Here is a 69,114-nt window from a genome sequence, read left to right on the forward strand (position 1 = left end):
CACTTTGGAGAACAAGGGGCCTTGGAATGTAACTGTACGTTGTTTCTGTAGGTATCTGAAGTGCCTCGTGGGAGTGCATGATCGCTCAAGATGCTTCATAATTTACTCCTTCTCATGTTTTTCAGCTGCGCAATGAAACATTTCTGAATATCCAGGAATGAGGGTCCCTACAGATGGCATTGACATGCTCCAGGCTCACATGAAAACCCTCGCATCACCTGCAGGAAGGAGAAAAGGAAGGTAGGAATGAGGCTCAGAATTTCCTGAACCTATGTGGCAGGTTTGAAGCTCCTGAAAAGGTTTTAAACACGGTAATTTTGCTTCTTGAATCCTCTTCCTGGGATGCCCCACTCTGACTCTCAGTAGTGTTGTTTCTGTTGAAGTACCTGATGGGCTGGTTGATGTTGAGCTGGTAGCTTCAGGTCCTAAAGGATTCCAAAAGCAGCTGTCCCAAAGTGTGAAGTTTCACTTGTAACTTGGAGAAGACCTCAATGACCAAATGTATGCAAGGGATTACAAGCCTCACTTGCCTCTTGCTGGTGAGAGCAGGCTTATGTCATCCCAGATATTTTTTGAGAGTAAGTAAATGGCTTTGTTTTACATTATTTGAGAGAAGCCCAACAGGAAATTTGCTCTGTTGACTTCAGTGACCTCGAAAACACGCGTAGCCATTTAATCTGGCTCATTCGAGTTCTGTGTGGATTTGTCATGGGGATGTAAACGCTGGTTGAAATCTTACGAAGATAAGTTTTTCTTGAGTGGGAAGGCCAAGAGACTGCAGTTCGTTGAGTAAACATAGAGAAATAGTCTTTATTTCTGGCTCCATGTTGGGATTTCTAGCTCACTGCTCCTCCAGGCTGAATGCCAGCGAATCCTTGAAGGTAAGGCAGGGGGAAGTGATCCTTTGACAAAACAAGTCTTGAGGGGTTGAGATACCATCAGCATATCCCTGTCTGCTTAAATTAGCTGATGCAGAACTAATGGTGGGCGTATGAGTCAGGGTATAAATACCAGTCCCTGCTGAATGCTGATCTCTGGAGCACAGGAATTGTTCATGGCGTGTTGACCTGCCCTGAACTCCTGGGCAGTCCCAGGAGTTATTGATAGTTGCAGCCCAAACGCAGTGAGCAGCACCTTTTGCTCTGTGCAAACACACTGTGAAGACCAATTCTGAGTCCCAGAACCGCCCTCCATCCATCCTTGGTTTGCTCTGACTTCCCAGCATGTCCAAGGCACAAGGAGTTGTTCTGGAGCGACCGGTCATGGGCACCAGATGTTGGCCCTACCATGGCTGGCCATCCCTGCTACCCAAACACCTGTCTGTGTTAATCAGTGCTTCATGCCCAAATCCTGAAGGATGAGCCAAAATGTCTTTATGGACTGGGAAAGCCCCGAAAGTGTGTGTAATGTCTGTTTTGCAAGACCAATCATCATGTGTGGGCCTCTTGCTCAACAGTGAACTGCTTGGTGAAGGTCTTGCAGAGAGACTGGAAGTGCCTTTTGCCCTCTCCTTCATCCATCTGGCCATTCATAGCTTGCTGGGGGATCCAGAGGATGTAGAGGGACTGGCAGAAGTGGCAGCTGGCCTGGTGGCAATCCTGCTGTCTCCTGGTTCCCTGTAATAATCCATAAATTACCCTCCCTCGCTTCTGGAGCCAGCGGTGGGCGTGTGCTGATTACAGCGCTGTGCTTGACTCATCACTGCAGCTTGGCTTCAAAACCAAATGTATCCTTTTCTTTTTCGTGTCAAGAACATGATTAAGTCCTCCTGTTTCTGTGCAAGAGCCTGGAGCAGCTGCCTCCGTTCTCCTCTAGCTGGACTGTGTTTCTCAGGATACAGGAGGGATGCCAAGGAAGCAATGTCTCTCCTGGGAGAGGGTTGGATGAATCATGTTAAGGGAGCTCCAGCAGAAAGTTTCACCCCCAAAGGGTGGGGAACAGCAGCTGATCTAGACCAAATGATGACTTAACCTTGAAAATTAAGATGTCGTTCTTTCAATTTTTGTCCTGCTGGAAAACTGAAAATATTTCCATGACAATATTTCCATGAAACCCAACTTTTTTTTTCAGCAGACAACTTTTCTTCTGCCCAAAGCCTGCCTGTTGGAATACTCCCCACCAGCTCTACTGGTGGGCTGGGAATTTTCCAGGACTAGCCTGAAGTTTCAATCAAGGCGTTGTTTGGGGTTTTTTGGTTTGTTTATTTGTTTGCTTTTAAGGCAGCCAAGCAAAACAGCTGCTGGCAAGAACTTTGGTACCTGATTCATCCTTATAAAATTCTCTGTAAAGTGAGAAGGCATGTGCTGTTTAAACTGCATTTCCACTGCTACTCCCAAGGAAGAGTTAATAAAGGACTTAGAGGTGTTTGTTTCATTTTGGGTGCCTAATCGGTTCTCAATTTGTTTCAGATGAGCCATGTTAAATTTATCCCATGACCCTGTAATTACAATCTGTCTTTCAATCCCTTAAATTGCCACTCTTGTCTTTTCAAGCATTATTTTGGTTCACCTTCCTGGCGTCCAGTTTTAAGTAAATATTTTAAGCTCCGAGGAGCTTAAAGTTCTCTGCTTTCTGCTCTCCTGGCTTCCTTGAGGACAGCAAGGGCTTCACTGATTTCTGCTGATGGACTTCAGATCAGTTCCACATTTCTTTCTGGCCTTTCATTCTGGTGGAGAGCAACTTTTTGGTTGTTTAGAGAGTGGAAAGGAGCCTCAGGGACTCTCCTTTTTCTCTTTGACAGTGGAAAGCAGGCATTTTCTTTATCTTTTGTGCCTTGGTGCAGCTGAAAGGTGCTGGAGCAGACCCTGGAAAGGGAAGGTCCTGCAGAAGGAGGAGAGGATGGGCCCATCCTTCCTGGAAAGGGTGGAGCAGGGTGGCCTCTGGCTCTTCAGGACGTCATGGAACACCACCCAGCCGATCCTGGGGATGACTTCAGACTGGCTTGAGGATGGAACACCACCAAGGAATGACATTTTAACTTGGGTTTTTAAAGTTCTAGGCAGAGTGTCTGCTCCGGGTCTGGTTGGTAACAAGTTCCTAACTTTGGCTTTCACTGCTTGGCCACGGGTTTCTTTGTGTGTTTTGAAATGTGACTATCCATGAGGGAGTACTGGAGTTTTTCCCACCTCCTTCTCCTTAGTGACCTCTCTTTCCTGCATTTCTTGTGCTCCTTCAGGCTTTATTGCACTGGTGAGGAAAGATGGAGTTAAAATAGTCACAGCTTTTCATTGAAGACTTTGCTGCATTAAAAAGAGCTGATTAACTCTCTCTCCATCAAGCTTTTGATATTAAAATCAACATATCTCCCTCTTTTCCAACGGGTTTTATTGGTGTGAGCTGCGCAGAAAGGACTGTGACTGCAGTGCACTTGGCCCCATGAGCAGAGAAGGGGCAGGTCATGGATAAAGACTGGGCAGAGTCTTCTCCTCACTGGGACCTCTCCTGAGGCTGGAAAATCTCCAGGGTTGGTTTTGCTCATGTTTTTGCTGTTCTAAGTGGAACTGACTTTTAAAAAGGAGTGTTAAGATGGTCCTGCAAACATGGAGGGGTTGAGAAGTTCAGCTACGGTGATGATGGGTATTTTTTGGGAAGGAAAGAGGTGTCCATTAAAAAATACTTGGGTTTCCACGTGTATAATCCCTAGACCTGCTTCAGCAGAGCAAATTCTCACAGGCTAGGTGAGAAGTGATTTTACAAGGACATGTAGGACAGGACAAGGGGGAATAGCTTCCCACTGCCAGAGGGCAAGGTTAGATGGGATATTGGGAAGAAATTTCTCCCTGTGAGGGTGGGCAGGCCCTGGCACAGGGTGCCCAGAGAAGCTGTGGCTGCCCCATCCCTGGGAGTGCTCCAGGCCAGCTTGGACAGGGCTTGGAGCAGCCTGGGCTAGTGTGAGGTGTCCCTGCCCATGGCAGGGGGTGGAACTGGATGGGTTTTAACCATTCCATGATTGTCCCAGAGCTCTCCAAGATCAGCAGTGGCAACTACCTGCAAAGCCCCTGTGGAGAGACTGATCTGTGCCTTTCTTCTGTCTGGAGGAGAGACACGCAAAGCCCTTCCCAGCACTGGTTTCTGTGAGATGGCATTGCCTGGCTGTGAATATTCATGTGCAGCTTGTTTCTGCAGCAAAAGTGTGAGCAGGGCTGTGGTGCTGCTAATTGCAAGTGAAAGTGTTAATTTTCACACGGTTGTAAAAGAAATCCCAATTCGTGAAGATTTCGCTTGAGTCAGGGGTGAAGTTCCTGTCACTTTTAAAGGGCGCAGATGGGAAATGCTGAGTTGGAATATTCAGCCCCTCTTAAAATACTTTATTCCATCAGAAAGATTCGCAGGCTCTCTCAGCATGTTACTTTGTCAAACTCACCTTTTTTTTTTCCTGAGAGAGTTTGGAGTCTCGACTTATTATTCGTCTTTCTATTGCAGCTTTGTTTAGTGGAGTTTATACATTCTTAGATCAAACATTATACAATCTGACCAGGAATCCTGCAATCACAGTGGGAGATGGGAAGAAACAGCATAATTTATTCTATAAACAAAGGCATCATCCACATTAAAGTACAAGTTGGTTAATAAAATGGGTTTTAATGCAATAAAAAAAATAAATATGCAGCTTTCCCTGAGCTGTGTTTAGAAATAGTTGCACTCAAAAGAGGAATGTGGCACTCATGTCTTCCCACAGAGGCTGCCTTCACCTCCTGGAAGCAGCTACCCTGCCTGGTTTTGTCTGGGAAGACTGGAGGGATTTGAGCAGCTCCTTATTGTAAAATGGAGTGGATAATGAATGCTAGCAGAAGGACTGAACTCCATTTAATATTTATCCTGAGGTGAACCAGCTGCTCTAGGTTGGAAATGTGCACAAGCTTGTGCTGAGGAGAACTCTGAGGAGGCTTAGCAGGGGCAGAAAAAGGTGATGTCCAAGCATCACTGGGTGTTGGCATTACCCACAGCGTGTTCTGGAGGATGCAGCTGTTAGATCCTTGTGGGACAGCTTTGCTGTTAAAGTTGGAACTTTGGCCAAATGGCCAAATTACTGTGCTTTGGGCTGCTGGGTGGGCAAAGGATCCTCCTGAGTGCCTGCTGGACAACCAGCCTCGTTGAGGAGCTGGAAAATTTAGTGAGTGGGGTTTGTGCTGTGGGCAAAGAGCTGGTGGATCAAGCTGCTGCTTCTGCATCTGAGCTCTGGGAACGAGCAGAGTTGCGGGGGATGTCCACTTTTTTCTGAGGATGTGTTGGAATGTGGGCAGGGAGCAGCTCTCGGGCTCCCTGCAGCACCGATCTGGGAATTACCAGCTGGATCAAAACTTGCTTTATCCACCAAACATTATAAAAGCACCTGGAAGGGGGAGAAAGGCTAACTTCAGTGAAGGTAGTGGTACAGTGAGCCAGGAGAAGATTTCATCCTGGAGCTGCAGTGAGTACCACCTGGACTGCAAACCAAAAGCTCCTGAGAGTTATTACACACATGTGCACACAATAGAGCTCAGAGCCCAGCCACTGAGACCTTTCCTTGGGGATCCATATAAAATACCTCTCACAAAAGCTGCCCTGTGTGCAAGCAGAGGAACTCCTGCTAGTGACGTTAAAAATGGTGAAAAAAACCCTCACAACCCCTTTTCCACACACATCCAAGTGGTGTAACTCTTATCTTGCTGCCAGTCTGTTGGAGATAGCAGCACAGCTAAACAGCACACACCATATGGGGCACTAAAAATGCTGCCTGGGAAGTGCTTTTCAGTGGCTGCTCTGAATTGTGCCAATGTAAAAAATGTCCCCTTTGTCGTGGTGGTGAATGAATCTTCTTGTTCCCCTTTCTCCCTGGATTTATGTTAACCCTGGCTTTCAGCCGAGTTTGATCTGCTCACTTTATTGTATTGCAAACAGTAGTCAATGGCTCTTCAGCTCGAGATCGCCTGGATTTATTTTCAGGTCAAGTCAACTCTCCTTGACCCAAGTCTGAACCAAAATACATTCCCAGAAGATTCCCCCACAGGATATGGGATCCAAAGACAGAGTGACATTGTAATGAGTTCAAGGTTTTGGCTCAGTACAACGGAGCCCCTGTTGGTGCAGGGAAAGCACTGAGCAATCCTTATTTCAGCAGATTTTGTCACCCATCACTCACTTCACTGAGCAGTGTCCCACCACGGAATCCCAGGATGGTTTGGAGTGGAAGGGACCTTAAAGCTCACCTTGTTCCACGCCCCCACCATAAGCAGAGACATCTTCTACTAGGCCAGGTTGCTCCAAGCCCCAACACACTGCTGGTGTTTGTGGTGTGCAGGGAAGCCAGTCCTTATGGATGTGTTTGCGTGGCTCTAACAGTGTGGGATTTGCTGTGCAGGCTTTAAACGACTGACGAGATGGTCTGCATTCTTTTATTATTTTTTACAAGGAAAATGGGATGTCTTTTGGGGACTGCCTGGCACAGAGGCAGAACCAAGTGATACTGTGACATGAAGTGTAAAACACTGCTTTGAAAATTTGGGGCAAAACCGGAATGAACTCATGGATTTAGCCTGGGTGATAAATCTTCCTTCAAAATAAGGCAGCCTTATGTTTGGTACAAAAGAGTGTTTATTTCTTCTATGGAAAAAAAAAAGAAAAGAAATGGTGTAATCAGCTAGGATTAACTTTCCAGGGGCCCTGGACAGAAGCTAAAGCCCAGACTGCCTCCTTCTTGTGCTCACATTGGATAATTTGAGTAGTCTAAAACCTCTCTGGCTTCCTATGGTTTTAGGCTATGAGCTGCTGCCAGTGTGCCTTGAACCTAAAGCCATTGCTAAGGACCTCAGCAACAGAAATTAAATGTCCAAGTGTTTGGCTGGTATCAACTGCCTGTTTCAACTGGGAGCCTGGCCCAGGTGTGGAAAAAAATAGGGCCTTATTCCTGTTTCTCATCTTGAGGAGGTATTGAATCCACATGGCAAATACACAAGTAAGGTCCAGCTGACTTAACATTGCATTAAGAGTCTTTGTGGTTCGGGTGTGCTGCCTTTGTTGTTCTGCCTGCTCGTGGTTAATGTTTCATCAGCCCCTTTTTTATTCTATCTGCTCATGTAATTACCTGGGAACAGCCCCGTGTGCAGTTTGGTGATGCTTCAAATTTCACACCTCATCGGGATGGATGCTGGGGAAGCTGTCAGGGAGATAGCTGGGCAAAGGGAAGGAGGAGAGCGGGAAGTCCAGCAGGAGCTTGTACGTGTGAGCTCTCTTGGGCAGAGTGCTCTGTGCTGTCTGAGTGATAAGCAAATCCCATCTTTGCTGATGGGTCAGGTTGGGTTATCTGTGCCTGAGCTGGCTGAGAGTGTGACAGGGTCAAACAGGCATCGATTGTTTCATGGTGCAAGAGCTGCTCAGCGGTCCCTGTTCTCTTGTGAGGTGAGCTCAAGCTGTGCTCTCCCCTTGTTCCTCTGGAATAAACTCCTTTGGATGGTGAGTTAGCACAGGGGAAGGCCATGGGCACGAGCGGTTACTGTACGCTGAGTTGTGTGTCTGCTGAAAACCATCCCGCAGCTATTCTGTGAGGGTTTTTCCTGCAATCCACAGGTCTCTCCTGAGGAAAGATTCACTCCAGGAGACAGGGAGGAAAAAAGGGAGCAGGGATGCTCGTCTTTCAAAGTAACACAAGATCTGTGTGGTCAGGAGACAGGTGGGTAGCCAAAGGTGGAGTGTGACCACACCTGTGGAAGGGGGCCTGAGGCCAGTCCCACCCCACGCCGTGGAAGCTGCCTTTGTGAGGAGGGAGACCTTGCTGTGTGCAAGGTGTCTGCTAGGAAGGGTCTCTCAAGGGAGGCAGCGGTTTATCTGCCTCCACAAGATGCAATTTAGGTAGGAGATGGGGCTGGATCTGCTGCAGGAGCATCTGGCACGTGCCACTGGAGCCTCCTGGAGAATGGAGACCAGGCATTTAGGGAGCCTAGGCTGGGAAGCAGCTGGAGCAGGGCTTTGGAGAGCCCATGTTTTGCACCTGGCTGTTGAGTTGTCCCCAAATCCTGAGTGTCTGGCTGGGCTGAGAGCCAGGAGGGCTCGGCCATTTCCACTGCTGAGCCAGAAGCAATCCAGAAGGACACGGCCAGACAGTTCCCAACCACCACGCATCAAATGGAAGCAGCTGTAATGTCTTTGTCTTCTCACCTGTTTGCTGGTGGGCAAACAGTGACTGTTCACAGTAAAAAATTACCCTCTGTGTTCCCTTACTTAACATTTTCAAGGAGTTGTGGCTAAACAGAGGTGACCTTCACTCTCAGCTCCCATGCATGGGCTTAGCTCCAAGAACTGCAGTCAAACTACGCTGACTTTCAGCAGCTGGGACTTGAGCCCTGCGTTTAACGTCCCTTCCTCGGTGCTCATGCACTCAGTTTTCCTAGCCAAGGTTATATTTGCTTTCCTTCCTCAAGGACTGCTCTAAATATCAGACTTTAAAACAATATGCCTTTTTTCCCCCTGCAGAGAACAATACGATATGCCACTGTTGAATTAATATGTCCATGAAAAGTGAATATAATCTCCCCAGCAGATCCCCTTTCCAAAAGATTTATGATTTGAATGAATTTTTTATTTCTTACCGGTCTGTAACATTTAGTTGTTTTACACCTAGCAGGACTCTTTCCCATGGAAGCAAGCGAAGGTGGGGGGATCCCATCATCCTAATTCCAGCTCCTTGCTTTCCTCTCTCTGTCCCCAGCCTGCCAGTTGCTGCTGATGCAGATTTCCACAGCATGGCTCCTGTCAAAACCCACCCTTGCCACGTTCATGTCTCTCTGCTAATCTGAAAGTGCGCTGTGAGGACAGGAGAAGTTTATGAATAATGTTTATGTGAAAATCAATGCCTCTGAAAAATCTTCTCTGCTCCAGGCAGGATTTCTGGCTCAGGGTTTGATTTTATCCTCCTCATGGTCACATTCTGGCACGCTCTCAAATAAATGGCAAGAATGCCTCTGCAGCAGATTATGAAGCAGCAAATAACAGTCATTGGTAACACCTTTATTTAGTGGAAAGGGTAAGATGGAAATGAACTGTGAAGGAGAGACTCATCTTCTACAGTTATTGCCTACACAGCTCATATTCCTAATTCCACCACCAACTGATTTCTCCTCAAAGCTCTCATCACACTGAAAATAGCAAATTGATTGCTCTGCCAGCCCTCCTCACTGGATCCTGCCGGGATGCACACCATATTATTGCTTGGCTTTGGGAAAGCTCACTGGGATTGACAGAAAATGCCCTGCCATGCAGGTGGACAAGACCTTAAAGCTTTCTCCTGCTGTGTCTCTCTCTCCCTCTCTCTCCTTCATCCCTGGGGGTATCCAAGGAACACCTGGACGTGGCACTCCATGCTCTGGGTTGGGTGACAAGGTGGGGATCGGCCACAGCTTGGACTCGATGATCTTGGAAGCCTTTTCCAGCCTAAACAATTCTGTGGTTCTGTCTTTGGGTGGACAAAGCCAGAGAATGGTTAAAACCCTGGGTGGCCCAGCTGAAGGAGGCCACGTGAAGCACTGTGTGCTTTGAGTTGTCTCTCTGAATCAGAGCTGTTCAGTGTCACTTGTCAGGAAGCGAGAGCTGACGGCAGCGTCCCTGGGCCGGACAGGGCCTGGAAAACACAGATCTCTCCCGGCAGCTTCTCACAAGGCTTTCAGCGTGTGCTGCCTCACAGATGCTGGAGGAGGCCTGTGACAGCCCAAGGAGCTCAGCTTTATGCTTGAAAATCTCCCTCTTCAATTTGGTCCTTCTTGTTGTGGTGCTGAAGCTCATAATGCAGCCTTTAGAGCTGCAGCAGAGATGGAAAGCGGCCCCCGAGGGGCTTTGTGCAATAAAAATATAATATCTCATGAACCTTTGAACTAACAGGTGGGTGGCGTGCAGGAGGAAGGGAAGTCCTGAGCTGTGATTTCTCTTTTATTGCTTGGGTTAGTGGTTTAGGCTCAGCTAGGGGAAGCAGGAGCCTTGCCCTAGGATGGGTTGTGGTTGCCCTGGCAGCTTCTCCGTGTACTTCTCTTCCTTTTTTCTCCACTTTTAAGAGGTCAACTTCCTTCTGCCACAGTTTCCCTAGCGTTGCTTTCCCACCCCCTGAACAGCTTCTTCAGCTTGGGGCACCTCTGGCTCACTCCATCCTTGTGCAGAGGAGGACTCTGGTTTCCTGGTGCTGCCTCTGAGCACAAGAACCTTTCCTGTCCTGCAGCGGGAGGATGCTTCTCCCTGCTCTCTTCCCCTCGCTTTCCTCATCGTGCGTCTGTTCCAGGCCGGACAGGACGGGGCTGGACAGGAGACCAGCCCTGGGGCTTCCCTGAGGCTGCTGACGCTGCTGGGGCACGGTCCGGCATTAAATGACCCGATTGTTCCCTGCTGCTCGGGCCAGTGCAGCTGGGCAGCGCCGCCGTCGCTGCCTGCTGGAAATGCGCCGCTCATTTCCTTTCTGCTGCCGTCTCAGAGGTGACTCCTGATGCAGTCATCTATTTATTCCTTTTGCTAGCGCAGGGCCTTGTTCCTCCATCCATCATCCCAGCGATGCAGTGAGGAACGTGACCAGGAGAGGACAGAGGACTGGTTGTCTTGGCACAGGGAGGAAGCGGGCGCTGCGTGTTCATCCCGCAGGAAGCTCGGCTTCACCTTCGGACACTTCATGGATCACAGCCTGGCTTCCTCCAGGGCTGTCCCAGGCTTTGTCGTGGCCGGGTGGGTGTTTGCACTCCTGGCACTGTTCTCTGTCTGTGCGTGAGGCTGCTCCCACCTCGCTCCTACTGCACGCAAATCCTCTCTTGTGCAACTGGAGAAATGTTTCCCTTTGTCCCGTTCTGATTCTATGCAATCAAAATGCTCCCCCACCCAATAAAATCTGCACTTTGCCTTCTTGGCCTTCCCTCTCACCCCCAAACGCATGTCTTTCTAGCACTCGAAGCTGCCAACTTGAGCTTTTTATTTTTTATTTTTAATTTCTCTGTTGATTTGAGTAGGCAGGGCTGGGTGTCAGCTTCCATCTGCCTCCCAGCTGGAAAGGGAAGCCTTGAGAGAAAGGGAGGGTGCTTTCAGCCTGTGTTCCCAAAGGCAATGGGAAAGGCTGTGAGAACTGGGAGAAATTCAGGATTTTTTTCTCTCCCCTACCCCCATTAGTAAAAACTTGTGCTTTTGGAGAAAAAAAAAAAAAAAAAAAAAAGAACATATTGCTGTAGTTCAGGCAGTTAAACAAAATATAAATGCACACCAAAGCAGTTAAATAACAATCTGGCTTTCAGTGCTGCATTTTGCCCAACTCTGACATGTTGCCACAGACTCCCCCATAACAGGGTGAAAGTTGCAGAGCTTTGCTTTCCTAAATCATAACATGGTTTGGATTGGAAGAGACCTTTCAGCCCATCCAGTGCCACCCCCTGCCATGGGCAGGGACACCTCTAGCCCAGGCTGCTCCAAGCCCCATCCAACCTGGCCTTGGGCACTCCCAGGGATGGGGCAGCCACAGCTTCTTTGGGCACTCCGTGCCAGGGCCTGCCCACCCTCACAGGGAAGGATTTCTTCCCAATATCCCATCTAACTCCACCCTCTGGAAGTGGGAAGCCATTCCCCCTTATCCAAAGTCCCTCTTCAGCTCTCTTGGAACCCCTTCAGGCACTGGAAGGTGCTTTACGGTCTCCCCAGAACATTCTGTTTTCCAGGCTGAACAATCTCAGTTCTCCCAGCCTGTCTCGTTTCTGTGAGTGATGGATCACCTGGACAGCTGCATCTCCAAGGGGTTGCTGGCCACAGCAACTGCAATCTGCAATCACATCTCTTGGATCACCTGCTTGCATTGGTGGCAGATACCAATTAATCATGGCAAGCAGGCAGCACCTGGACCTTCTGCCGATCCTGTCTGAGGTTCCTAGCTCTGCTTGCTCTGTTCTAGGGAGGTGGCTTTGTATCGTGCAGGTTTTTAATGCCTGAACACCAAGCAAAATCTAGTTTTTGCAACAAAAGGGGAACTGGCCCTGGCACTCCTGTGAGGAATGTGCTGCCTGTAAGAAGACACCTGAAGGGAGGAACCCGGAGAGAGCAGTGAGGTCTCTGCCCTTGCCAAAATGCAGGAGAGGGGAGGTTGCCCTCAACTCCTGGACACCCAGCAGCTCTGTGGTTCCAGGTGCTGGCTGGTATTTTTGGAGAGCTGTGGAAGACTTTGCATTTTTGGTGTTATTTTCTGGCACACCAAGTAAGGAAAAACCACTCCACTTGTTTGTTTGGCCAAGTGACCGGAGTGCTGCTAGAGTGCCTTTATTTTTGGTTTGTTGTTTTTTTTTTTCCTAGGATTTTCAGAGCCTGATTTAGCCAAGTGCTTCAGTCCATGCTTATTTTTAAACCTAATCCTGTCGCTGTCTGACACCACCGTGCTTCAATCCCACCAACACCCATGGACTTGGGCAAGCACTTGGAATTCAAGCGGATGCCGAAACACTTTGCTCACAGACTGCTGTGAAGTTGGGAGGACCTCATCCAGGGAGAGCAGGGGTCAGGAAGGGAGATGAGGCAACTTACATCCCACCCTTTCCATCCATGGGATGGTGGGAGACTCATCCCTCTGTTCTTCTTGTTCCCTGGCACCCAAATCAGAAAGGACCCTAAAGACAGTTCCACCCCCTGCCATGGGCAGGGATACCTTCTGCTATCCCAGGGTGCTCCAAGCCCTGTCCAGCCTGGTCTGGAACACTTCCAGGGATCCAGGGGCAGCCACAGATTCTCTGTGCCAGGGCCTCATCACCCTCACAGGGAAGATTTTTTTTCCTAATATCCCATCTAAATCTACTCCCTTTCAGTTTGAAGCCATCGCCCCTTGTCCTGTTAATTTCCCATGGAAACAGGATTAAACATTTTCTGGGAAACAAAATACACGCTTCCTGGGGGCAGGTCCAAGGGCTAAACTTTAGCCCTGTATCTTCCAAAAAGTCATGGTTCAAAGATGCCAGCTAAGCTGTATGTCCTGGCTGGGCTTCAGCAACGCTGAAGTGATTTAGGAACCAGAGGTTGATGTGGCCTCAGGGGGAGGGTTTGGGGGCCAAGCCCTGCTCTGGTGTTTTGGGAGCAGCCTGGTGGGTGTGCCTCAGATCCCTGGGAGCTGTCAGTGCCGCTGGCAGGGCGCAGCAGCTGGGCCGGTGGATCCCAGCAGCTTCCCTGGGACAGCCAGCCTGACCAACCCCCCTTTCCCTCGCCTTCCCTGGGCTCGGGAGCCGTGCAAGGAAGGGGATGTTCACTTCGAGTCAGTGACTCCCTGCCTTCTTGTCACTTTTCCTTGGTGTTTTTCTTGCCCTTGGGGAGGGAGCAGAGGTGAGGATCTGCTGCCTCCCCTTGCCTTGTCTTCTCCATACTTTATTGTGGCAGGGAAAAAACAAATCAAAATAGAAAACAGCTAGAGACACGCTGTTTAGTTTTTTCCCCCTCTTATGTCTGTTTTCTGCTTTTTCCCTTTTTAAAATCTTTTTTCTCTCCCCTTTTCCTCTATTTTCTCTTCCTCCCCTTCTCTTTCATAGTCTTTCCCCCTCCCCTTTTTTCTTCTGTATTTTTTCTCTTTTCCTCTCATTTTCTTTCTTCTCTTTCCCCTCTTTTTTCCACTTTTTCTCTTTTCCCTCTTTTTCTTTTTGCACTTTTTCTTTCTCCCTCTTTTTCTGCTTTCTCTTTTCTCTACTTCTTTTCCTTCTCTTTTTCTCTCCTTTTTTCCTTTCTTTCTCTCTTTTTCCACTTTTCTCTTTTTCTTTCCTCTCCTTTTTTCCTTTTTCTCTTCTTTTTCTCTCCTCTTTTCCCACTTTTCTTTTTCTTTCCTCTCCTTTTTTCCTTTTTCTTTCCTCTCCTCTTTTCCCACTTTTCTCTTTTTCTTTCCTCTCCTTTTCTCTTTTTCTTTCCTCTCCTTTTCTCTTCTTTTTCTCTCCTCTTTTTCCCCTTTTCTCTTTTTCTTTCCTCTCCTTTTCTCTTTTTCTTTCCTCTCCTTTTTTCCTTTTTCTCTTCTTTTTCTCTCCTCTTTTTCCCCTTTTCTCTTTTTCTTTCCTCTCCTTTTCTCTTTTTCTTTCCTCTCCTTTTTTCCTTTTTCTCTTCTTTTTCTCTCCTCTTTTTCCCCTTTTCTCTTTTTCTTTCCTCTCCTTTTCTCTTTTTCTTTCCTCTCCTTTTTTCCTTTTTCTCTTCTTTTTCTCTCCTCTTTTTCCCCTTTTCTCTTTTTCTTTCCTCTCCTTTTCTCTTTTTCTTTCCTCTCCTTTTTTCCTTTTTCTCTTCTTTTTCTCTCCTCTTTTTCCCCTTTTCTCTTTTTCTTTCCTCTCCTTTTCTCTTTTTCTTTCCTCTCCTTTTTTCCTTTTTCTCTTCTTTTTCTCTCCTCTTTTTCCACTTTTCTCTTTTTCTTTCCTCTCCTTTTCTCTTTTTCTTTCCTCTCCTTTTTTCCTTTTTCTCTTCTTTTTCTCTCCTCTTTTTCCACTTTTCTCTTTTTCTTTCCTCTCCTTTTTTCCTTTTTCTCTTCTTTTTCTCTCCTCTTTTTCCCCTTTTCTCTTTTTCTTTCCTCTCCTTTTTTCCTTTTTCTCTTCTTTTTCTCTCCTCTTTTCCTACTTTTCTTTCTTTCCTCTCCTTTTTTCCTTTTTCTCTTCTTTTTCTCTCCTCTTTTTCCACTTTTCTTTTTTTCTTTCCTCTCCTTTTTTCCTTTTTCTCTTCTTTTTCTCTCCTCTTTTTCCACTTTTCTCTTTTTCTTTCTTCTCCTTTTTTCCTTTTTCTCTTCTTTTTCTCTCCTCTTTTTCCACTTTTCTTTTTCTTTCCTCTCCTTTTCTCTTTTTCTTTCCTCTCCTTTTTTCCTTTTTCTCTTCTTTTTCTCTCCTCTTTTTCCACTTTTCTCTTTTTCTTTCCTCTCCTTTTCTCTTTTTCTTTCCTCTCCTTTTTTCCTTTTTCTCTTCTTTTTCTCTCCTCTTTTTCCCCTTTTCTCTTTTTCTTTCCTCTCCTTTTCTCTTTTTCTTTCCTCTCCTTTTTTCCTTTTTCTCTTCTTTTTCTCTCCTCTTTTTCCCCTTTTCTCTTTTTCTTTCCTCTCCTTTTCTCTTTTTCTTTCCTCTCCTTTTTTCCTTTTTCTCTTCTTTTTCTCTCCTCTTTTTCCCCTTTTCTCTTTTTCTTTCCTCTCCTTTTCTCTTTTTCTTTCCTCTCCTTTTTTCCTTTTTCTCTTCTTTTTCTCTCCTCTTTTTCCCCTTTTCTCTTTTTCTTTCCTCTCCTTTTTTCCTTTTTCTCTTCTTTTTCTCTCCTCTTTTCCTACTTTTCTTTCTTTCCTCTCCTTTTTTCCTTTTTCTCTTCTTTTTCTCTCCTCTTTTTCCACTTTTCTTTTTTTCTTTCCTCTCCTTTTTTCCTTTTTCTCTTCTTTTTCTCTCCTCTTTTTCCACTTTTCTTTTTTTCTTTCCTCTCCTTTTTTCCTTTTTCTCTTCTTTTTCTCTCCTCTTTTTCCACTTTTCTCTTTTTCTTTCTTCTCCTTTTTTCCTTTTTCTCTTCTTTTTCTCTCCTCTTTTTCCACTTTTCTTTTTCTTTCCTCTCCTTTTCTCTTTTTCTTTCCTCTCCTTTTTTCCTTTTTCTCTTCTTTTTCTCTCCTCTTTTTCCACTTTTCTCTTTTTCTTTCCTCTCCTTTTCTCTTTTTCTTTCCTCTCCTTTTTCCCTTTTTCTCTTCTTTTTCTCTCCTCTTTTTCCACTTTTCTCTTTTTCTTTCCTCTCCTTTTCTCTTTTTCTCCTTTTCTCTTTTTCCTCTTTTTTTCTGCTTTTTCTCTCCCTTTTCCTCTTCTTTCCTCTCCTTTTTTCCTCCACGTCTCTCTTTTTCTCCCCTTCTCTCCTTTCTCTCCTTTTATCCTCTCTTCTTCTCTATTTCTCTCTTTTTTTTCTCTCCTCTTTTTCTCTCTTTCCCCCGCTTTTCCCTCTCTCTTTCCCCTCCCTTCTCCCCTCCTTATCTCTCCTCCCGTCCCGGTATCACCCCCTCTCCTACCGCGGCTGCCCGCACCCCTCGCTGCCGTTCCCGGAGACCCGGCGGGGCCGGGGCTGGACCGATCCGAGCCGGGGCTGGGCTGAGCCGATCTCGGGCCGTACCGGGGCTGCGCTGAGCCGCTCTGGGGCCGTACCGGGGCTGGGCCGGTCCGAGCCGGGGCTGGGCTGAGCCGCTCTGGGGCCGCAGCGGGGCTGGGCCGGTCCGAGCCGGGGCCGCGGGAGCCGCCCCCGGGAGGCGGGCTCCCCTCACGGCCGATATAAGGCGGCGGCGGCGCGGGGCCGCGCTCAGTCGCTCGGGCAGCGCTGCCGCCAGGCCCTGAGGTAAGGGCGGCACCGGGGGAGCCCCTCGGGGCTGCGGGAGCCGCAGCGGGGGGGGTCACACCGCGGCCGGCCCGCTCCCCCTGAGCACTCGCAGCCTCCCCCGGCTCCGTCGCGTCCCTCTGGGCTCGCAGTGGGTGGGGGGAGCCTCTTCTTCTTGCCCCCACCTGGATTTCCCGTGGCGGGAGGGTCTGGGGGACTTCGGAGTGGCCACTGCACCGAGCTCCGCTCCCCTGTGGGTGCCCCTGCATGCCCAGGTGCCATCCCCGGCTCCGTTCCTTCCCCTGCGGTTGTTTGTTTCTTGGGCTCGGAGCTGAGGGAGAGTTTAAATGTGCCGGGCTCGGTCTCGCAAAGCCCCTTGTGGGCATGGCTGTCCTCTTGTGGTGGCCACCTCCTCATGCTGGAGAGCCAGGCTGGCCCTGGGACACGGGAAGGGTGAAGGTGTGCGGGTGACAACCCGCCCAGCAATCCTGACTTTTCCTGGCACGGCTCGTGCCCTTCCCCGCTCGGGACGGGCGAAGCCCAGCTTGCCTACAGCCCTGGGCAGTCGGCAGGTCTGAGTGCAGGCAGGAGCGGGCTGTGGGATGCTCTGGGAAGCTCCCCAAATCGTTGAGGACTTGGACGGTGCCATGCCGTGCTGGGCTGCCCTCCCAGGCGGGGATGCTGGTGCCTGTTCAATTTGTCACAGCCTGCGGCGGGTGCTGGGCAGGAGGTGGGATGGGGAAGCTGCAACCCTGAAGGCTGCATCAGCTCCAGGGACAGCTCTGGGTTTTGGGTGCGTCTCCTTTCCTTCATGTCCTAACTCGTATAAACTAGCAGCGACTGGGCACAGCACATGTGCCTGCCAGGTGAAGGGGTGATGGCCTGCAAGAGTTTTACAGTGTCGTGGCCAGAAATTACAGTCCCAGCTTCTTTCACGAGTGTTTGGGATGCTGTGCTGTCTGCAGAGAGCGCTGAAGGTGTTTTTTTAGGAGCAGAGTGGCTTTATTGAGTTTGTCTGGTGGGTTCCCCCCCCCGTACCTCCCAGCTAATCTGGGTGGGAGTCGGAGCTCAGGTTACAGCAGCTAATCCCAGACTACAGCCTGGTTTTTAGGGCTGTAATCTGTGAGTCCAGCCCTCCTCCCCGGCGGGACCTGGAGCCTGGGAGGCCGGCTCGGTTTCGGGTTTTTATTGCCGTGCTGGGGATGCGAAAGGCGCAGGCAGCTGGATGCACGTGTGTGCAGCAGCCCTGCTCTCGGAGTGCAGGCAGGCTGGGATCGGGCTGAGCATCCCTCGCGCTCCCTAACATCCCCAGGGTGGCTCTGAGCCAGCAGCTGTGACTGTGGTGGCCGCGGTGTCCCCAGCATTAGTGTGAGCGAGCCTCAGCTTCAAGGGCTCTCTGCTGCCCTGTTGCTGCCTCTCTGTTGGAATCTGACACCCCTCAGCCAGGTCTGAGTTTCTTCTCCATGAGGTATGTGCTGGAGGCTTGGTGGTGGTGGGTGGTCACAGTCCTGTCCTGAATTGGGGTCTTGGGATTTGGAGTGAGCCTGTTCTCCTTGTTTTAGACCATGTGCCTCTCCAGGAGAAGCCCAGGCCCACCCAAGCTACTTTTGTGGGGTGTCAGGGTGGTAGCTGGGTGTTCCTCCTTCTCTGCTCCCCTTGCTGCCCCTAAATACCAGCAGGAGCCGGTGGCCTGTGCCATGGGGCTGGAAGTTTTGTGGCTTTTAGGGAGTTTGCTTTAGTTGCTGTGGGGTTTTGAGGTACGGGGTCTTGGGGATGGTGCTGCTTCTCCCTGTGTGTGAGAGATTTGGGAAGTGTTTGTGCTGGGGACACAGTGGGACCCTGGGTGAGGTCTGGCAGTAGCCCCATCCCTCTGTCCCACTTGCAGCCCTGGGATGAAGTGAATATCCAGGGGATGTATCCATCCCTGCTACCTCCAGCACCTGGGTAGTACTGGCAGCTTGAGGGGAGCCTGTGCCTCTCAGGGGGAAGATCAGCCCTTCTGCTCTGCATAGTGTGGGTTAAATCATTCTCTGCTTTCCTGAGATGAAGACAGGATCAGCTGTCCCAGGACAGAGAGCTGCCACTGTCTCAGCTCCCTCTTTAGCCAGTGTTTTAGCAAAATCCGTGCTTAATTTGGTTTGAATCTCGGCTCTGTCTTTCATCAGGCCAGCAGGATGAAAGCCACAGGCCAGATCTCTTCACGGGGCCAATTTGGGCCTGTTTGTGGAGAGATTTGATCTCCCCTGAATGTGTGCACGGCCCCCCTCATTGTTAGTGCCACCAGCTTCCCCTCTGCTGGGACAATAGTGCCTTGAGTCCTCTCGGGTAATCTCCCCCCTTATCTCCCTTCTCTTCCGTAGCCTCTATCCCTGACAGGCAGGAGGAGGGTGGGAGGTTTGGGAAGAGCTAATTATGCAGGTGGAGAAGGAGAGGTGCTGTGTCGACTGATGTCCCTTTTTTGGGGGAGAGGGGGTGAGAAGAGGATATTCAACACGTCTGAGCTCTTCCCTGCTTGCCTCCCCTCTATGCTCCTGGGAACCCTGCCAAGAGATCCTGTGGTGGGGTCAAGGATATTCGGAGATCCCCTGTTGCTCTCTGGTCACTTGGCCACACTGGCATTGCCCCAGGCTGGTCACTCTCCTTCTGGGGCTGTGGTCATGGGGAGGAGCAAGGTGGCCATTGCTGGGGATGCTGGATGTGTCCATGTGTGGGCTGGCTGACCTGATGGTCCAGCTTAAGTGAAGCTATGAGGGAACAAGGATCCATCCCTTGGAAACCCACCTCACCAGCTTTATTTTGGCATGTCCCAAGCTGGATCCTGTGCTCCAAAAGGGGCCTGGCTAAAGTGTGGTGGTCACAGGCCTGTGGCTGTGGGTGCTACCCTGGGTCCTATGAGAGTCCAAGGGAGGGGAACAGCATTTTTATGTTCCCTCAAAAGTACGAGGGCAATTAGCATCACCACTTTAGGCTTTGTATGAACCACAAAGGTCTGATGGGCCTTTTCTTTCTGCTGGTGAGGAAGTTAACAAGTTGCTTTGTCCACTGCCTGCAGTTAGAAGAAAGCACCGAAGAGGCAGCAAAAGTAGATGTAGAAAAGCAAAAGGGTGGGAAGGAGGCAGCTGTGGAGCCAGCCATGATGGGGGGAGTGTTTTGAAATCAAAGCACTCTCCTAAAAAGAAAACTTAAGCCCAGCAGATCTACTCAGCAGTCAGGCTCTGAGTTTTCTTTCCTTTTCTCAAAGCTATGTAAAGATTGTTAAGTGCAGCGGATACTTTGTAAAACAGAATTTGAGGGAAGGGAGGACGGAGCAGAATTTCAATTTAAGTTTAGATAGGGGTACAAAGCCCCTTAGTTCCTCACTTCTACTTAATGCAGCTGTAGCTGGGCTTGACAAGATGCTGACCAGAGCCTGTGGTAAATGTTTTTTACGGTACCGTGTATCAGCCAGATCAATTCTACTGCACTTGAGGGAGTGCAGATAAAATGGCTCAAAGATTCCCGTGCTGAAAGCGATAGGACCATCATTTATGCCGGAGGAGACAGATTTAGTCGCCTGACATTTATTTGGCCACGGTGTACTTTGCAGATTTCACACCCGGGGACGATAGCCAACCTGATGATGTCACATGTGAGCTGGAAGAGAAAGAAAAATCACACAGCAAGCTGGTGCTGCTCCTCTTTTATCAAGCAGATGAGTTTTGCTGAGTGCCTTGGTTGTTTTGCTCCACGGAGCTCTTTAATGGAAGGTGCCGGGGAAGAGCAGGATGTTCCTAAAGCGGCGCGTCCTGGTATGACATGGCAGCAGAAATAGCTCTGTAATTTACGTCATTTCTTTCAATCCTGTTTTGCCTTTAGGTCACTTGAACTCCAGTCTGAGCGACCATGAGCGCGCTTGACTTGACTTCCATCCTGGATTTCCTGGAGACGGCCAACTTGACGGAGATCAACTGGACGTGCAACAACGGCGAGTGCATCACGGTGGACGCGACGACATGCTCCGGCACACTCAACAAGAGCGCCCTGCTCTACACCCTGTCCTTCTTCTACATCTTCATCTTCGTCATAGGCCTGGTGGCCAACTCGGTGGTGGTGTGGGTCAACCTCCAGGCCAAAATGACTGGCTATGAAACCCACCTGTACATCTTCAACCTGGCCATCGCCGACCTGTGTGTCGTGATCACCCTTCCCGTGTGGGTCGTCTCCCTGGTCCAGCACAATCAGTGGCACATGGGGGAGATCACGTGCAAGATAACTCACCTGATATTTTCCATCAACTTGTACAGCAGCATCTTCTTCCTGGCATGCATGAGCGTGGACCGCTACCTCTCGGTCGCCTATTTCACCAACTCCAGCAGCCGCAAGAAGAAGATCATCCGCCGCTGCATCTGCGTCCTGGTGTGGCTCCTGGCCTTCTGCGCCTCCCTCCCGGACACCTATTACCTCAAGACGGTCTCTTCCAACAACGAGACCTACTGCAGGCCCATTTACCCCGAAGAGAGCTTCAAGGAGTGGTTGATTGGCATGGAGCTCATCTCCGTGGTGCTGGGCTTCCTCATCCCCTTTCCTGTCATCGCTGTGTTTTATTTCCTCCTCGCCAAGAGCATCTCCTCCTCCAGCGACCAGGAGCGGAAGAGCAACGGGAAGATCATCTTCTCCTACGTCGTGGTGTTCCTGGTGTGCTGGCTGCCCTACCACGTGGCCGTCCTGCTGGACATCTTCTACAGCCTTCATTTCATCCCCTTCAGTTGCCAGATGGAGAACTTCCTCTACGCCACCCTGCACATCACTCAGTGTTTCTCCCTAGTCCACTGCTGCGTCAACCCCATCCTGTACAGCTTCATCAACCGCAACTACAGATACGAGCTCATGAAAGCCTTTATTTTCAAGTACTCTGCCAAAACTGGCCTCACTAAACTCATTGACGCCTCCAGAGTGTCAGAAGCAGAATACTCAGCTCTGGAGCAAAATGCCAAATGACTGCAACCCCAGAAAGAACCCCCCCCGACTCTCTGACCCGATGTGGTTTTTTTGTGTGTTACGGTTTGTTGTTTATTTTTTTGTTTTTACCCCTTCCTTTCAGTGTGCTTGTTGCGAACGGGGCGTGAATTGCAGCCTACAAAAGAGAGAGGACAAAGTGTAATTTAAGAGTAGGATCAGTTGGAAAGTGGAAGTGGTACCAAAATGAAAACCTTTTCTCCTCCTAGCCTAGTGTGGACTCCTCAACAACGCTATGCAAAAGGAAATGACTTCCTAGCAGACAAAGCCATTGTGTACCATAGATAACATGGATAAGCTTCTCCTTCCACGTCTTGATTCCCTCTTGTCTCCTTGTATATGTTTATATATATAGTGTGTTGTATTTAAAAGCTTGAGACTTTATTTTCTGCCTCTTGGTGTACCTTATATAAGTGTATTTGAAAGTTAAATATATTTTTATCACGTATTTGAAGCATATTGCTGATGAGTGTATCCAGAGTGCTGCAGTCTGAGTGTTAGGTCGTCGTTTGGTTCCAAGAGGATGCTGATAAATAGGATGGAAATTATCTCTTTGGAGCATCCTCCCTGGCTGGCACACTTTATGGACCATGGCTTTATGTGGTGTCACACCCACGTGCTGGAGCACGAAATGTATGTAGTGTAATATAGTTGCCAACATGTTAAAATTAACAGTATTGTCAGAGTTGTTAACTCCCACACCCCTGCTTCACCAGGCTGTATCCTCCTGCACAGAGTGAGTGATCTTACTGCTGAGAGTTGTCTCTATTTGTAAGTTATTTTTGTAAAATAAAGATCTGGGAAAAAATAATAAATATCTGTGCCTATCAGTGGTTTGACTTGCCAGCCTTCTCCTCAGGACAAAAAAAAAAAAGCCAAAAAGGAGCCTCAAGGCCACCCTCTGTCCTTTGGTGCGGGAGCAGACAGGTCAGTCAGAGTTTTCCTGGTGTTTGGTGGCCAGAAAGAACTGATGGAGGAATGGGAGGTGGCACTGGAGCGTGGTGAGCAGGGAAGGGGTGGGAGGAGTGGGTCTGTGCTGCTGGGGAAGGTAAAACTGATGGATTTATAAGGTAAAAGCTGTTAGGAACGATGAAAAGCTGTGTTTGTAACTTCGAAAGAAACACGGGGAAGGAAAATACGGAAGTGTGCAGATGGAGCAGATATTTGGACTAATCCAGGTTCAGCCCTCTGTAGTTTTTGCTGGCAGTGGAATTGGGGGGTTAGAGGTCCTGACAGCACTAAATCCCTTTTTATCTCTTCTTCTCTTTGTTATGGTTTGCAGTGGATTTGCAGTGCCATGGTGTCCGAGTGTGGGGCAGGATCCAGGTGTTGGGGGATGCACGAAGGGGAGCTTTAAGCCAGCAAAGGACTTGAATTGTGGTCGTCTTCACCTCAGGACAAGGTATTTAATATCAAGTCAGTGATGTCCCCCAGCTGTGTTTGCTGCTCCAGTGCAGCGCTGAACTTAAATTCCTGTTCAATCCAAGCGTGCCCTCATCCCTCTGCGATCCCAACAGCCAAACAATTTGGGAGTGACTGTATTTTGTTTCTTTCTACACATTCCTCTACTGCCTCCTCAGAGGTCATCCTGTAAAAACAGATGTTAAGTCTGCCATCCCCTCTTCATACTGGTGTTGCCAAAAAAGCACCAGTCCATTCCCAAATGGGGAGAAATCCCAAAAGAAAAGGGATTTCTGGTTGCACAGAAGCAGTCGGGATGGAATGCAGGCATAGCTTTTTGTGCTGATGCTTCTTGTACACAATGGATCTTTTGAGCTCCCTGTAAACCTCCAGGTGCTGCTGAACTGCATGGAAAGTGCTCCCTTGTGCTGATACTTGAAATTGGTTAATGGTGAGAAATTAATACCCTGCTTTAGCTGGGCATTGCTTCCCTTCCCTCAGCATCCCTGTGTGCATCCTGGTGTCCCCAAAGGTGCTGGCTACGGCTCTGGCATCCTACTCCTGTCCACCTCATTTTAGAGCAGCAGAACCGTTTCAGTTCAGGTTCCCTCTCAGGCAGTGGGTTGTTCTCACGTGGTGCTGTGGCTTTACACGGGCAGAAACTCACAGATATATTTTTGTTTTCTTTCCCTCTGCAGTTTGGTATTCACAGAGCGGCGTCAGCCCTGCATATGCCCCGGGTGGTGCTGAGTGCTGGGGAGATCCTGCAGACCTGCTGCTTAAACCACACTGATAAAGTCTCCAGGCCTCTTCCTTGGGGAGGTGAATTGTGGTGTGATGGTGCCTTTTCCAAAGGCAGGGTCAGACAGGGAGCAGGGAAAGGTCAGGACTGTGACCCTCGCTGTCAGTACTGTGAACACATGGATCCTTTCCAGCTCCTTGATGGGAAAACCTGGAGCTGAGCACCCACCTTGTCCCTTGAAAGGACAAGTGGAGCTGGGAGGCAGCATCCCCTTACACCAGCAGTTTGGGAAGTGGGAACGCTGTCCTCTCCAGGGGTCAGCACTGGTGGGTGGCCCTGAGGTGGCTATGACTCTGTGGGAAGAGTTCTGATGGGCAGAGGATGGGAAATGGGTGGAGGGCAGAACAATGCAGGGGGGACAGGAGGATGGAGTTTGTCATTGTTGCAGATTTCTCATTAGGACTTTGGTTTCATGATAAAAACTCCCAAAAACTCTGGCAGAGGTGTAATAGGAAAAAACTTGTCTGTGTTCTAGGAAGGTTTTCTCCTGTGGGACACAATACCCCAGCTGGTGTTTGCACTGAGACCAAGATGTGGATCTGGACCCCTTGGAGACTGATATGAGGGAATTTATCAGCAGATAGCAGGTGAGTGAAACTAGGTGTTTTCTGATAGATGTGACTGTGATTTAGAGTGATTGATGTGATGGCTGCTGTCAATTTGTTTGGCCAAATGTCCCAAGCCTGGAACTTGGGGCGTTCAGAAAGAATTTCTTCATGGAAAAGGTTGTTAAGCATTGGAAGGGGTTGTTAAGCATTGGATGGAGTCCCCATCCCTGGAGGTGTTCAAGGAAAAACTGGATGTGGCACTCGGTGCTCTGGGCGGGGTGACACGGTGGGGATTAATCACAAGTTGGACTGGGCTGGAAAAGACTTTCAAGATCATCAAAATGATTCAGTGATTCTGTTTTATGAAGGGTCCCTGCTTCTTCCTGCTGTGGCTTTGAGGCTTACTGTGCCTTGGGATCTCCCTTGTTCCTCTGACAGCTACAGGTGTCCGTGGGGATTCAGGTCTTGGCTTTTCCAGGAGGTCAAATTCACTGTGTTAAGGCTTGGCTGGAAAAATGAGTACAAATCAACTATAAGCCATAATCTGGAGCGAGTCCTCCTGCTTAACTCTTGGGCTTTCTGGTGAAAGCATCTCCACGTGCCTTGGAGGTAGGCACTGAGCAAATAAAAATACATCTGCTCTGTGAGAAAGGCTTTATTTCTCTTCTTCCATTGAAAGTGCAGTGCTGCTTTATTGTTCCTCAAACACAGCTTTCCTTTTATGAGCCATAAATGACGTTCAGGTGTAGCACAGTGACTTTAAATCAGCTCCTCTGGCATTATGAAGATAATGTACTGTAAGAAACACCCAACTGGCCCCTTTCTCCTTGTGCTAATTCATGGTTTCAGTGCTGCTGACTTTAGGTACTCTCCTTTCACGAGTTCACTGAGCATAAAAGCCAGTTAAAATTCCTAAGAAGCAAGAAATAACTCAGCTGTGAGCAATATTGAAGCCCGTGGGGGCAGGGGCAAGTGCTGCCAAAGCCCAGCTCTTAATTCTGTTTCTGAGAGTTTCTCCATGAGAAGAGTGGAGCTGGTACTTTAAAAAGTGAAGGGGTGTGGGGCTGAGCAGGGCATGATGTGATCAGGATGGGTTTTGGGGGGAATTGGTGTGTGCAGAGCCCAGGGTTTGCTTTTAGCCTCCCTGCTCCATTAGGATGTGTGGCTGAAGAGCATCTGAGCCAGACTCTGCTCTGACTTACGCCCCGGATTTACAGTAGGATAATGCTGCTGATTTAAAAGGAGCTCTCTGGGATTTATAGGGCTTTTTATAAGTAGGATCAGGAAATGCAGCCATAATCCTGTGCAGATGTAGGGGTGTGAGTGGCGACGTGTGCATCTGCATGGCCAATGCAGTAATACCCACGCCTGGCCAAAATGCAGAGATGAAATCGCGGCAGCACAGCGGAGAATGACCATGGCAGTTTGCTCCCAGAGAAGTACTTGTGTTACAGGGTTATAATGGGTTTCAAACCAGGCTCCCAGAGATCCTGGGATGGATAAGCCAGCTGGAACTCTAAAACATGTGGCTGGCTTTCCAACACCCACTGTCACGAGGAAAATCAGCCTCCTTCCACTCTGGTAGTTGCTGTTTGAAAGCAATTCTTTCTTTTTTCTTCATGGAAGTCTTGATTTTATTGTGTGAAATAAGTGCAAGGCCTTAGCTAAGGGAAATGCTCTAACTTCATAGTGCCAAGGAGATACCAACATCCCAGTGATGTGAATCTAGGGAGACTCCTCAATCCTCAAATATTGAGCAGGATGGTGCTGGAGTGAGCATCAGAGTAACGCTTTTTGGGGTTTTTACCTTACCAAACAGGTACAAGAAAGCACTGGGAAACCAACCAGACCTTCAGCACATGATGCTTCTTGTCATCTTCTGGTTTGAAGCCAACTCTGATGATGGATGGTGCCTCTTGCCTTTAGGTTAAAGGGGGAAAATAAACCCCGAGCCCCTCTCGTGTTTGCTGTCTGTACAGTGCTATTTCCACACTAAAGAAAAAGAGTTAAATTACATTTTAACAGAACAATACTGACAACAGCAAAGGTCGGGAAACTTTTACGTAAGGTCACCCTATCGATTGCAGCAGTGAAAGGAGACACATCAAATACTTGGCCATGAAAGGCTGAAAAGAAGTAAATTCAGCATGAGATATTGAAACCCAAGCCTCTTTCATATGTGGCAGAGCCTCTGACATAGCAGGTTTACTGTTCAAGCTGAGATATGTTGCCTTGCCAACATATATTCTGAGTTACCCAAGCAGATTTAATGTTTTTGCAGTGGTGACTTTTCCCTTTTTTTTTTTTTTTAATGAAGGGGGGGGACTATGCTTTTCTTTTTCTTTTCAAAAAAGAAAAAAATTGTTGCAGAAGATTTCAAACCTACCTAGGAAATGACCTTAATCAATTTAGTTCCACCGATGAGTATGAAAACTCAGATCTTTCTTTTTGCTTTCTCTGAACATTGTCTTGCCCACATTGAGCGGGGTGACCGAGTCACAGCTTGAGAGAAAAGTGTGTTTTGTTTGTTGTTTTGTTGTGGAGGTTTTTTTTAATCCATCCAAGTGGCAGCTCTGTTTTGTCCAAAAGGATTGACGTGACTGACAAGTGTTTTGAATTTCTAAGCTCCGAGGTCTCCGAATGCATGAAAAGCGAATGACACACACATAAAAATGTAAATCTTTGGAAAACAAGCACCAACTACACACACAAAAACGTAACAATTCTGCAAAAGGGTGACAGACGCTGCATTCATTCTGGTTGGGGTTTTTTTTCCTCCCCTCCTTTTTCCTTTTTAATAAGCCAGTGTTTCTGGGCCACCTACAGGCACATTTGTGTCTCCTGCAGTGGGGAATCGGGATGCACAATAAGGCAAAGTCGTGGCTGTGCCTCAGGGTGGGTCTCTCTGCAGCTTCCATCATCACCAGCTCGCCAGGATCTGTTCCCATCAGTTCCATGTCCATCGGGGTGACTCCCTGGATCTTGAGCCAAGGGGGCACATGACACTCCAATGTCCTCATTATTTGGGGCTTGGGCTCTGGGAGTCCCAGGGGAGTGAAGCCACTGGGCAGGACTGTGCCTCACCCTCCCAGCCCTGCTGAAGGTGGTTGAGGAGGGCTGTGAGATGGCCCTGCTGGCCCCAGGACTTCCCACAGGCTGATGGTGGGGTACAGACAGGGACTGAGGTGTCCCCTGGGGTGTTCCCAAGTGTGCTTTGGGATAGGTCTGTGGGATGCTGTGTCCAGAGAGCAGAATCACAGAATATCCTGAGCTGAAAGGGACCCACAAGGATCATCGAGTCCAACCCCTGTCCCTGCACAGACCCCCCACCAATCCCACCCTGGGCATCCCTGGCAGCACTGTCCAAATGCTCCTTGGGCTCTGGCAGCCTCGAGGCCGTGCCCATTCCCTGGGGAGCCTGGGCAGTGCCCAGCACCCTCTGGGGGAAGAACCTTTCCTGGATATCCAACCTAACCCTGCCCTGGCACAGCTCCATGGCATTCCCTCCTGTTACTGGTCACCACAGAGTGACCAGAAGGTGTGAGAGGGAAGGAAAGGCACATTTCTGGTCTCCCAAGCAGCAAGCTGCCTTCTGCCTTTGTTCAGGCATCCCATCATAACCTTGTTATCGCTCACTGTCCTGGACAAAGGCTGTTCAGCTCAGGATTGTTCATGACTACCCTATGGAGTTGCTCCAGAGCGTATTTTAATAGTTTTTGCTTCCTGGTAACATATCTGGGACCAGACCACCTGAATGCAGGATGTGACTCCACAGAGCGGCCCAGGAGCACTCTGTGGCATAGCCCTGCTCACTCCTGGCTCTCTTTTTCCTTGTAGCAGGGTCAAAGATTTGGGAATGCTGCACTGTGAGGAGGAGGCTGAGCCCTCGATGACACGAGCTGGAGCTCTTGTCCCGACCGCGGCCACCCTGTTCTGGGGGCTGGCTGGAATCTCAAGGTCATGCCTTTGGTGGGTGGCAGTTTTATAAAGAGGAGTGGTGGTGAGGAGAGAGGTTTTCTTCCCATTTCCCATCCTGTCTGGCCTGGTGAATGCTATGTTTTGGTTGAGAGATTTGAGAGAGCGAGGGGAGCAGTCAGCTGGAAAGGCCGATCCCGCAGCTTCCCCTCAGTTCGGCTCCAGTGCTTCCTCACGGCTGCTTCATAGGAAGTTGGCTGGCGGAGGGGAATCCATACCTTCCCTTTGCACTCCAGCAATAAAACACCCAGAGTGTTTTGGATTCCTCCTTCCAGGAGAGAATAGCCCTCATTGTACTCCTGGGGAATAAAACAGGAGAGGGAGAGGGAGACTCTTCCCCACGCACGCTGCGGCTCCCTTGGCTGAGAGGCAGCTTTGCTCACCCACGTTTCATTTTTGGCATTGTCTGAGGCTTTCTAAACCTTGCCTGAGTTGTGTTTGTCTGTGGAGCGAATGCCAGGCATTCTTTGCTCAATCTAATTATGGGATGAGGGTGATGGAGCCTAGGAGATCACTGGGAAAGGATGGAAAGAGGATTTTTCCATCAGCAGCCCTGGTAGTTTGCTGTCACGAGTTCTTCCCTGGGCAGCATCTCCGCTCCTTTGCACCTGGTGAGCTCTTGGCCCTGCTTCTGCCAAAGATACTTCGGGATGAGAGCCTGGATTTCAAGCTGGAAACTCCCAGACAGGTGAACACCCTGAGTGTCTGAGAGGGGTGACTGCTTGGCTCAGCCCCTGAAAGTCTGGATGTAAACCTGAAGTGCATTAAACCTTCTCCAAGAGCAGGGAGTGGGGGATGTTCATACTTTGAAAAGCTTTCTGAGCTTTCCAGTGTTTTCTGCTTCCAGTCAGGCTGGAATCCAGAAGTGCAAAGGCCCATGAAAGTGATTAATAAGGAACAAAAACCAGACCCTGAGACAGGTTGAGCTCCACGACAGCTCTGAAGTCGTGGGCTTGTAGTAGTCTCACGCTTTGCTCAGGTAGGCTTGCTCTTGGAGAGCTGGAAATGCATTTTTCACGCTGCATTCACCCCCAGGTGCTGTTTATGTAAGAGTTAAGAATGTCTCCAGGTGTAAAATTTCCAGTGTCTGCTGGCATCAGTGTCTTACACTCCTTTATATGTCTGGAAAGTCTGGTCCAGGCAGTTTGGGGAAGTGAAGGGGATTGACTTGCAGCATGGGTGAAAGCTCCTGTGCACGTGGTCTTCTCCCTGAATTTCTCATAGATCTTGGGATTTGGATCTCTTCTCCTACAGGTCTTGGGATAGACTCTTTTCCCTCAAGTCAGCAAGAAATTCCCAGCCACCTCTCAGCCTGGGTTTCTTCCTAGGAAGTTTCTTGATTCCCCTCTGCCCTGTGAGACCACAGCTTGTTGCCTGTTGGATCTGGGAGCTGTCTGTGGGAAGGGAAGGCTGTTTCCCATTTGATCCAAGGGAATTCTACGCAGGAAACGATACCTTTGGAAATGGTAGGGCCCCAAAGATGAGTTGTTGTCACGCAGGCTGTGAAAGGAAGCAGTGTACAGCACCAGCAATATTACTTGGGATCTCACAAATCCCTTCTCCTTTCCTCTGGTAAGTGACCAACCCTTCCCACTTTCCAAGCAGTTGGAATACATCCACGTCGCTGGGGAGCTAAAGCTGTCTCGGCTCGCAGGGTGATGGAAAAGGGAACTTGGAATGAGCTGCAGCTTTGTGTTACACGTGTTGCACACACTGTACCTTCCTGCAGGGAGTCGTCCTTAGCTGATTTAATCACCTTTCCCCTTCCACAGACAGCAGGAGTTGTGCATTAGAGGAAGGTTATAAAGGAGAACGGTTCAATACAAGGCTCTGAGGTAACCCATCATCCTATTCCTTGTAGGAGAGGGATGGAGACAACTGCTGGGGGAAGAGCAAAGCTGTTGACTGTTTCCAGGACCTGTGGTTCACAGCTAAGGAAGGGTTTTTTTCTCCTTTGCTGCTCTAAGATATAAATTAAGCTGCCATCTTAACCAGAAACACATTCAGTTCTGATCTTGAGTCAGCTGAGGTGTTGTTTAAGCTTTATCGTAGTGTGCAGCCTCTCTGGGCGCTCCTGTTGTTCATTTGTGAGGAATGAAGATGAGAGCTTGGATTTGGGAGAGCCAAGAAGCCCAGATCGAAGTGGAAGGCTGTTTTTAGCAGCAGCATCTGCTTGGTAGCTGGCACTGCATTCATCAGGATGGATGAAACTGATAAGGTGTTTCTCTGGATTGACTTCACTGTTCTCTGCCTCCTGTGCTCTTCTTGCCCTCCTCCTGCAAATCTGAGGCTGAGAAAACTCTTTTTCCTCCAGTTCCAGGAGCCTTATCTCTGCCTTACAGCCAGGAGCAGGGCCCTGTCCTATCTGGTGCTGCAGGCTCCAGGCGGGCCAGCTCCTGAAATCCAGCCAGCCTGGAATGACCACCAAGCTCTCTGCTCATCTTTTCCAGGTTCTTTCCTACTGAGGGACATCTCTCTGGGCCCCTTGATGCACGTGACAAGGGGTGATGCTTTGTAAAAGCCATTTTGTAGCTGATAAGTGCCTCAGGCCTCCCTGGAGCACTGGTGGTCCCGCTGCCGGCAGCACAGGAAGCGATATCTCCTGTTAGATGATCCAATAGGTTTGGGGAAAAACCAGCCAAGCCACCCTTCAGGTTGCAAGCAGCTCTGTTTTTCCCCAGTTGTGTCCATGCTGTTTTTTTCCAGTGGTGTCTGTGCCTCACATGCTGATAAAAGCCATGTGCTCCCCGTGCTAGCAAACGTTCCCGGAGGGATGTGCCTGCTTTGGCAGCAAGCCTCGAGCTGCTGGAGTCCAGTTCCTACTCCCTCTGTGTGAAAGCCCCATGGCAGGTGATTCCAGCCCAGGTGGGGGCTTCCCATCCATACCCAGCTGCTCACCAAGATGTGGAGGTCTCTCCTCTTGGCTGTCACCCCTGGAAGTGCCTTTTCCTTGTGGCTCCTGAGGGAGGGGTTGCCCACAGCCCCTTGCACTCCACGTTTGACAGACTGAACCAGCTTCTTGTGAAACCCCTCTGAGGTATTTGAAGTCTCTTTTGGTTTACAGTGCAATCCACTGAATTTTTATCCCCTGCCCAGCAGCAGCCAGTTGTTTCTGTGCAAGTCTAATACCGGTTAGTAATACATCATGGGGATAAAGTTACAGGTTTTTCTCCAGTTCCAGACACTTGGAAGCATCTGGTGAGATAGAGAAGTACCCAGAGTGGATAAATCATGTTTAAAAAGCTTGTAATTGTTGTTTAACTGCTTTGCTTTTATTTTTTTCTTGTGTGTGTGTTCTTCCACCTTGAGGGCATCTCCCCATCTGGCTGGCAGTGAAAGCCCAGCCCAAAGGATGCTCTGCTGGAAAGGCAAGAAAATAGTGGGAATGCTCTGAATTCAGTTTTATACCTCATTTACTAGGGATTGCCTTTAAAAGCTGCTTCTTCAGCAAAACAAAATGGGTTTCCTTTACTCACTTGGCAAAGGAAATATTTTGCACAGGGTTCTTGTCAGAGCATCTGTTCCCAGTATTTAAAACCCAGCTTTTTGAGCTGTGCCTTGTAAATGTTTAGTGCACCATATTACTGATCTTGTAATTCCCTGCTCCTTCTAAAAATAGGATAGGATGTCCTCTCAGCTCCAAATACCTTGGCCTGTTGGGATCAGAGTTTTCCAGCTGAGGTGTCTGCCTTGGACCAAGCTCTTCTCGAGAAACACCAGCTCAGGGTGGAACAGCCACTCCTGAGAATAAAATTGTGGAAAACCAAATAATTTTCCATTATGTTGAAGCAAGCCTGGCTCTCAGGGAAAAGGCAAAGGGGAAAGAAGAGAGGCTGTACTAGAGCTTTTCCAGTTAATTCCCTGAATATGCCTCTACCTGGACCATGTTTGATCTTTCCAGTGCCTTCCTCTGAGCTGTCCTTAGTTTGTGCAAGCCTGAGGGCTTTGGCCACAGAGAGATGGGTGGCTTGTCCTTGGGGGAACCTTATCCCTATTTGGTGCCTTCCAGTGGGATGAAAAGGGGCACTGAACTGGCTGGAAACATGAGGAGTTTGCAGTTCATGCTTTTATCAAGTTTAAGACCATTTTTAATATAATTTCTTTTCTTTTTAAAGACAGGCCATATCTCAAAATGGAAAAAGTTGTATGGTTTCCAGCACATGTTCAAATCTGGATGAATTAATCACACTGGGGTATCCTAAAATCATCATCAAGTTTTGTCTCCAGTTCTGGGCCCCTCACAGGGAGGACATTGAGGGGCTGGAGTGTGGCCAGGGAAGGGAACAGAGCTGGGGAGGGGCTGGAGCCCCAGGAGCAGCTGAGGGAGCTGGAAAGGGGCTCAGCCTGGAGCAAAGGAGGCTCCGGGGGGACCTTGTGGCTCTGCACAAGTCCCTGACAGGAGGGGGCAGCCGGGGAGGAAATCGGGCTCTGCTCCCAGGGAACAGGGACAGGAGGAGAGGGAACGGCCTCAGGCTGGGCCAGGGGAGGCTCAGGGTGGACAGCAGCAGGAATTTCTGCATGGAAAGGGCACTCAGGCCTTGGACTCCCCATCCCTGGAGGTGTCCCAGGAACGCCTGGACGTGGCACTCAGTGCTCTGGGCTGGGTGATAGCCAAAGGTTGGACTCGATGATCTTGGAGATCTTTTCCAACCTAAATGATTCTGTGATCATAAAACCACCAGGACATGGAGTTGCCCACTAGAAGGACAGAGCTGACTTCCTTCAGGACTTGCACCGGTCCAGCTGGCAGCCTGGCAAGGAGCAGCACCAGCGGGCAACTGGCGTGGCTGCTGGGAAAGGAGCATCCCAGTTCTGCAGGTGATGGGCAGCTTGGACTTTTGGGCCACCTCCAGCCTGGGGCCTGCAGAATGTGCTGAAGGGGCTGTGGCTGTGGGAATATCCTGCTGAGGAGCCGTGTCACCCTGTCACGTTGCAGGCTGGAATTGTGTGTTGTTGCCCAGGCTCTGGTAGCAGTGACACGGGGGACAAACAGCCTGGGGTGCAGGGAGCTGGCTGGCTGCTCTCCCAGAAAGGAGTCCATGGTGGTTCTCTTGCCAGGGTAGTGCTGAAAGTGAAGATATTCAAAGCTGAACAAAAACAATGATCATGTTTACATGAGTTAGACCCCCAGCCTGCTGTTTTCCAGCTGAAATCTCCCACCAGGTTTTCTGCCCAGACCTGATAAGACAGGAGGGTGTGGGTGGGGTGTTATGGATAGTTTCTGGATGCATCATGTCCCGGGGATTTACTCGGGGGAAGGATGCAAGGGGACATCTCCCCTGGAACACCCTTTATGTTCGATTCACGAGCGATTTGCTGCGAACAAATGAGGACGGGTGTGATCTGCATGAGAAAAGCTCCGAGAGAGCTCCAGCTGCAGGATCCCACTCCGTTCCCTGCGTGCTGGAGGGTGGCTGGGTGGGCTCGGGAAGGCCACCTTGGTGGCAGCCCAGCTTCCAGGGAGAGCAGCAGAGGCAGCTGAGTGGCTCCCAGAGCAGGTTTGGGAGCTGAGGGCGGAAAACTCGCAGGATTAACTGGTCCAGCCAGCCCTGCTCAGCAAAATCTGAGCTGATTCTGCAGGACTTGGCCTCAGCATTTATGTTTTGGAGCAAAAAACGGCCAAAGCCTGTGCAAGGCATTGTTATCACTCACCATGCACAGCAAAAAGGAGCTTCTGCAGTGCTGCCCTTCCAGGAACAGAGGCAGGGGTGCTGCTTGGGCGATGCAGGGAGTGCCAGGACCGCGACCAAATTCCCGAGGATTTAGGCAAAGGTGTAGAAAGGCAGAGAAAATTCCTGGGGAGTGAGAGGTGGTTTTGACTGCTGCCTTTCCGAGGAGATGGCCAGAGGTTGGGGGGTCTGGCCACTCTTTCCCAGTTTTGCTGTTTCATCCCTTCCCATCCCAGCACTGGCCAGGAGAGGTTGGTACCCCAGCTGCCGTTGCCTCTGGCAACCTGTTGCCCTTGGCAACTCTCCTGCCCCGATGCTTGTGCCTTTCTAACCAGTGCAGAAGGTAGGGCTTCTGCTGGGATTACTTCTCTTGGAGCTGACATTTCTCTCCTCTCTTAATTGCTCCATCCCCTGCTTCTTTTCAATCCTGCTGGAAATCTTTAGGTGCAAGGGCATTGCTCAGCAGAGTATTCAGCCCAAGCAGATTAGGGGGAAGGCAGGAAGGGCTTCTGATTGTGCTCTATCTGTAGCATAGGTGTTAAAGATGTATTTGTGAGCCAGTCAGAGAAGAATGCTGAGGAAATCCTGTTTGGGTTAATCTTGTTTAATTTTGTAATAAAAACCAGATGGCCGGCCATCTGGTGCTTCTTGCAATCAAATATCTCACAATTAACAGTAATTTACTTGCCCTGAGACTTCCATGATCTTCGTGTGCCTTTTTTCCCCCTCCAACCTGAGCCTGTGTGGTCCCTTCCCAGCAGAAGGCTGAGCGTGAGCCTGCCTGTGGAAAGCTGGGATGGAGGGGCTCCCGGGAGGCATCTGCTTTCCTCCTGGATTTTTCCCCCCCAAAACAGAGGTTAGGCAGCACATCTTGAGCTTTTCTGACCCTGCAGGACCCATGTTCAGGATAAGCAAAGTGAAGGACTGTGTAAACCTCTGGATGGGTCATTGCAAGGTGTATAATGGAGCACTTAAGGGGAATGCATAAATTAAATCTACATTTTTCACCAGGCTGGGGGATTTCTTCAGAGCTCAAAATGGTTATACCTAAAGTGGCTTTGCTCCAGCAGTTGAAGTCGCTGGATGTAATTAAAGGAGATGCAGGCCATCCTCAGCACCCAGGAGGGCTTTCTGAGGGAATTAGCAGCAAAATGGGATGCAGAATAAAACCCATGGGGCAAATATAGAATCATAAACTGATTTGGGTTGGAAGGGACCTTAAAGTCCATCCAGTTCCACCTCTGCCATGGCCAGGGACATCTTCCACTAGCCCAGGTTGCTCCAAGACTGGCCTTGGACACTGCCAGGGATCCAGGGGCAGCCACAGCTGCTCTGGGCACCCTGTGCCAGGGCCTCAGCACCCTCACAGGGGAGAATTTTTTCCTAATATATGCTAATTTTCTGTGCAGTCTTTCCTTCATGAGTTTGAGAGACCCCCAGGATTCATTATTCCCAGAGCTGACACGGGCCACTTCAGGAACTTCAGGGCTCTTGATGTTTCCTTCCCCAACCTCCTCTGTAGCTGAGCAGCATCAATAGCGAAGGGGAATAAATGAATTCCAGATGAGAGCCCTGCATGCCGGTAGGTGGGAGCTCTCCAGGCATTCCTGGGTGATTGCTGCCTGTTTACTATCCCAATATTTTTTTGCTAGCAGATTAAGGAAAAAAAATAAAATTGAACTCTTCCCTTCCTTCTCCTCCACAAAATCAGCTCGGTGTGCACTCAGGGAATCAGGCCATGGAGCTAAGGGATATATACCGGGGTACATTTCTGCTGCTGTGCTCCACCTCCAGGTTGTTTGTTTAAATACAGAGGAGCCTTCTGAAGGGCAAGAGCTCGTTTCACCAGGGTTCCCCAAGGGGGTGTCAGGGCAGCAGCCGGGTTGATGGAGCCAGCAGGGATTGGGTTTCACACTGCCCCAGCTGCCAAATGATCCCATCTCAGAGGTGCAGCCTGGGAGTGGATCCCACATCCAGCCTGAGCTCCTCAGCTTCCAGTCCAGACAGGGGCAGCTGGGGAAACAGAGTGATGAGTGGGATGGCACGAACACACAGGTCAGTTAAATGGTTTTTCTTCTTGATGGTGATTGTTAGAGCAACGGGAAGAGGTGGCATGTGATGATCCAGGAACTGGGTAGCTGGAATCATGCATGAGCATTTCTAGGCAAGTGCTGCTCAGCTCACAGTGTATTTTGGACCTGTTTCCTCCTTTTCTTTCTCACTTTTTCCTGGTGGGACCAGGGCAGACTCTTTGGCTCTTTGATGCTGCTTTCCCCTCACCTAATGCAGTTTTTATTTTTAATACAGTGTCTTTTTCTGAAGAAGGAGAAGAATGGATGGGGCTTGGAGCAACCTGGAAGTGGAAGGTGTTCCTGCCCATGGCAGGGGGTGGAACGAGGTCTTTCAGGTCCCTTCCAGCCCAAACCATCCCGTGATTCTATGATCCAGTGAGGACAGGTAACTCCACAGGGAGCACTCTTTTTTTCCCAGATGTGCTGCTTGGGATGTCACTAAGGATGGGTTTCCAAGCTTTGCCCCGAACTCTGCTCCAAGTCTGGTTTTCCCACCCACCCAATGATTTATGTAGAGTAGAGAGAGGCTGTGGGGCTCTCCAGGTGGGATTGCTCCCATGTGAACCTCCCCCATCCGTGTTCCTGCAGCTGGCATGGCACAAGCAGCCACCACAGGTGATGTTTGCTGTGTGTTCTGCCTGAGGGTGTGTGGAACAGGAGGCTTGCTCAGTCCTGCTCTTCTCCCTGCCACTTGGACACTTGAAAGGATTGACCCTGCAGGTTTCACCACCCCATTCCTGCCTCTTCCCAGGCTGGAGAAAGCCTGGATGCCCAGCACACCTCTGGCACTGCTTGGAAGGGTCCGTGCTATCCCCACTAGGCAGGGGAAAGCCAAGAAGCACTGGGGACAAATAAATGCTGCTGAATCAGCCATGCCAGGAAGTGAACCTTGTTCTTGTGGAGAGCTGGATCTTGCCAGCACAATAGCTGGATTACAAAGCCATTTCCTCCAATTACCTTCTCTGTCAAACCTCTGCGTTGTCTGGCACTAGGAGAGCTCGGATTCAAATTCGTTGTGAATCGGGGCGACGACACCAGAGATTTCTAAATTAATATCCTGCCAAGAGGAATTGAGCTTGTTTTTTCCAATCATGTCAGTTCTGATTCCTTTGCTTGTCAGGGAAAACTTGGGCCTGCCATCTGTTTTCAAGGGCATGGGGTAGAGGGGAGTCGTGGCTTGCTCAGCCCAGCACGCTGAGTTGCAGGGAGCTTTGGGGGAAAAAAGGGAAAAACAAAGTAAAAGGGCTTAGTGGGCCATTCCTGGCACCTAGCAAAGAGCAGAGGGGGAGACCAGAGGCACAGGGTGCTGGTGAGAAGGAAAAAGAGGGCGTGACCTCTTCATTGGAACAGTGGGAATGTGCACAGCAGAGTGGACTGGGATGAATTCCTGCTCTCTTCATGTCTGCCCAGTAGAGAGTCGTCAGCCATTCTGGATACATTAACCATGGTCTGTTTGCTCCACAGGCTGGATTAAACACATTCAACTGAGTGCCAAAGGACTCCTTTGCACTGCAAAACCCATGGACCTTAACATTTCCAGGAAAGGAGCAGCTCCTGTGGCGCTGAGCTGGGCTCTGTCTCACCCTAAATGCATGGGTTTATAAACTGGGGTGGCCCTGGGGCAGAGATCTCCACAGCTGGTGATGGGAATGCTGTGGGAAGGTAGGATGTGGAGAGGCTGGGGGTATTGGGGCCGTCTGCATGTCTCTGTCCTCTTGCAGACAGACTGGGACAGTCTTCAGAAAAGGGGGGATGCAGGGTGTGGGGCAGGGCAGGGAACAGCTCCATGCCTGGCATGCCTCCTTCTGTAGGAGCAGATTTGGGGCAATGCTTTGTGTCGCTCCTTTTGGCTCCCAGTGGCTGGAGGAGTCTGATGAGGTTGCCCAGAGCTGAGCCCCCGCAGCCGGTGCCGCTGGGGCTGCACGGCTCCTTTGTCACATCAAACGCTCTCCCTGGGCACCCAGCCAGGGGGTCACCCCTCTGCAAAGGCCCCGTCAGCCCTGGGTGCCAGCATTCCCACCCAGCCCTTGGGAAGGGACACCTGCTTCCCCCGGGCATGCCTGCCATCAGCTGCAGCTGCCAGCCTGGGGACTGTCCCCGCGCCTGGGGCCTTGTCCCTTCCCTCCCAGCCCCGTCCAGCTGCAGGCAAAGGGGCTGGGGGCAGGCAGTGCTGTCGGTGCCAGCTGCCAGCTGGGAAGGGGGAGGCTGCTGCTGTGCCAGCAGGGAATTTGGAGAGGTTTCCAGACCTCTCTCCCGTGAGCTGTTGGTACAAACCATCTGCCTGCCCTGGGCACCGTGCTGGGGTCTGTGGGGAGCACAGTGGAGCTGGAAAGACACAGCCATGGGTGACATCCTTCTCCCTCAACACTGTCCGCACGTCCTGCCTGCGGCTGGCTGCACTGCTCGGCTCCTCACAGAAGGCTGGGAAGATGGGCAGCTCTCCAGAGGTGTTGGTGGTCAGCGCCGGGCGCTGCGTGGCCACCCTGTTTATCGCCCCCTGCACACCCAGCAGCCGCTCCTTATCTCTCTTCCCAGCGCTGGCGTGCTCCCTGCCAGAGTCTGGAGCTGGAGGAACCCATCTGTGTCACCCTTGCCTGCTCTGTCCTCCCTCCTGTGCCCGGCTGGGTGCTGGGGACAGTGCGGGTGCTGCGCTGGGAAATGCCGCTCACGGCTCCCGGGGGCTCCCTCAGCCCGGGCTTTGTAAATCCGAACAGATGTGGTTTAGAAAAACTTCAGCTTTGAGGCACGCTCGCTCTTCAGATGGCTTCCGAGGAAATTTGCACTTCAGTGGATGCGCGGAAAAATGGTGTTTTCAAAGTGAAAATGAAATGGAAACCAGCCTTCCCCCTCCCTCCCCCGGTGAAGCAGCGTTTGCAAAGTGGGGCCTCTGTTTTGAGATATTTGAAGCACACAGACGTCCTTCTTTTTGCTTCTTCCGCTTTGCCGTTCTTTTCTTTGCTCCTATTTCCCGTATTTTCTTTATGTCTCCAGTCCATTCCCAGGCAGCTCTCAGCTCCCCTCGCCACTTGTAGGGTGTAAGGTGTCAGGAGAGGGCTGCTGAAGGTGTTACATCCCCTTATTTTCCATTTTCCTGGGGATGAAATGTGCTCAGAACTGAAACTCTCTACGGAAACTTTCTGCTTTTTGCATAGATGAGGCTTTATAATTTATGCCTGCTTCCCTGAGGCTGTGCCTGAGCCTTGGGTCCTGCCTGGCACGGGAAGGAAAAGGGATGGCTTCTCAGGAGCTGCTGGCTTACCTGTGGATGGGGAGCCTGCTTGCACTGGCAGCTCCATAAAATCCTCACATCCTTCTGCATCTCCTTCCCTCTCTGGCTGGGGAGAGGATGGGGGGCCTTTTGGCAAGTGGATGTTCAGGACCAGGGGCGGTGGATTCAAACTGACAGAGGGCAGGGTTAGATGGGATATTGGGAAAAATGAGGCACAGGGTACCCCAGAGAAGCCGTGGCTGCCCCTGGGTCCCTGGAAGTGTTCCAGGCCAGGCTGGATGGGGCTTGGAGCCACCTGGGCTAGTGGAAGGTGTCCCTGCCCATGGCAGGGGGTGGGACTGGACAATCTTCAAGGTCCCTTCCAACCCAAACCATTCCATGCTGCAGCGTGCAGCATTCCTGTGCCCACACAATGGATTTAAGGGAAGGAGGTTGTGCTGTGTGAACCTGTGTGTGTGAGCGAGCTTGGACACGGTGTCCTGAGCATGGAGACCTCGGAAGCGGGGATGCAGAGGGATACCCCGGTGTTGGAATAGACAGGGAGGAGCAGAGGCCGGGCCAGATGCCAGCTGCACATCCCAGATCCTGAATCCTGAGGCTGAGCCCTCAGGGATGGTGTGAGGGAGGCCGGACCCCGCTCTGCGGATCGGTGGCGACGAGACCCCCGCGTCCGTGCTTTGTACGAGGAGCTGCTCACGCGGCCTCGGCCGAGCCAGCATCTCCTTTCAGCGGGAGAAGGGAGCAGATGTCTCATTCTTGCGGCTCACAATGCGGCCCTCCCAGCACAGCGATCCATCAGGGGGCTCGGCACGGCCCCACAGAAAAGTCCCTGACACGTTTTTACAGCAGGGCCAGGTTCTCACCACTTGTGTGCATTGGTGCCCCTTGACAAATATCTCTTGGCTCTGGTTTTGTTCGGAGTCACTCTGGTGTCAAGCATGGGGCTCCCATTCAAGTGCCCACCAACAGTGGCCCACAACTCGCCATTTCCTCCCCTTTTCTTGCTTTGTTTCCCCGTGACAGTCACTCAGAAATGTTTTTTTTTATCCCATTGGGTATTTTTAAAGACAATTTTCAAGGAGCAGAGCAGTGCCTCTGTAATACGGGCCATAAAATGCCTTGGGAATACGTGAGGTGAGGAACTCCTGTTTGCATGGTTGTGTTGCTGACACGACGTTTAATTGCTTTTTTTCCCCCCTTTTTTTTAGGCAATTTTTCCAACAAGCTGATTTATGGAGCTGGCTGGCAAAGCCTTGAATGCATTGAGAAATACAACTCGTACAACGGACCAGTGCCTCATTAATGAATGGTTCCTCTTTAAACTGGGATCTCTGCTCCTGACTGCTCTGAGCACCCTGGGCATGGAGGAGAAGTAGGACCAGGCAGTGTGAGCTCCCAGGGTGCTGGTAAAACCCATGGAATTCAGCCATGTAGAGTGCCACCAGGATGTTCTGTGGAGAGCTTCTGGTGATTGAAAGTTTAGGTTTATAACTGAGGAGTTCTTTGTGTCCCCCAGACTGCGACTTTCTGCCGTACCTCTCCAGCTGCAGCTCCCCTCTGATTCAGCGAGCGGGTTGTCTGCTCTGAGAGCATTTTCCATCACTTGAGCCTGGAAGGGAAGAGGGTTTATGGAACGGGGAGCACGAGGCACCAGCTCAGCACATACCAGAGTGAGTATGTAAGCGCTCGCAGGTCAGAGATGGAAGTGCACGAGTGGTCTTGATCATGTTAAGCCACTCTGTGTTCCCAGGTCCAAGGGCCGAGCTGAGAATGTGCAGCACATTTTGCACAGGGACATTTGCAGCTCGTCTAAGGAGAGCTCTCCCTCTGCCCTGGTCTTGCATCTCCTTCCAATTAGTCTCAGCCTGTTAATGGACTTAGAGCTGCTCAGCTGAACTCGTGGTATCAATGCTGCAGGTTCATCATCTCCTTATGGTCTAGCCTCCATTCCCTTCCATTCTGGCAAGTCCATTATGATGTCTGTGACCTATCAGTGTTTCTCTCTCCTTCTGACCTGTCCACGTTCCTCTTACTGCCATCATTGTGGAGGTTTTTTGATGGCCCTTCCTAGGTCTTACCCTTTGTCTAGAGATCAGCTTCCACTCCAGCCTTTAAAGTCATCTCCTGCTTCTTTCCAGCCAGGTAAAGCCTGCGGGGATCCTGTGGCAGATAATGTGAGAGGCTCGCCTGGTAATTAAAAAGTCAGGATCTGTAATTAAATTTTCTGTAAAGCTCTCAACCCCAAGGTGTGCCTTTATCCCTCTATTAATTAGCACAGGGAAGGGACGCTCCTGTCTAGAGGCAGAGGACAAAAATAGGAGCAGGGACGAAACAGAATTGGCTCCTTTGAATGATAAATATTGTTCCCTTCATGCCTTAAATAAAATGAGAGCTTGGCTAAAACCAGTGGGGTTTTAACTCTGGAAGCACTGACTTAAAAAAGAATTGGAGGAAATAGTCCTGGACTAGGCACCAGAGACCTCTTCCAGCAGATTCCTGTCATTCCAAGGCGAGCTCAGCAATACCTGTGTGATTCTTGGGAAATGTTGGTTTGACCTCTTTCTGAGACTGCTGAAATGTGCTTTTTTTTTGCAGGCAGGAGGCTCGGGAGCTCACACAGTTCCTTGGGCTCGCGTGTTAGCCCTCGTGAGCTGTGGCTTTGGGAAGACACCAAGTATTGGAAGCACTGTTAGCACGTCATTACTTGGGTTTTGAAAAATTTTTTTTTGATTAGCAGCTTGGAAGCAGTTGAAAAACTCTTCCCTGAGAGGGACTGTCTGAGAATGGTTTTTTTCCCAAACCTTCATTCGGAATTGATTATCCAGTCCTATTTACTGGAAGGAGAACTTGATGTACCTCCATATAAATCTACAGGCAGCAGGGCTTGTGCTGCCAGATTCAAAGGGAAGAGGAGATTCCCCTTTGGTTGAGGGCAATATCCAGCAAAAGCAGATATTGTCTGACAAATCTTGTTAATATTGAGGATTCAAGGGTGGCTGGGCTGGAGAGCACAGCAACTGGATATCTGTAGGATACCAGCTTGGGAACCATGCAGCTGTGCCAAAAAAATGGGGGTTCCAGGAGGTCAGAGTAGAGAGTTGAAGTGTTTGTTGGTTGGCTGGAGTAACTTAGGAATAAAAATGAAAAAAAGAAATCAAAAAGCTATTTCAGTTGATCCTATTGAAGGATTTGGGGGACAACTGGGAGAAACACTGTCCAAGTGATGGCAGCTGGACTTCTTCCCCTTGATGCGGGCTAATGGCCACCTTTGGAAGGGCTGCTCTGTGGTTCCATTCCCAAGCCTCCGAGACTCACAAATCCCACTGGGAAGCCAACAGGAGAGCACTGTGAGCTGCTTTGGAGGTGTGGAGGTGAAAGTGTGTTAAGACGTGACTTTAATTCACCACAGAGCCTTGGAGTTTTTTCCGGGAGGTCCAAGCGTGCTCGGATGTCTTGGCTCTGCAGTTGCAGGGATGCTGAGAGACAGCTGAGCTGTCGGGGGCGGTTCTGACTCGTGGGGTTCCTCGAGACAGGCAGCTTCCCTGGTGGGTGTGACTTCTTTAGGTTTGGGTTTGTTTTCCTCATTGCACAATTCCTTGGAATAATGCCCTTCGACTTTTCCTCTTCGTCCTGCTCCGTGACTCAGGTCGAAGGCATCTGACTCAGGGAGGTTGTTTCATGGGGTGTTTTGTGCTTTTCCAGATGTGCAGGAGCTCTGGGACCGTAACTGGGATGGAGATGAGTGTTACGAGCGGTGCTGGTGCTCAACTCTGGTTCTGCCAGAAAGGGAAAGGGGACGAGGCTTTGATACAGCCCAGAGGATCCTCACATTCCATCCAGGTACAGCTGATGGCACCCCTTTGGAGCTGGGACAGGTGACAGGTAACCACTGAGCTGTGGTTCAGGTGAAACCACCACCAAAGTGGTGTTCCCAGGTGGGCGAGAGGCCGATGGCCGCTGGGCTGTGCCAGCCACGGTGTGGCCACAGCCCCAGGGCAGGGCCCGTCCCCTGCCCGGCCCTGCTGAGGCCCCTCGGGGCCGTGTCCAGCTCGGGGCCCTCCGGCCAGAGGGACCCTGAGGGGCTGGAGCGGGGCCAGGGCAGGGAACGGAGCTGGGGAGGGGCTGGAGCCCCAGGAGCGGCTGAGGGAGCTGGAAAGGGGCTCAGCCTGGAGCAAAGGAGGCTCAGGGGGGACCTTGTGGCTCTGCACAAGTCCCTGACAGGAGGGGGCAGCCGGGGGGAAATCGGGCTCTGCTGGCAGGGAACAGGGACAGGAGGAGAGGGAACGGCCTCAGGCTGGGCCAGGGGAGGTTTAAATTGGACATTGGGTAAAATATCTTCACTGAAAGGGTTCCAACAGACCTGGCACAGCTGCTCAGGGCAGTGGTGGAGTCCCCGTCCCTGGAGGGATTTAAAAGCCACGTGGATGTGGCACTTGGAGACAGGTTGGTGGTGGCCTTGGCAGTGCTGGGTTAAGGGTTGGACTCCATGATCTCAGCAGGCTTTTCCAACCTTAAGAATTCTATGATTCCATGAAAGTCAAGGAACTCGCTGCAAGATGCAGTGGTTCAGCACAGATCCTCCCTGGAGACACCTCACGAATTGAGGATCCAAAGTCCGACACTGGAAACTGTCCAGGCCTCCCTGCTTACCTCCCACGTCTACTGAACCTGCTTGATCCTGGAGCCATTAAAGTGGCCTAAGGTTCTTCCTCTTCGTCACCCAGCACCATCCCTCTCTCCCTACAAGGAGTGTCCAGGATGAAGCCACACAGGTTTCCAGCTTGGACTCTCCGGAGCCAAAGCAAACCGAACTCTTAAATACTTCTGAACTCTTGAAAGGCCCCTCAGATACTGTGATATTGAGCCCAGAAATGCTGGGCTTATTAACTGCTGATGACCCTGGAGGGCTGCCAGTGCTGGGAACGGCTCACAGTGTGGGGAAAAGCTGGCTGAGCACCGAAGGCCTTCAGGTAGGTGTTTCTGAGCAGCCTGAGCTCAAACTGGGGGGTTTAGCACCGGGAGGGACCTTAAACTCCATCCAGTGCCACCCCCTGCCATGGGCAGGGACACCTTCCACTGTCCCAGGTTGCTCCAAGTGCCATTCAGCCTGGACTGGAACACTTCCAGGGATCCAGGGGCAGCCACAGCTGCTCTGGGCACCCTGTGCCAGGGCCTCCCCACCCTCACAGGGAGGAATTTCTTGCCTCCTGGGATATATGTTTCACTTTGCAGTGAAAAATACATGGTGGCAGTTTGAACACTTGTGCCTTCCACCCTGCAACAAGCCATGTGCTTTACCCCTTTTCCCTTTTTCCCAATTTCCCAGGCAGAAGTTTTTTCACTAAATTCCTACTGGTAGATCTTCCTCCTTTTCATGCTGTGCAAAGACCTGGCACTGGGGTCAGGACTTGCCATCCACAGCTGGCCTGAAGTCTCGTGATTCAAAGTATCATGGAAAAGGTACTGGAAAAGGGCAGGGGGAATTTCGGAGTGTTTCAGAGGGAGTGGTGTCCGATGTGAAAGCACATGTGCTGAGCTCCATGGAGCCAAGCCCCTTTGTCTTAGAATTATAATGTTAATTAGACCTGACCAGGCATTCCCCAATGTTGATACGTGATGATTTTTGCAGGTTGAATCCTCCAGAGGAAAGTATGTTGAAAGAATTTTAATTTTTGCCAAAAAATGACCTTAAAATAAAAAAAACACCACAACAAAAAAACCTCCAAACCTTTTCAAACCCCTTTTGGCACACACCTAACCTGCCTTTGCCCCATTCCCCCCTAAGTAACATTCCCAAAGTCCCACTAGACATTTTGGAAGGCCGAGGAGCAGGAGTGCTGCTTTACTTTTCCTTGGACACACATCTGGTGTTATGGGATTGCATGTTCCAGCTGGGATTGACCTCAGCCAGAGCTTGGCTTCATGGAAGCAGGGTCAGTGTTTTCAGTGCTCTCACCAGCATAAATGGAATTGGGGGCAAGTGGAGCTGGGACCATGCAAAGTGATCATCACAGGAAAATGAGGCTGGAACCACATCCATTCCTGTCTCCTGTCTGTGATTTTTCAGCTGGGTGGCTGATGGGAATAGTGGGAATCCAGCTGTCCTCTCTGCTGTTCTGTGTCACAACAAGAGAGCTCTGAAGGAAATCAGAAATGTGGTTCTTTCATCTTGTTGTCCTAAAAGCTTCTCTCAGTTCCTCCTCTGCGCTGACTCCTGGCTGTCGGTGAGGTGGTTGCTCTCTTGCTGGAATTTCATGGAATCAGAGAATCATTAAGGTTGGAAAAGCCCTCTGAGATCATGGAGTCCAACCATTCCCCCCAGCACTGCCAAGGCCACCACCAACCCAAGTCCCCAAGTGCCACATCCATGTGGATTTCAAATGCCTTCAGGGATTTCAGCTCCACTGCTGTCCCAGGCAGCTGTGCCAGGGCTGGACAACCCTTTCAAGATACTTTTCCTACTCTCCAACTAAACTGCCCAGTGATGCCATCTTGGCAGGACCTTGCTTTTCTTAGCACTTTGGATGCCATCAAGTTACAGGGCATCCCAGGAAAGTGTTAATTTATTCTGACTTCGAGAATATTCTTAGGTTCTTCTGCTAATCACCCCTCCAAAGGATGGGCATGAACCCTCATCCCCTGCTCCCACTGCCTCTAACCCTTGGTTTGGTGAAGGATGCTTGTCCAATTCTCCACTGTCCTGAGCCTTGAGCTGAATCCATGTTCCTTATCTTCCTGTGGGTGATGATAATGAGTTTGCAGCCCATGTATTCCTACTGTTTCTCTGGAGAGAGTCTCCTGAACGTTTCTATTTATAAGCCCTGGGGAGATCATTGCTTCCTGAAATGATCCCAGCTCCAGCCTGTGTGTTCCTTGTCAGTCTTGGGCTGGAAGAGATCTTAAAGCTCATCCAGTCTCACCCCTGCCATGGGCAGGGACACCTTCCCCTGTCCCAGGTTGCTCCAAGCCCCATCCAGCCTGGCCTTGGACACTTCCAGGGATGCAGCAGCCACAGCTTCTCTGGGCACCCTGCTCCAACTTGAGTTAGGACAAGATCTTAGGCTTAAAGGAGGCTTAAATTTGAATGTGTTCCCAGTCCGAGTTAGAGGGTTTCCTGTGTAGCAGAGAATCTGGGGGAACTAAAGGCAAGATCCTGATTGTTTCATGTATAATGTATAAATTTATTCTGGATAAAGTAGTGCTTGAAATCGTCTGACGAGGTTATCAGGACAGGTCACCAACCAAAGGGTCATTCAGACTCCCTTTTGTCTTAGCCCACAGTCTCCAGGGCTTAAGCAAAGCCTTTCAGACGAGGTCAAGGACAAAGATGTGAGGACTTTCCTGTGGAGGGTCACACTTTGGTTGCTATCTTGATTAAATTAAGCCTTGTACACGATGAACTCACATAAATTCATGCTCGCCACTTCCCTCCACGCTTTATTAGGTGCTTTAATTGTTTTACACCCTTTTCTGCACTTTGCCTTAGATGTGCTGAACATCAGGAACTTTGTTTTCCTTTCTACAACAGTTGGTGACTGGCTTTTGACTGGAGTAATCTTGGCACCAGTCCTCTCCTTTGGGAAATGCCCCTGTGAACGGGCCAGAAGGAGTTGATGACATTGCTCTGCCCGGAGGCTGCTGCAGCAGGGGAAGTCTGTGATTAGACTTCAACAGGCTTTGGACCAAGTCTGTTCTAAGGAGACGGTGTCAACTTGCTGCTATTTCCTGAAAATCAGCCTGGCCTGGAGCAGGGATCACATCCAGAGGGCTCTAATCAGTCCTTCTGGCCTGTCAGTGGGACCCAACCCATGAGCTCTGCGATTACAGGGGATACCACAGGCCCACGTAAGGCCTGGATAACTCCTTCTGTTTATTTTAAGCATTGCTTCGAGTATGAGCCTGGTCAAAGCAGCGCCAGTGGTGGAAGAGCGAAGAACCTGAGCCTTTCCACATGGAATGTGACTTCATTTTCCAGCTCCTTCCTACTCAAGGAAATATTGTTAGCAGATGGTGCAGTCACAAAACCATCATGTACCACTCCATTATTATCCAGATGGATTTACTGCTGCAGGGAAACCTTCCTGCTGCCTCGACCAACACGTGGAATTGTTCTGCTCAAGATCCATCCAGTGCCAAGATGTAAATACTCCACATCCATTTCCCTGACAGACTGGTTTGCTGTTGTTTCCTTGAAATCCCAGCCTGGGCTTAGCAGGATGGACAGAAAGGCCCGGAGATCTCGAGTCCTTTTGGGGTCAGAGAAGGAGAGACTCCGTTCCTTGCAGGAAAAGCAGTTGCCATGGTGCATAGCAGCCTCGGTGTGAGGTTGTGTCCTCTGTCCCATCTCACCTCTCAGAGGAGATGGGAAAATGCTCAGCATTCCAGAGGGAAGGGGACTTCCTGCAGGTGCCTCTGGCTTCTTTGCTCACCTGCTGGCCTGAGTTGTTTCATCCACTTGCCAAGAAACTTGGAAGAAATAATAAAGGACATAATGCCACGAGGCAGAGCTACATGGAAATCCTGGGAAAGGGCCTCTCCATCCCATAGTGTCAATGATGCCAACCTCTGGCTGTGGCTTTCCTTCCCATTTTCAGGCTCCCATCAGCCTGCCCTGAAAGCTGGGCAGGTCCAAAACACCATTCCACGCTGAAACCAGCTGGGAAAAGTCTCACAGATGAGAGGAGTTTCTTCTTGGAGGAGAGCCCCAAATTATCCCAGAGAGCCATGACTCCAAATGAACAATCCTCTCCTTTTCCACTCAAATCAGAGATGGGGAAGCATCAGTGTTGGAGCTCCAGGCTGGCTCCAGCAGGTTATTCTCCCTGCCCAGGTTATGCTCTCTTAAATTTCCCAACTTTCTTGGCTGGCAGCAGCGTTTTTGAAACAGCATCCACGGAAATTATGGTCTTGCTTCACTGCCCACACTTGGATGACAGCTGCCTCTGGCTGGAGCTCTTTAAATCTAGTGGCTTGCATTTAAATAAGTTTCATTTATTAAAATTAGGTGAAACGTAACTCTTCCCATAAACAATATTTGTTTTTTTCAAGACCCGCTCAGAAATTTCGTCTTTTCCTTTAATTCAGCCTTTTGATTCATTTTGTGTTTTTTCTTGCCAATTATTTACGTGTGTACAGCCCATATTTGTGTGGGTTTGGTGCTGATCAGCTGCGTGTGTGTTTATAATAGCCCTTGTGTTATCCCAGCCGGCAGCCTAAAAACACTTCCAAATTATTCCACATCAGAAGCAATGAGGGTTTGGATAGACTCCTAGGGGAAAGTCTTGAAATGGTGCCCAAACCTCAGTCCCAGTGCTGTAAGTCAGGCACGTGGCTGATATTTTATCCACCCCAGCTTGGACTTTCGCAGGCTGTTTTGTTTGTGGAGGAAACGGGAACTTGGGAGCAATTCTAATCAGCAATTTCTTGGAGATGGGCTTCCTCCATTCCTTCATCCTCTTTTCCTCTCCTCACACACGTGCCTGTGCTCCGTCCTTGGTTTCTAAGGAATGATAGAAAATTAGTGCGCAGGAGCACAACGGGCAGGCTGGACTGGGACAAATGCCTCGGTGGAGAGGAGCTGACCTGGCTTGTGCCTTTGGAATGATGCTGATTTTATGCATAAAATATTTTAAAAATACATTTTATGTGTAAAACTTGGATGACTGTAGGTGGGTGAGCACCAAGGATTTCAAGTCCAGCGCTGTCAATAAAGTTTGGGGTTCAGACCTAAATAGTGCTGTAAAAAAACCTGGAAATGCTCCAGGAAATCCTAGAGTGGTTTGGGTTAGAAGGCACCATAAAAACCATCTTGTTCCACCCCCTGCCAAGGGCAGGAACACTTTCCACCAGACTAGGTTGCTCAGTGTGGAAAAAAAGCAGTATTGTCTCGAAACCAAATTCCTACATGCGAGTTCAGTGCTGGAATTCTTTGCTTTCTAGCTGGACTAAATAAGACATTGTTTTCTGAAAATGTTGGCATTACTGTGGCTTGAAGACTCAACACCTGAGCCAGCTCTGGTCTTGGGCCCTCAGTTACTCATAAATAACCCACCGTACTCTTGGAGTAAAGATCACTTTTTAAAAATGTAATTTAAAACCTGCACACGCATTGATTTAGGAATGCAAAATGATTTTGTTACTATCTCATCTCAAAACCTTTTCCTTGGCCGTCTGCAATTCCGAATTGCAAAATGTGTTCCAGAAACACCCTTGTTGTGTCCTATAACTTGAGGTAAGACATTCCATGGGGGTTGTTTGTCTCAAAAACATTAAAACATCACGGACAATGTGGACTCCCCATCCCTGGCAGTGCCCAAGGCCAGCTTGGACGGGGCTTGGAGCAACCTGGGACAGTGGAAGGTGTCCCTGCCCATGGCAGGGGGTGGAATGGGATGGGCTTTAAGGTCCCTCCCAGCACAAACCAGTCTGAAATTCTCTGATTAAGAGATCTCTCTCTCTCTCTCTCTCTCAGAGTTTGGTAACTCCTTGAGTTGAACACCTCACAGAGGTTCTGCTCTGAGGCTGACAGAGGGACCTAAATTTCTTCTTCTTAGGGTGGTGCAGAAGTTCAGAAAACTGATCCAGGTCCTCTTGGATCACTTTGTCCTTTCCTCTGCAACTTTCTAGAAGAAACCCAGGCATCTGGTGGCACTGAGTGACCTTTCAGAGAAGGGCAATCACTGCTCTGGAACCTGGGCCAGTCCATTCGCTCATCAGGACAATGAAGCTTTTACCTCTCCTGAAGCAAGGAGGCATTTTTAAAGTGCTTCACACCTACTTTAAATCTCAGTGAAGCCCAGGAAACTTCTCTGGCTGTGGCCATGTGGTATCTATTGTTAAGCAGACTGTTAAAATTAATCAACCCAGATTAAGCAGCCAAAATTATCACTCTGCTGAATCTGCTCCCTCAGAGACAGCCCCTTAAAGAGGCTGAGCGCTGATTAAACGTCCGAAAAACCCTGGCAGGAATTGCCTGTGGAAAGCACGGAAAAATAAATGTATGGGATGTGAAAGGCTCAGTGCATTGATCTGCTTGAATCCAAACGGATTGAATCCAAATCTCCTCCACCTGAGGAGAGCTTCTGTATCTCAAATTCCCGTGCTCTATCCCCAGGGGTGTTATCCTGCGAGTTCATTACTGCTGCTGGCTCTAAGTCCCACCCCAGTACACAGAGCTATCAGCAAAAGAGATTAAAAAATAAAATAAGTTGGTAAATATCCATGGTTTGCCTCAGAGTTTAGGCTGGAGGCTTAAGCTCATCCTTGGAGGAAGTCCTGCTGCATCCAGGGTGGGAGATTGGGAAGGAAACTCAAGCCCATGTGCCTCCATGTGCACCTGTTGGAAGTGGAGGGCAGGAGGATGAGGAACAATTCACTTGTGAATTTTCCCACTGGGCTGCTGGAACTGAAGCATCTGGATCACTTCTGGAAGGTCTGTTGGACCCCTGGGCAGGCTGGATCCCTGAGGGAAAGGGTGCTGCCTTGTGCTAGCTGAGCATTGAGCGGGTTAAACTGGATATTAGGGGAATTTTCCTCATGGAAAGGGTGGTTGGGCATTGGAACAGGCTGGCCAGGGAAATGGTGGGGTCACCATCCCTGAAAGTGTTCCAAAATTGTGTGATGTGGCACTTTGAGAACGTGGTGGTGGTGCTGGGTTGATGGTTGCGCTTGATGATCTTAAAGGTCTCTCCCAACCTTAACAATTCCACGTTTCTGTGTCTGCAGAGCCTCCTTCCTCCTCTCCTTTCCCTGGTCTTCCTTCTCCCTGTCTCTGAGAGCACCTCAGCAAGTCTGCAGGCAGCAATCACCCTCATCCACAGTGGAATTTAATCTCCTGGTAATTAGAGCTGCAAAATCACATCAGGAATGTTTCCACTTAAACAGAGGGGCATTCCTGCCGAGACTTGGACTGTCTTGGAGTAAGCAGAGTGCTGTCAGGGTCACACACAGGATGCTGGGCTGGAAATTTGGGTGGGAGGGGGGCAGATCCTGTGGTTGAAGAGAGTGGCTGCAGTGCCTCTGGAATTGTGCTGGGATCGTGCTGGGTGGAGACTTGACTTTCAAAACCCAGCAGATGATGCCTGAAACCCAGGAATCTGTTTAATATCATTTACAGTTCCACCCCAGCTCTGGGTAGTGTGGCCCTCCAGCCCAAAGAACATCTGGTGCCAATAGTTGGTTTTGGACTATTTTGTGGTTTTCTGAAAGGCAAATAGTTTCCATGCAGGGCTAATGGAGGAGCTGCTGGATGTGTCACACAGCCCAAAGCAGAAGAAATAAAGTGAAACACAAAAGTGGTCACAGATCTGTACTTCTTACAAGACCTGGAATTTTGCATCTCTTGTAATTCTGTCTTTTTGATTTCTTCCCCACAGTAAAAACTTGTCCAGGAGCTGCTCAACAAATTTTGACAAAGGCCTGGAGTGCCAGAACAAGGGTGAATGGTTTCAGACTGCTGGAGGGCAGGGTCAGATGGGATATTGGGAAGGAATTCCTGGCTGGGAAGGTGGGGAGGCCCTGGCACAGGGTGCCCAGAGCAGCTGTGGCTGCCCCTGGATCCCTGGCAGTGTCCAAGGCCAGGTTGGACATTGGGGCTTGGAGCAGCCTGGGACAGTGGGAGGTGTCCCTGCCCATGGCAGGGGGTGAGACTGGATCAGCTTTAAGGTCCCTTCCAGCCCAACCCATTGTGAGATTCTAAATTCCCTGAGAGCCTGTCCGAGCTTTTTGTCTGATCTGTTTGATCTGAGGCCATCTGAAGGCTCCTTTTTCCCTGCCATCATCTTTTGGCAGGAAGAAGCAGTGATGGAGCCACAGGGAATCAGCTCCACAGTGGGGCCAGCAGCAGGTCCTGCAGCTGGAAGCCAGGGCAGCCCTTGGGTCTGTGCCCACTTGGCAACCCCCTTCCTGAACCCAGGGCTCATTGTGGGCTGGGCAGGGGCTGGGGGCTCCCAGAGCCAACCCAGAGGGCCTGGCCAGCAATTCCTGGCAGTCCTCAGGGCTGATTTGCATCTACTTCGGTCCCACCAGCCCACCTTAATGAACAGCTCTGCCTTGCCTTTGACTCCTTTCCAGGACGCCAGATTTGGGAGGCTGCAAAGAGACAGAAAGTCTGCACAGTTTGTTGAGGAGGAAAACATTGAATAAATCTCTATACCAGAGCATTTTCCATGGTGCTCTGGGAATGCTCCTGGCATTCCCTGGTGTGAACAGGCGAGGATGGGAGGGCAAACCCTGCGGCACCTGCCAGATGCTGGATTCCCTTCCCACTCCTGATTTTACTCACACAGCTTCACTCCAGGCTGAATATCCCAGCAGAGCTTGTCAAGAGGGAGGGAATTCATATGTTCTTGCTCTCTGCAACTGAGATGAGGGAATTTCTCCATGGTGACTCTGCTCTACAGTCCCATGGCACAGCAGTGACCTGAACTTGGGGAACTCCCCAGACTTACAGACACAAAACAGGTGCTTGGTAACATAAATCCTGATTTTCCAGATAAATGCCAGTTCTCTTTCTATGTCTTCTGAGCTCTGCCTCACTATTTTATATCCTTCAGAACTCACTTTGCTGGTTGCATGTCGTGACACCTATCTTATGGTGTTGTTTTCATCTGTTAAAAACAGTCTTTTTTAAAAGCAAATTTTTCTTTGTCTGCGCTTCACCTTATAAAAGACTCGTTTGAAACTCTGGTTGCAATCACTCTGGTGTCAATCACCAGTATTTTCTACGTATGTAAAGGAGATGGATTTGAATTCAAACGTGGCTTCAAAATGTAGAGTTTGGAGGTTTTTCCCCAAGGTGAAATAGGTGTGATTTTAAAAATGTTTTTTGTCTCAATGTCAAAGTAAATTTTAACTGCCTTTATTTTTTAAAGCAGATAGTTGGAGTTACTGATAATGAGACTTTTGGACAACTTGGCTTGAAAAACTGATGCCTTGAAAGCTGTGAAACGTCTGAGAAAGGCTGATGACTTTTTTTTAGGCGCTTGATGAAAAATAATCATGGCTCTGGGAAGGGGCTTATTTATCCTGACTTCTTGTTGGTTCTCTCCAACCTGTCTTGTCACTGGTGATGGAAACCTGTCTCTGGTGATGGAAAACCTGTCACTGGTGATGGAAACTCATCCCAGAACTCTTCTCCTGGACCTGACTCAGTACAGGATTTGCTTCTGGAAGTGCTGTCACACGTAACCAAAGCTTGTGGCTCTTATAACTCACTTGGCATGAGCCAGCCTGGCACTTTCCTCAGCAGGGCTTATCCCAGACTGGTTTAAAAGCTGCAAGACAAACAAAAAAGGGGATTAGACCAAACCAGCTCCAGAGCACACGTTGTACATACTGATGCTTTGTTAGAACAGGAGAAGGCTGGAAAAAAATGCTGCCCGTGTTTAATGGGGATGCAGGCTTGCTTCCTGAATCCCTGCCTGCTTTGCCAAGCAGATACTCTGCATCACTGAAGGAGCCAAGCTAAGGAGATGATGGGTTATCACTTCAAGAAATAAAAGCCTACCACTGGAAGAACGAGATTTCTGTGGGAATTGTGCTAAAGCCTCGGTTTGATCGCTGGACTCTCCTCCTGGGGCTGTTCAGGGGAAAGCACTGAGCCTTGCAAGTGTTTCCACATAGATGGCTCTGCATCTCCAAGCAAAAAAACCCCCAACCCTGGAGTCACTTTATATCCTGGGTTTTACCTCAGCTAAGCCAAGGGCTGAGCAATGTTGAGGCAATTTCAAAATGTGGCACATCACAGATCTGGTTTTGCCCCAGCTGCCTGTGCTGTGCCTGCTGCACCACGGAAAATGTACAGTCCTTGGCATTTCTCCCAAATGCTGCTGCCTAAGTGCACAGCCAGATGTGGGGCAGCAGGAACAGACTGCAGGCAGAGGAGGAAAACCTCCACAGCAGTGAGGTTCAGGAAGGAAACCTCTCCAGGTTTTTCATCCTGACTGATGCTGTGCATATCTGTAGGGACAGCTGTAGCATCCACTCCTGTTTCCCCACCTCTGGACCTCTGGCATCTCCCACACTCTGGGCACTGGAATTCAAGGAAGATTAAGGCATGGGAAGTGCTTTTCCAGCTCTGTGCCTGCTTCTGGTGGGTTTTAAGAGGAGTTTTGCAGTTGCCTTTCTTTACCTTCGTTCCCTATAAAATCCCCTGCTTGCAGGGCAAACAGTGATGCTGTGGAGAGACATATCATAGATCATGGAATATCCTGAGCTGGAAGGGACCCACAAGGATCATGGATCCAACCCCTGGCCCTGCACAGACACCCCACTAATCCCACCCTGGGCATCCCTGGCAGTGCTGCCCAAACGCTCCTGGAGCTCTGGCAGCCTCGGGGCCGTGCCCATTCCCTGGGGAGCCTGGGCAGTGCCCAGCACCCTCTGGGGGAAGAACCTTTCCTGGATATCCAACCTAACCCTGCCCTGACACAGCTCCAGCAGTTCCCTGGGTCCTGTCTCTGTCACAGAGGGCAGAGATGGGAGCTGCCCCTCCAGTTCCCCTCGTGAGGCAGCACAACAGCCTAAAACCACTCTCAGTGGGGAACAGCGTTTGTCAGTGCAAGGAACCTCCATGGGGATTTGATGGGTGAGGATTTATTCCTCTCCACCTGTTTTCCCTGTTGGCATGCTCAAGGCCTGGCTGATGGGGTCAGGGGATACACCAGCAAGCTGAACTTAACCTTTAGTGCCTTTCAAACCTTCTCTCTCCCTTGGTTTGCTTGTCAGCAGCAGGACGGGCATCGGGTAAAGGATGGATTGCCTGGGCTGTGACACAGGCCATGCTCCTTGGGGATGGCTCCCAGGGCCACCAGAGTCAGGGACACGAGTCCCACTGTCACTCCAGGCTCTGCTGTGCTGGCTCCTTGCTGGGTTGGAGGACATGGAGTGAAATTCCTGATGTTAAGGGACTTTTGACTCAGTTATTTTTTGGAAACACAGCTATGGATTGGCACCCTGCCTAATCACCACTCCCAGAGCATCAGTACCTTGATCTGATTGGGGAATTTGAGTTTTGACCCCTCCTGTGTCCAATTTTTCCGTACAGAACCCTGTACCAATCTCGGAGCCGGCAGCAGTGCCGGTTTTCCATCAGGAAGCTCACGGTAATCCGCCCTTCTTGCTTTACCCAAACAACCCTGGTGTGCCACATTCCTCCTGCCTGCGGCTCCGGGGGAGAAGCAGTCCCAGGAAAGCCAAAGTGTGAGGTGAGGAGAAGCAAGATGGGAGAGAGGGGAAAAGCTGGAGGATCTTCTGCCTGGGGAAGAACTGGTGTTGTGGGACAAATCCTGGTGATGTCAGTCCTGCCGCTCCCTTGGGTGGCACTTGGAGTGCAAATGCTCCAGTGGAGCTCTTGGAAATTCCCTTTGGGGTTCAGCATCATTTCAAATATTTTTATTTTATTTTATGCTCAAGCTGAGCTGTGAAGCCCCAGGAATCAACTTCCCCTTGGAGCACTATCCCTTAGCGCAGGAGCAGTGCTTAAAATCCCAGAATTTTAAACATAAATGTGTTTGAGTTCTTCCTTTTCAGTTCCCAGCTTTTAAAGAGGCAGGTTAAAAAGATTTATTCCCCCTCCTTTACAAGAGGAAACCAGGCTTGTCACCCACAAGGACAGAGGATTTTAAGACACAGGTGCCAAAGCAGAGTTTGAATTAAAGGCCTTGGTGCTCTAGCTCTCAGCTCTCCTCCTCCTTCTCTCCCTCATCCTGTAGGATGCTCAGATGTGATATTTGGGATTTCTCAGCTCTCCGTGTTTTATCCTCCCCATCCTTAGTGCGAGCACCACCATCCTGCTGGAGCTCTGCTGGCTTTTAAATCCCTGGGATGTATGGGATGGGAATGGGATTTGAGGTGATTAAATAGCAGGGAGCTGCTAAATCCAAATGTCGGCCAGCGGGAAGCGGATCAGGCTGGGCCATCTCCCTGTCTGATCCACAGACACCCGGATCATTGACCCGTCCCTGAATCCCACATCCCGAGGCTGACGTTGCCTACACCCCTTCCATCCCTCCCTGCTGAGGAAGGGGAGGTGTCAGGGTGCCTGCCAGGGCCAGGTTTGCCCTTCAGCCTCAAAACCCCTCCGCTGGCCTATTTCCACTTCCCTCTCCCGGCTGCTCCTGCTGATTTACGGGATCTGAGCGGCGCCGCAGCTGTGGGGAGGAGGAGATGAGAACCAGGAACCCCGCAGGCTTCCTCGGAGAACTCTTCTTCACTAATAAATCCGGGATGGAGGAAAACCTGCCCTGATCTCCGCGAACACCCGGATGATGCTCTCCAAAAGGAGATTTGTTTTCCCCCCTGTTTTTTAGGGGGGATGCTGGAGCCTCACGCTCCAGCTCTGGCTGGAGGATGCCGCTGACTCGGAGACCCTGAGCACATTCAGCTGTCAGCAGCTCTCCCCAGACCCCATCCCCCCTCCGTCACGCTTGAGCACTCGCTTGTGGAGCTCCCCAGGCACGGGCTGGAGCCGGCGGGGATTACAAAAGGAGCGGGGATTACAGGGAACGGTGGGATGTGCCAAAGCGGCCCCGCGTGGCTCTGATCGGCGATTAGGGCTGCACAAATTGCTCTCGATGGAGATGTTCCCTACCCTGTGGGTGCCATGGTGAACCTCTCTGTGGGGGCTCTGGGCAGTCCCTGCCACCGCTGGTGGGAATGGGGGCAGGATGAATCCAGGGTGGATCAGCCGGTGCTTCCCGATGCGGATCCCTGCGGATGCTAAAAAAGCTAGCAGAGAAATTTTCCTGCTTGCCTGCTGTGAAAGCCTCCGTTCTCACGCAAACTAGCTGAGAAACAGCTCGCTATTTTGTAAACCAAGACTTTATCTCACAGGTGCAAACTTGTTATGAACACTCTTGTGTTCCACACTGAAGAAAATATTTTGAAAGAGGCGTCGTAGCATTCAGCCAATCACTCTGGGAGGTGTGTGGTCAAGCACCCAACAATGTCATTTCTCTATGGCGAACCAAGTTAAATAAACGAGGTGATAATTAATTAAATATTCCCATTCTGTCCTGGACTGGAGTCCTGTGTCATTCTTCGCGCCGTCCCTGCGGACAACAGCGACAGATCCCAATAGGGCTGTGCTGTTGTCACCGAGGTGGATCGGCAAGGAGATGGAGACCACCTCTCCCTCTCCTCCTGCGGCATGGAAAGGGATGGAGGTGCCTCTGACAGGGCCCTGGGAACTCATCTGTTCTCGTTATGCAAATGAAGGAGGACAGCAATAATGGCCTTTAATGGAGACCCACGCAGAGCACGGCAAAGCGAATCCCAAACAAACCAGGAGTCCCTGGGACCGTCCCCATTCCCTTTTATCTGAAATACCTATCGAGCACCCCCTAAATTCTCCCGCCTGCTGAAGTAGCCAAGTCATGAACCTCATTTTGAAGGAAATGCTTTTTGTTTTTCCTCCAATTTGGAAAGCCTTCTCCCGTTTGTGGCTTTCTCCATCAGATTACCAATTTCCTCTCCTGAAGGAATTGCAAACTGTGTAGCAAAATCTCTACTTAGGGCAGCAGATAAATGAAATATGTAAGTTATTTGAATTTGCAATGGGTTATACTGAAGTAAAAAATTAATAAAAGGAATTTTTTTAAGGGTTTATTTGGTTTGGGGTTTTTTGGGGGGGAGTGTTTAAACTTTTACTGAGGGTGCAATCTGTTTTCTGGCATCTAAACTGTAATGTAGAAGTCTTGTTTTCCTTCCTTTCCGCTGCCAAAGGTCTTTATTCATCTGGGGTGAGAGACTCAGCTCCTCACCCTATTTCCTGACACTTCCTCACGGTCTTCTCCAGTTCTTTTGTAGAAGAGTTGAGTTTTTGTTGGTTTTTTTTGAGTGGAAAAGCACTTTTTGCCCTAATACCAGGTGCATATTTCAAGCAGGACCCCTCTGCTGAGGTTCATGGAGAGGGTTCATCTCTTCCAGCATGGAATTGCGATGGTGTTGGTGAGAAGGGGTTTGGTTTCACCTGGAACCACCTGGTGAGATGTGCTGGAATTGGAGTGTGGGGTTCGTAGGGCCCAAGGCTGTGCTTGGCAGTTTTGGTGAGGGGCTTGAGCCAGGCAGGGGGTCTGTATGGATGATTTCTATGAGTTCCTGAATGCCCACAGTCCATTCATTCCTGGGGAAGAAGAAAAGAGAGGAGAATTGGAACGAAGCGCACTGGCGCGATCCTGCGCGAGCCCCGCGCCTGGGGAGCCATGTCCCGTCTCTCTGTGTGGTGCCACGAGGCAGCCATGGCTCATCCATCACTCTGAGGGATGTGTCCAAGCCCTCTAATTAGGGAATATAACCGCGGGCCGGGAGCTTCAACTGGTTCTGACCTGTATTTTTTAATTAAGGCGTTTTTTAATACAACCCTTGCTTCGGGTCATCTGGTAATACTAATCTGGACATAAAGCCTAACCTTGTTAACCCTCGATTGTTCCTGCTGCACTTTAAAGCCAGTCTTAAGGAAAATCATCCCAAACATTAAGCACCAGGCAGTCACAGAATCCCAGAGTGGTTTGGGATGGAAGGGACCTAAAGATTGTCTCATTCCACCCCCTACCATGCACAGGGACACCTTCCCCCAGACCAGGTTGCTCCCAGCCCTGTCCAACCTGGCCTTGTAATATCTCCAGACACTCGTTGGGATTCACTGTTTTCAGCTGGTCAATGGCCCCTGACTCCCTTGGATCCTGCAGAGCAGAGGTTTTTGACAAAGGGCTCTGTGGAGGAGAGCCTTGTTCCCATCAGCAGATGGAACAAGTGATGAACTCAGGGGATTAGTGGAAGAAAACCAAGCGCTGTGCAGTTTTAGAAGAGCTTTTGGTACGGGTTTGTGCTTATCCTGCAGTGTCCTGCACGTAGCAATATTGCACCAACACAGAAATGCTAATTCAGTGTTTTTATGCGGGGGGAAACAGCATTCTAAGTGCATTCCTTCACTCAGCCCAGAAGCCAAATCCATGAAAAACATGTGTAATGTGCCCTGTCAGGCTTGGCTCTTTCATCTGGGATCGTTAAAATATTTTCACTAAGGGGAAGAAAAATTGCTAGGTGCTTTGTTTGTTTCCTTGTTTCTGGATAAAGATCTTCCCAAGGTGGGAAAACGCCCGCCTTCCATGGGACAGGCAAAAAGGTGCTCCATAGAGTGACCCTTGGGAATGGTTTGGGCTGGGATTCCCTGGAGTGGAGCCATCCTGGAGCCAGAGACCGTAAATAAATACACAGCCACAGGTTTTTCCTCGCTTACCCCTCCTGGGGTACAGCAGGAGAGTCAGGCAGAGAAACAACTCCCTCGTCATCTCAAATACAATAAAAAGAAATTGAGGAGTGGGAAGAACAAAACTTTGGCTGGAAGAGGCTTAACACCCCCCAAAAATTCCCATCGGTTCTCCCAAGTCCAGTGTTTCAAACAGTCAGGGCTCAACTTACCACCTCTTTGGGGGGTAGGGGGGAGTGTTTACAACACATTCCCTGCATTCCTTTTCCAGAAATGCTGTAAAATTGGGCTATTTTTTTTTTCTTTCCCTTGTATGTGATGCAGAGAGTGATTCACATCTGGAAAATTCACCTTACCCTGAGCTCTTCTCAGAGCAACTTACCTAAAGGAGACATCAAACGTGACCCTGAGTGTGCTGCCCCACAAGAGGGAGGGATGTGCCAATGCACTTTTGTGTATTTGGGGTTAGTTTGGGTCATGATAACAACAGGAATGGAGAGAGGTGGTCTTAGGTGGAGGATTTGTATGTTCTAGTGGAGGAGAACTGGGGAAATCAACATCAGGGTGTGTTTTCCATGGCCATGGTCATCACTCAGCGTGGCAGGATTGGGAAGGAAAAGCTTGATGTGGAGGTGTCCTCAACCTGTGTCCATCCCTGGAAGTGTTCCAGGCCAGGTTGGATGAGGCTTGGAGCAACCTGGGCTAGTGGAAGGTGAGGGGATGGAATGAGCTTCAATCTTTAAGGATTCCTCCAAACCAAACCATTCTGGGATTCTGGGATTCTATGAACTGAGCAGGAGAAGGCCCAGCCAGGCACTGAAGTCAGGAAACGGGCATCAAATTACAGCTTTCCAGAGATAAGAAGGGTTTAACCATTGGAAGAGGTGTCTCCAAAGGGTCCTGTGCATTTTCCTCAGCTCTGTCCTGGGTTTATATCCATCCTGCAGTGGCAGATTCCTCCCCAGCCCTGGCTTGTTGGCCTTGGTGGAGGAATTTCTACCCCAACACAAGAGGCCAGGCTGGGTGTTCGTAATGATTTCTTCCTGCTTGCAAAGCCTCTGCTTCAATCTGTGTCTCTTCCCACAAGCTGGGAGCCAAGCCCAGAGGGTGAAATTCCATATGATTCCCAGATTAACTCCACCTTCGTTCCTGCAATCTGCCTGATTGCAAAACTTTAATTGGCTCGGGAAGGGGAATCTCATCTCTCCCAAATTTGAGACAGTAGCCCCAGCTTCCCATCAAACCTGCAGCACAATTCCTGCTCTTCCCTCATCGTGTGGAGTTGCTGCCGTCTCTCCTGGTGATATATGAGGGTGTCAAGGCTCGTTATGTCATGTCAGGGGATGCAGTGGGATAAGAAGAGCTAATGGGATGAGGCAGGAGTCGTTTGGAAATGGAAGAGGAGAGAAAGGTTCTCCATGCACCAGAGCACACATCTGTTTTGTGGCATAATTCAAATTAACTCGGCGGAATTCGCTGCATCTCGTGTGTCTTCTGTGGTGACACACAACACAGAAATGAAGGCTTGGAGAGCTTTTATGAAAGCTCAGCAGCCACAGTGGGTTTAAATTGCCTTTTTTATTTATTTATTTTAAAAAGAAAAAGAAAAAGAGAGAAATTCTGACGGCAATTTCCTACTCTTGACTGATCCTCCATAATTTGTGCTGGCACTGATTGCAGTTTTATAAACAGGAATTCCAGGGCTCTGTATCTCTCTGTCAAGGGAGGAGATGTTTAGCTGTTCACTTTTCTCCTGGGTGAAGTGTGAATTGCTGGCGTTTCATCTCTAGGGATGTAGCAGGGAGATTATTTCCAGGGTGAGGAAGCGTGACCTGGCTGCTCTTGGGCTCCAGTGAGATCTTCCAGCCTGGTCCAGGTGACAGCCCACACTGGCAGCATCTTCCTCTGCAGGACAAAGGGGGATGGAACAACAATCTGGGGGATCTGTGCTGGGAATTTGGGATCTTCTAGGAATAAGAAGAACCCGTACAGTCCTAAAACCCCCAAGAAAAGGTCCCTTTGGGCATTGGGTGCTGGTGGTGTCCAAGATCTACCTCAGGTGGGGCTGGTCCAAGAGATGCTCAGTAGCAGCACAAGAAGTGGGACCTCAGGTCCTGTTACCAGGTGCTTTAAGACCTGTGATGGAACCTGTGGTGAGAGTTCCTTTTGCCAATAAATAAAACTTTGGTTTTGTTTAAGAAACCTCTTAAGCACTGAGGGCTCTTCTCACCTCTGCTTTTGAGGAGGAGTGTGGTGGAGGTAGGTACAGGTAGAAGGGTCAAAGGCACACAGTTAGGGACTGGGAATGTTGGATTTGCTTGGCCTGGAGAAAGGAGAAGGGATTTTGTAAAGTGAAGGCAGCTGTGGGCCTGTCCTTCCCCAGCCCCCTGTGAGTGATAAGTGGATGCAGCTGGTGAAGCCAGAGGGAGTCAAGGGGGAGACATCAATTTCTTAGTCTGCTCCCAGAATTATTCTTTTCTGCTTTATTTCTGAAGGTATTTCACCATTTCTCAATCGTTTTTATTTTGCCTCTCCTTTGTTCATCCCACCCCAAATGGCACCGCTGCTGCTTTGAGTCCAGCTGAGCAATTCTGTCCGTGGGAGGAAGGACTTCAGGAGAGCTTCTTGTCTCCAGCCCCCTGGAGAAGACTAATTTCACTCTTATCTGTCTCACATGCAGGTGCCAGAACCTAGAAGAGGGAGAACTGTTGGATTCTGTGCTCCCTTTTTCCTCCAGGAGCCTGTGCAAGGCCATGTCCATCCCGATCAGGTATCAGCTCCCTGTCATGTGAGGAGGTGTCTGGGGATGTTTCAAGAGGGGAGTTTTTGGGTTTCCCAGGTTCTGTTTCTGAGGGTCAACCTGAAAGATGTGAGGAGCCTTCCACCCTCTGCTTTTGGCCAGCTGCTTTCTTCCTCCCACGGAGTAGAGTTTGGGGCTGGAATTTGGATTTTGAGGACAAATGCAATGGTTCCAGACAGCCCCTTTTTGCAATGTGAATGGGTTATCTCTTCTAGCTGCTTTTAGCAAGCTCTCAGGCTGCCCAGCCCAGAGTTTGATCCTCGGGCAGGTTGTGTTTGGCTCTGATTCTTTTCTTTTTTAATCTCTGAGTTTCCTGGCTGGTGGCTTTGGTAGCTGTTTCTTGCCATCCTGGCTCCCAGGGTTTGGGAAGGCAGCTGGAACCAATCTAACAATGCAATGCCTTTAAAAAAAGGTGGAGATTTCCCTTCTTTATCATCCTTGCCCTAATCCTGCTCTCCCTGTTTATCTAGTGCTGGCTTCAGCACTTGTCAGCCCCTGATTTAACTCGCTAACCTGGCAAAAAAGGGAGCCAACAAAAACACCAAATGATTTGATTTTTTTTATTCCTTTTTCCTGCTGTGTCTGTGAGTTAAAACAGGCCCGTGTGGTTGGATGAGGAGCCCGTCTCTGGAGTTTGCTGCTGCTGGTGGTGCTGGTAAAAGTCCTGCTGGCTTCCCAAGGGAGGGGACACAGGGTATGAGTCCTTCAGCTGTCCCAAATTTACAAACATTGCCCAGGCTGAGTCCTGCTCCATTTGCTGAGTAGGAGCTTTGGTGGGGAAAATCCTTTTGGGTTCATGGTGGTTCCTGTTCCTGTGCCTTGCTCTGCTCCCTCCCTTCCCACAGCACCCACTGCTCTGCTCCTGGTTTTTGGGGATGAAGGGGTGAGGGGTTTTTCTGCTCTGGAAGCAGATTTAGCCTTGGGGTGTTTGTGATGTGCAGATGAGGGATTTGTGTGGTGCTCAGCTTCACAAAAATGCAGGTTCTTCTCCAACATCCTCGGCTTTCACTGGGAGAGGAACATCTCCAACTCCACCTCGAGCTGGTCTGAAAGGATTCTATTTCTTTATGTACTCACAGCTGACTTTTTTGGGTGGTGCAGTTCATTTTCCCCTGTGGAAAAATATCCCTGAACCTTGCATCTGGTTGTCAAAGTGTGGGCATGTCTCTGGCATCTGCATACCTGGATGCTTGGCTTTACTTTGGGATGAGGGAGTTCCTCACTTTGTTCTGGCTCTCCTCCGCTTTCTCCTGCGTGGTCAGAGGGTTTGAAGGAGGAGGGTTGTGTTCCTTGAGCTGGGAAAGGTTGGTTTGCTGTGCTTGTGGTCTCTGTTGGCTGCCTTTTCCAGGGAAAAGGTGTCTGGGACACAAACAGAGCTGGATGGTGCAGCTCCCAAGTCGGCAGGGAAAGGGTGGCTGAACTGGAGGCAGGTGGAGCCGAGTAGGAAAAGGCCCTGCTCCCCACATGGATGGCTGCAGCAGGAGGGTCCCCTCCTCCCGAGGCCCAAAAAAAAAAAAAAAACCAGCAGGAAAATGGGCAGGGAACAAATAGGTTTTGTTTTCTTTTCCTGGATGGAGTATTTCAGCTTCACCTTCCTCCTGATGGCTGTGGAAAGTGAGTTCAGCAGGCTCCCAGGGCTCGGCTATTCAAGTTTTCCAACAGAAAAACTTTGCTTTTTCAGGACTACTTTCCTCCTTAAACAAAAGGGATATTGTCCAGGGAAGGATTTTGATTTTGTGCTTCTTAAGTTGGGAAACTTCTTCCTGCAGAAGTTTTCTAGTGGCTTTCACAGCACGTTTGCTCCTGCCACCTCTCTGGGGGTGCTTGGCACTGTCCCCAAGCTCGGATCACTGCAGGGAGCTGCACCCCTGGTCCCTCACGTTAGCCTGGCTCTCTTAGGAAAGCAAAAAAAAAAAAAGTGGAATAACCCTCAGACTGCACATCCACCCTGTCCCTGGTGCATGGATTGGATGCCAGGGACTCATGGCGCATCCCAGAGTCCTGTGCGATAATTTATCTGGCCTTTCCCTTGTGAAGATCTACCCAAAGGTGCTGTGTAACAACCAGCCCAGCAGACAGAGTGGTTGTGGCAGCAGCTGCCGTGATTGTCCAGCTCATCTTCAGGTCTGTGGTGTCACTGGGCATCCAATGTGAATTCCTTGTGATGGTTGGGAAGATGGACTTGGGTTGGGAGCAAGAGTCAGCTGCACAAAAAGGACTGTCAGGAACAGATATACTGTCGTGGTTTGGGGTTTTTTATCCTCACATCTTTGTCCCATCTTCGCTTCCAGCCAGTCTGGAACAGCAGGAGAAACCCAAACTCCTCTCAAAGGGAGGATGGAAGGAAGGAGGGCTCTCGTGCTCTGTTCCTAGGGAAACGGCAGGCATTTGTCATTCTGCAGGAGCCCGGTGCAAGTCAGGCTGCCAGACGTTTATGACAGGAATTTGTGTGATTCACGGCTGGGATTGCTGCTCAAACCCAGCAGGGATTTCGGAGCAGCCGTGCTGGAGGCTGGCCTGAAGGAAGGCTTGGCGTGCAGGGGGGCTGTGCTTCCATGTGGCTTGGCACTACCTTCCCAAAGGAATATTCCAGAGCAAGGGAAGATGGTCGATATCAATCTTTTCCTGCTGCTGGCAGATCTTAATCTCCCAAAGGAGTGCTGGGGCTTGAAGTGGAGCTGTCACAGCTTTCCCTTCCTGGGGCACCTTTCCTAATCTCTGCTTGTCCTGAAGGCACCAGATGTTGAGTTGTTCCAGGCTGTTGGTGGCCCTGGATGAATCACCCACATGGGTGCACGTGAGGGATGTGGTGGCAGCACTGTTTGCCAGGAAGAGGCTTAGTCTGGGCCATGGAGACCCCCTCTCCATGTTCTTCCCCCAGGAGCCATTTCAGTCTGGTTTTGTTGTTAAAACTTTTGGGTTTTCCTGCCTGTTCCTGGAGGGATGCTCTCCTGGCACTCAGTTGCTTGGGATTGCCATGTGTTGGTTTTCTCCTGCTCCCAGCAATGTCTGTTTTGTACTTCCTCCCCCTTCTGGGATTTTATTGTGTGTGTATTTATCCTTTTTCTGCCCTTCTCTGCTTTTCTAAACATGTTGAGCTTCATTAAGCTCGATGATCCCAGATTCCCTCCATAAGAGTATTAAAAAAATGAGTTAAAGGAGTGAGGCATCTCCACCCAAATCCAGACACAGCTGTGAAATGGTGAGGAAGGAGGGAGAGAGATTCAGCACCACTGATTAACCTTATTTCTGACCAGTTGTCATCCCCAACCCTTTAAATCAATGTGGCAAAGGAGCAGCACCCTGGCAGACCTTTGCAGCCCCATCAGGCAGGGGATGAGCTCAGTTAGAGCTCCCCATCCATCTGAAATGAGGTGAATTCCCTGCCAAAGGGTGACCTCTCTGTGCAGAGTTTTGTGCTCAAAGCACCCTTTGGCTTCACTGGAAGGCGACAGGGGACAGATGTTGGAGATCTCGTCCTGGAGGGACAAAGGGGGAAATCCCACTCTAAACAAAGTCCTCCCTCGTGTCCTGCAGCTTCCTAAAACTGCTCGTCTGTGACCTGCAGATATTTATCTCTCCCCTCCTCTCTGTGTTTGTGCATTTCTAAATGTGTACATACAAATGTATGTGGAGAGCTTTTTAATCTGTTCCCAGTGCATTTGTGTTATTTCAACAATAACAGTGGGACTGAGGCCAGAAAATTCATCATTGTGAGAGCTCAGCCCTAAAATTCATCTTTAGGAGAGCTCAGCCTTACAAATACCATGATCTTCTGGATGTCAAAACATTGGTGGCTTCCCTGATATCCTGTAAAGACGCTTGATGCAAACCATCCTTATTGCCTCATCTGTATGAGGGCCAATTATCAAATTAATGCACATGACCAGAAGCCATGTGCCTGATCCTGTTGGAATTACAGGGAGATTTTGGCAGGTGCTGAAGGCTTGGGCAGCAGCTGGGTGGCAGAAAGTAGGCCCAGCCTAGCAAATCTGCCTTTGGTGACTCTTGGGACCAGCCCTGTGGGGCAGAGCAAGACCCAGGAGCGAGGCAGGAGAAACAGCAAGGAAAGGGAGCTGGGAGTTACAGATCCCAGCACGGTCTGGGTTGGAAGGGACCTTCAAGACCATCTCATTCCACACCCTGCCACGGGCAGGGACAGCTTCCACTACACCAGGTTGCTCCAAGAGAAAATTTTGAGGGCTGGCTCAGGGATGTCAGGGCAGCTGCCAAAGGAAGGTGTTGCCAAGGGAATTTTCCAGGTCTGAGCAGCCTCGCTTCCCTCTGCGGAACATAAATGTATTTTTCCCTGACTTCCCCTCTGGATGTCAGGTTTGCCCTCGTGGGTGTTGAGGCAAGTTTGTTTATTGCAAACAATCTAAATATTGTGGTGCATGTGAATCCCAATCCGTATGCAAATGGGAATGGCCTAATCCATTTTTGTTTTCTCTTGCAAACAATTTCCCCTCTTCCTTCCGTGTAAATCAGGAGTATGTTCTCCAACACTGATAAATTCTGGGCTCATCTAACACTGGTGGGGGAAGAGCTGGACTCTGTGTTTATAAACAGAGAGAGAAAATATAGATCTCTCAACACAGAGTTTACATTCCGCGTGGGTTCTTTGGCCGGGGTGGCCAATAAAAGAAAAATATGTATTTCTTGTCAAAAGGTGCTGGAAACATCTGGCTGGGTGGCACCATCCCCGAATTGCATGAGCAGGATCCAAAGGAGGCCAAGCACAATGCAATTTGGGGTGCTTGCTAGGGACTAATAAGTTTTGGGATTAAAATCAATCAAAAGCAGGAAGACTGGGCCCTGGGGCTCTTAGGAGAAGGCTTGGTGACGTCTGAACGTATTAATTAATTTCCAAAGTGTTCTGATGCCTTTTTTCTCATGGTTATCCATGCACAGTTGTCATCCCAGGCAGTTCTAAACTCACTTGGAAGAATTTTTGGCAGGTTTCTAAGAGTCTGAGGTGTGGAGAAATTATTTTAATCATTAATTATTGCTGTTGCCTGCTCTCCTGTCCCACCACTTTACTGCTCTTTTACCAGGTGTCGAGGCAGCTTCCTAGCAGGGATTAGAAACCGGCTGGAGATGAGGAAAGGGAACTTTAATATCTATGGATAGGAGAAAACAACAAAAAGATATTTAGTGGTTGATGCATCAATCAGCTTCTGCATCTTGGGCCAGCAGTTGTGCAAGCCCTTGCTGTGATTCCGATGTGACAAATCTTTTTTTGTTGTGTCCATGCTGTAAAATGATCTGGGTAACCTCTGATTAGACTCTGAGGGTGAAATACAGCCAGAAAAATCCAATTCTGTGCATGAAGCTCAAAGTTCTCTCTGGTCCAGCGTTGAAGTGCTCTTTCCAGCAAAAACAGGTGTAAAACCAGAGGTTTTCCTGGGTTACTTTGAGGGCAAATGTTGGGAAAGTTTGGAGGATGGACACAGCATTTAAGCCCCGCCGGGCATTCTGAACGCTTGACAGTTGTGTAGGGACAAGTCTGGAGCTTCTTTTTTCCTCTCTTTGCATTTCTGCAAAGTGAAAACACTTGAAGGGGGATGGGTGTCAGTGTTTGTCTTTCACATCCGTGGAATGTTTTCCTCCGTGATCCATAGTTGGGCTCACGGCTCTTCATAATCCACCGAACTCTTCACTTGGCGCGTACGGCCCCATCCTCGGAGATCCCTGGTGGAAATCTGTTTGACAAACAAATGAGGTGATTTTCTTCCTTCCCTAATATCCTCAGGTTGGTTTGTTTTTAAGAACAAGTGGGCTGGAGGGAGAGAAGATGCTCCACTTGGTGCATCCTTGATAAATGGTCCTGGGCACCGGCCATTCCGCCGGGGTCACTGACCGGATCACCCTCTCCCTTTGAGGAATGAGGACAAAAGCAGGATTTGAGGGAAGTCCCCAGCCTCATCATTCTTCCCCCGTTTCCCCCACAGCTGTTAAGTGTGCGTGGGGCATCTTGTTGGTCATGAACCCTGAGGGGCCGGTCCTTGGCTGCAGAACTCCCTAAAGGAGGAATTTTCCCACTGCTAATCTTCCTGGCAAGGAGCACAGGCTCACTTAATGCAATTGTTGTTTTTATCAGTCACCGAATGTTCTGCAGCTCAAGCTGGGTGGTCTCTGAGACGTCGCACACGACTCACGTGGGCTGAGTTGGGGAGAGGAGAGGTTTTTATGGTCGGGGAGGAGTGTATGGGTGTGGGACAGGCCAAATTCCTCGTGGAATCTGGGGAGCTGAAGCCCCTCCTCACGTGGTTCAGCAGAGGTGAACCAGAAGGGGCTGCCTTGCTCAGGGTTCTGCTGTCCATCTCTTGGAGGAGTAGCCACAGAGAGCTGTCGTTCCTGGCAGGATGGGGTCAGAAAATCTCACTGGAATGGTCTCTCCAGGAATGGGGCTGATGAGCTCTGAAAAAGCCACCTGAGGAGTGTTGACTTAATTCACTTATTGTGGGCAGAGCTGACCTGAGAGGACTTCTAGACCTGGAGCCAAGGGAGGCCTGGGGGGATCCTCTTCAGGTCTCTGATTCAAATAACTACATCTTGCTGAGACCTCACCACAGGCAAAGCCCCAGGGAGATCTCTTGGCCCCTAAGGGCAGCTCTTTTATCCTCCAGTTGGGTTGAGGGTGGTCAGCAAAGTGACCCTGTGGTCCAGTGACCAGTGGGAATGACCAGCAGCACTGGCATTGCAGGAAGGAGTTTGGGAGCCTTCTCCAGCAGAGAGCTTAAAGCTGGACACACTTGGAGGGCTTCCACTTCCCCAGGCATTTATTTTAAAGCTAATCAAGAGGGTGATGGGGTGGAAATTATCTTCAGCAAGGGATTGCTCTTTTCCCAGCCTTTTCTCCCTGCTACTGAAAGCATTTTGCAAACAACTGATGGAGTTTTGCATCAGCCCGTGGCAGCTGGAAGTGGCAGTAGATCATTGCTTTATTTCCCTCTTCAGCTGGAAAATCTCAGCCAGTCTTCAGCAAATCAGGAGGTGCAGGTGGTTAACGGGGCATGTAATTGAAAAAGAAGGGGAAAATAAAGTCTCCATATGCATGGAGAGTCATGGAAAACCCTGAGAAAGGGATTGGCGACAGGCAGGAAAATCCCTCTGGTTTTCCAGGGATGGATACAGCAGCTATCACTGGCTTGGCCCCAGAGCCTTGGGCA

At 49.8% G+C, this 69,114-nt stretch overlaps 2 protein-coding genes and 1 long non-coding RNA gene across 6 annotated transcripts; all 3 read left to right on the forward strand.

Annotated features, from left to right (window-relative positions):
- Positions 1 to 215: 215 nt before the first annotated feature.
- On the forward strand, positions 216 to 22,067 carry ACKR3 (atypical chemokine receptor 3). 2 transcript variants are annotated; one of them, XM_048309445.1, is made up of 2 exons: positions 216 to 240; positions 20,098 to 22,067. In XM_048309445.1, exon 2 carries the CDS (start codon positions 20,125 to 20,127, stop codon positions 21,217 to 21,219), a length of 1,095 nt encoding a protein of 364 aa, XP_048165402.1. In that variant the 5' UTR covers positions 216 to 240; positions 20,098 to 20,124; the 3' UTR covers positions 21,220 to 22,067. The 2 variants fall into 2 exon arrangements, with proteins under 2 accessions (XP_048165402.1, XP_048165401.1); XM_048309444.1 differs by lacking the exon at positions 216 to 240 and adding an exon at positions 16,178 to 16,263.
- Positions 22,068 to 22,650: 583 nt separating this feature from the next.
- LOC125328560 lies at positions 22,651 to 24,917 on the forward strand. Its single transcript, XR_007204774.1, has 3 exons — positions 22,651 to 23,089; positions 23,337 to 23,460; positions 23,916 to 24,917. It is a non-coding gene; the product is annotated as an uncharacterized LOC125328560 (long non-coding RNA).
- A 12,464-nt stretch (positions 24,918 to 37,381) lies between these two features.
- LOC125328943 lies at positions 37,382 to 47,982 on the forward strand. 3 transcript variants are annotated; one of them, XM_048310227.1, is made up of 6 exons: positions 37,382 to 38,582; positions 40,142 to 40,603; positions 42,636 to 42,773; positions 43,471 to 43,903; positions 44,260 to 44,393; positions 46,462 to 47,982. In XM_048310227.1, the coding sequence occupies exon 1, from the start codon at positions 37,491 to 37,493 to the stop codon at positions 38,406 to 38,408; it is 918 nt and encodes a 305-aa protein (XP_048166184.1). In that variant the 5' UTR covers positions 37,382 to 37,490; the 3' UTR covers positions 38,409 to 38,582; positions 40,142 to 40,603; positions 42,636 to 42,773; positions 43,471 to 43,903; positions 44,260 to 44,393; positions 46,462 to 47,982. The 3 variants fall into 3 exon arrangements, with proteins under 3 accessions (XP_048166184.1, XP_048166185.1, XP_048166186.1); XM_048310228.1 differs by lacking the exons at positions 43,471 to 43,903; positions 44,260 to 44,393; XM_048310229.1 differs by lacking the exons at positions 42,636 to 42,773; positions 43,471 to 43,903; positions 44,260 to 44,393.
- Positions 47,983 to 69,114: the final 21,132 nt, after the last annotated feature.

The sequence above is a fragment of the Corvus hawaiiensis genome, chromosome 7 (genome assembly GCF_020740725.1).
Source record: "Corvus hawaiiensis isolate bCorHaw1 chromosome 7, bCorHaw1.pri.cur, whole genome shotgun sequence".
Classification (NCBI taxonomy): Eukaryota; Metazoa; Chordata; class Aves; order Passeriformes; family Corvidae; genus Corvus; species Corvus hawaiiensis.

Bases quoted from the DNA above. Each gene is read 5' to 3' on its own strand.
- ACKR3 (XM_048309445.1), top strand. From the start codon at position 20,125: ATGAGCGCGCTTGACTTGACTTCCATCCTGGATTTCCTGGAGACGGCC.
- LOC125328943 (XM_048310227.1), top strand. From the start codon at position 37,491: ATGCCTGGCATGCCTCCTTCTGTAGGAGCAGATTTGGGGCAATGCTTT.